Below are 72089 nucleotides of genomic sequence, written 5' to 3'. Positions count from 1 at the left end.
GGTAGGATATACAGTAAATCCTAAAGGGTGTAGTCTTGATTAGGCTTAGGAATCCTCGACCATTGTATGGCGGGATTTACAGTAAAGCCTAGAGTCTAGGAGGCAGGTAAATTCCTAACGGTGTAGGTGGAGGCATCCAGAGGAATCTATGCTTGTTTAAGGCCTATGGTAAGGTGGGATTGCAGTAAATCCTAGTTCTATTGATGAGGGTCATTGTGTTTTATCCATAGAAATCCTTGGTTGATTTTTGTTATCAGGCCCACATTCATGCTTGGAATATGGCATGGGGGTGATTGGTTGAAAGACATATTTGGTCCATCCAATCTATGGTTGGGTGGTTTGTAAAAGTCCCAAACCTAGTTTGCTTATCCATTCATTAATAAGAGTTTCTTCTCATTGGTATGTCATGTGTAAATGTACTAGTGCATATGTGATATTTATAGTTATAGTATCCTTGATATTTATGTTGGTTATATGTTAGTTATGAATATTTTTTATGGCAATTATGATGTATGGATCTCATCATGTTTTTATTAGTAAATGAATGAACAATGAATATATGGCCTAATATATGATAATGTAGATATTGTAATGAGACATCAATGCTTCTTTACGAATCTCAGATAACTATGAGACAACTATGCTAAGATCTGTTGTTATGACCTATAGAATTCATATTTGTGACATGTTTGATGAAATGCATGTCATGGCTAGTAGAGGCAAATTAAAGTCATTGTTCAAATGTTTGATTTATTAACCTTGTCTTGGTGTGTTTTATCATTCTTCAAGGTTTCATGGAGTTCTAGCCAGTGGCTTGAGATGTAGCCATAAAAAAGTGGCTCAGAATCCGGGTCATTGTCTCATAACTAGTTGAAAAATTCCATAGTTGTTGGGTTTCCTTGATGTGGGCACGAATGGAAGGCTTTAGTCACATGCATTGCTTGTCAAGGGAGTGGCTAAGGTCCCATATCAGTAAAATTTAAAGTTGCCTCAGGGGTTGGCCACCTCAAAGGGTTAGTTGGTTCCTGAAGGTTCTGTAGCATGTGTGGAATATTAGTTTGGTTTAGTTTTGTCAATTCTACTTCCTTAAATTTACATGGGGAGATCAATCACATCATAGTAGCCTCTCGTCCCATGTTTACCCTAGTGGGTAAGGTATCTTAGATAAATTTGGGAGTAGGGTGTTACATAAGTGCACTACAAACAAAGATAAACGAAGGTGTTGGGACCTCTAAATCAATCTTATAGAGTATGTTATCACCCAAAAATTTTCAAAAGAATCATTGTGTCAACTCTGCTTTTGGTCATGATTTCAAGGAGGTCTAAAGGTCATTTTAGTCTTGATAATGGGTAGGTGATAGGTTAAGAGTCTCATTTTCATATCCAGATAAAGTTAAATCAGCCTTGTTCCATGTCCTAGAAGTCTCACATGTTATTTAGAACCCACATCTTTAACCATTTTAGAGATATGTTGAAAAAAGAGATACATGGGAATCCGCAGTTTTGTAGCGTGCTACGAAAACAAGCTAATTTTGTAGCGCACTATGAGGCAAAAACCTTGTTTTTCTGTTTTTAGTAGTCAACTTCCAAGGGAGTTCCTGAGTAATTGTAAACTCATATTTGAAAACTGAAAGAGGTTTTTCTTATAAACATTACTATCTACAAAACCTCCTCCATTTTTGTAACATCTATCAAGGATCAAGAGATAAGAGCTCAGGTGTGCACACTTCTTTTTAAGGAAAAACAAAGTTATTTTTATTCGCTGATGAAGTGGTTGTTGCTTTCCACTTCCTCGTTTTGTTACCTTTCTCTCCAAATTCGAATATAATTCATTAAAAAATTTACCCAATCACCTCTCTATCATTTAATTTTCCACCTTTGCATGTATCAGTCAGTTGTCACCTTTGAAAAGTTAACTTTTTGACAAACAGCTTGCTGTCCGAAAAGTTCTTTACAATTATCATATTTTTAAGAGGGTAGTTTGAGTTATAAAGGGAAATTGCCATGAAGATGAAAGAATAAAAATAAGTTTATAATGGATGACCTCAGCTTCACACAAGCTTTCATCCAGACACGTTACATGTACTCCTACATGAAGCTGCAAGGGGATTTGTGTGTTCCCTGGACTGTTTTGAGCCGTTGGTTTAAAAAGGAATTTTTAGGCAAATGAAGATGAGTTTCAAAAATATGAAGAAGGTTTTTTCTAAGAGCATAACAAGGAAAAAAACCCTCTTTCAAATTTCTGCCAGATGCTACCAATTGGAGATTCGAAGTTTCCTTTGAGACCTATTTTCAGAATTCAGAATTTTCCTATTTTATACATGATTTTATAATGCAGATTCTGGACAACTGAAGCTGATTTTCAAAAACCTGAGAGATTTTTTTCTTATAAACTTTCTTATATAAAAAAACCTCCTCCATTCTTTTAACAGCTATCAGGGATCAAAAGATATAGGCTCTGTCTCAAAAGCTATTTTTCAGATAAAAACAGTGCAGAAAATGATAAATTGATAGGACAGTTTTGGCATAAAAGAGAAGAACATCTATGAAGAAGAACATCTATGAAGGGATGTGATTTTGATTTTTGTTTAATACATCGGTCTTCTCAAAATTTTGGAAAGAGCTCCCAAACCACTGATTTTTGAAGGCCGTGTTGAAAAAGAACACACACAACAATTTCGTAGCACACTATGAAATTGTTGAAGATGATCATTTGGCTCTTATAGATGCATTGTGGAGGGAATGCTAGATCAGTTCCAAATTTTGAAGTTTTTAATGGATATGGGCTCATGTGTGAACTCTCAGATGGCAGGGGTGCAAGTAGCAAAGCTTTAAGGAGTACTCCATAGGTAAAATGAAGGTTGTGCTATGAAAACATAGTATTTTCATAAGCACAGTCATGTTTTCATCCACATGCTCGAGTTCCCTTTTGAACAAGTGGAAAATGATGTTTCAACAAATTATTAATGCATGACACCTATACACTAGTAGAAAACTGTTTGAAGATAAACACAAATGGTTAAGGGCCTAAAAAAGAGGAACTTTGTCTCCTAATTTTTAGGGCAGCTAAGGCATAATATAATAGGTTTTGCAGCAGCATCATGGTCATCATCAAACTCAAGGACAGGGTTGGAAGCTAAATAAAGAATGTATTAAAGACTCAGATAAGGGTGTTGAAGGCTTTTTTTAGGAGTTTTACTCCTATTTTTATTAGGACTCTTAAAAGACAGCTAGCTGTCAAGTTGTAATTAAATAGTTTGTTTTTTAATAGATAGGTGTCTAAGTTAGGAATTCGAATTCCTCCAAAGGTGGATGATAGTATCCAATGATGTAAAGTTCTATATTAAGCTTGAAAATCGAATTCCTCAAGGTTGGAAATTTCATTAGTAGAGGAAATATTGTGTTATTGTAAAAACTGTTGTTTCCATACTTAATACAGAGATCAGTTTGACTACTCAAGATTCACAAAGAGTTTATGTGTTTGATGTTATTATGGCTCTGTTCAATTACTTATTTGCAGTGGTGTAAGCTTGTGTTACTTAGAATTCATTGGAAAATGCTCTAACTTCCTTCACATGCTTGTAAACTGTGTTGATTCACTGTGTTACTGTTCTATTCATAAACCTAAACTCTAAGTGCCTTGACTTCCATGTTTTGTTGATCATGTTCTTTTGTTGAAGACCATTTTGACTCCATAGCGAAATAGTTATTTGCTAATCATAGTTTCAACCAGTCAACCAGTTATATTTCTGTTCATTTTGTTCATAGAGTTAGCCATCTAATCATTAATCAAAACCCCCAAACCTGGTGAGAGAGCCCTCTCAGGTTGAGGAGGCTAAGCCTCAAAAAAAATATTGGTTTCAAAGAGTTACTCAGAGTCTACTTGATCAGTAGCCTATCAAGGTCAGATTTTGTGATAACATTTTGGTGTGTCTGCCGGGAGCTTGAAGATAACTCATTCCTAAAATCAAGAAGTTGAACTTTTTAAGGTAGCAGGAGCTCAAGAAGCTATTTGAGGCTTCATCTACCTTAGTGACTTCACACATCAAATAACAAATTGGAAGGTGACTCCACTGCTAGGAGATCAGTAGCTTGATGAAGTTTCAAGATGAGTGCCATTGCAAGAATGAATGCTAGGTATGCCCCTATGAATCGGTCTCATATCCCTGTTTTTCCAAATCCTATGCCAAAGGCTGAATTATTAGATGATATTCTAATATTAAAAGATGAAAAGAAAGATAGTGTTGCTCTTCGTTTGGTTAGGTTCCATATGCATGTACGCAGTCTTAAGGTTCAGTTCCCTGAATATTGTCTCATGAAGATGTTTATGATTACTTTAGAAGTAAAAGCATGGTCTTGGTATAAAAGCTTGGAAAATGGTTCATTATATTCTCTTGTTGATTTCCATGATGTATTATATGAGATGTACAAAGAGTGTCATCCCTCCTTATTGTTGATCAAAGATTGATGTAAACATTATGTGAGTTTTATTCAGTATTTGAAGGGTTGTTATGATGATGATGAATTCATCGATGAAGAAATTTTAGAGGCTCTTCATAACAATACATTTCAACACCAAGAAGAAACGATAAAATCCCATGAAATGCAACATGAAAATCAGTAGCAGTTTACTTATGAAAACCATGTTACATCCTCTGAGATTAATGTAAAGGTGCAGTGGACTTGCTAGTATTTTGATCATAAAGAATATGAAAATCATTGCAAACACCAAAAAGAAATACTGGAAGATAGCTTTTATAACCCTCAGGCAGAGAAAAAGGTTGAGCTTTTATGTCATACTTTGCAACAACTTACATCAATGAATGATCATAATAATGAGGAAAATTACATTGTTTGTGGGAATCATTCAGAAAAGTAGTTGGATAGAATATCAGAGGAATCTTGTGTGGCTGAGAATCAGCTGTCTGAAGATATAGAATGTTATGATGATCATCAAACTAATCATGTCTTTTTTGACCCTATAGCTGATTACATGGAAAAGATTCATTGTTCAGATTTCCAATTATATTTTCATCTTCAAGATTAATTACATCTCATGTTGCCTCAATTATTTTAGTATCATGTTTATTTTTTCTTCAAGCACAGTAAAGAGATTCAAGTGTCAGATCAGATCAATGACTGGCTTCATTGGAAGTTTCATGTTCCTTGAGCTACAAATGGAAGTTGCAGATGATAGGGTAGGTAAGAATGTGCAAATAATCTCAGGGTAGGTTGACTGAGCATTTTTTAGGTGCATTTTGAGTTCCTCTTGCAGAAATCATTAAAGCTTAAGGAGCAGATTGGTTAGAATTTCAGAGCTTTATTCTAAAGGATGGATAACAATGCTGGAGCTACCAGTTCTTAGCGTACCACTAGGGCACACTATCCCTAGTGGAGCCACTGTTATGACCCAAAATGTTTCAAAAGAATCATTGTATAAACACTGCTTTTGGTCATGATTTAAGGAGGTCTAAAGGTCATTTTAGTCTTGATAATGGGTAGGTGATAGGTTAAGAGTCTCATTTTCATATCCAGATAAAGTTAAATCAGCCTTGATCCATGTCCTAGAAGTCTCACATGTTGTTTAGAACCCATATCTTTAACAATTTGAGAGCTATGTTGAATAAAGAGCATACACAGGAATTCGCAGTTTCGTAGCACACTATGAGGCAAAAAACTTGTTTTTCTGTTTTTAGTAGTCAACTTCCAAGGGGGTCCCTGAGCAATTGTAAACTCATTTTTGAAAACTGAAAGAGTTTTTTCTTATAAGCATTATTATCTACCAAAATATCCTCCATTTTTGTAACAGCTATCAAGGATCAAGAGATAAGAGCTCAGGAGTGAAGCCTTCTTTTTTATGAAAAATAGAGTTATTTTTATTGGTTGATGAAGAGGCTGTTGCTTTCCACTCCCTCATTTTGTCACCTTTCTCTCCACACTCGAATATAATTCCTTAAGCAAGCTACCCAAGCTCCTCTCTATCATTTACTTTTCCACCTTTGCATGTATTAGTGAGTTGTCACCTTTGAAAAGTTAACTTTTTGACAAACAACTTGCTATCCAAAAAGTTCTTTATAGTTGTCATATTTTTAAGAGGGCAGTTTGGGTTATAAAGGGAAATTGCCATGAAGATGAAAGGATAAAAAGAAGGCTGTCATGGATGACCTTAGCTTCACACAAGCTTTCATCCAGATAAGTTACATGTATTTCTACCAGAAGAAGCAAGGAAATTTGTGTGTTCCTTGCACTGTTTTGAGCCATTGGTTTCAAAAGGAATTTTCAGGAAAATGAAGATGACTTTCAAAAATATGAAGGAGGTTTTTTCTAAGAGCATAACAAGGAACAAAAATCTCTTTCAAATTTCGGCCAAGTGCTACCAATTTGGAGATTCGAGGTTTCCTTTGAGACCTATTTGCAGAATTCTGAATTTTCCTGTTTTATACATGATTTTATAATGTAGATTCCGGACAACTGAAGCTGGTTTTCAAAAAACTGAGTTTTTTCTTATAAACATTCTTATCTACAAAACCCTCCATTTTTGTAACAACTATCAGGGATCAAAAGATATAGGCTCTGTCTCAACAGTTATTTTTCAGATAAAAACATTGCAGAAAATGATAAATTGATAGGACATTTTTGGCATAAAAGAGAAGAACATCTGTCAAGAAGAACATCTATGAAGGGATGTGATTTTGATTTTTGTTTAATACATCGGTCTTCTCAAAATTTTGGAAAAAGCTCCCAAACCACTAATTTTTGAAGGCCGTGTTGAAAATGAACACACACAACAGTTTCGTAGCGCACTGTGAAACTGGTGAAGATGATCATCTGGCTCTTATAGATGCATTGTGGAGGGAATGCTGGATCAGTTCCAAATTTTGAAGTTTCTAATGGATATGGGCTCATGTGTGAACTCTCAGAGGGCAAGGGTGTAGGTAGAAAAGCCTAAAGGATTACTCCATCGGTAAAATGAAGGTTGCACTACAGAAATAGAGTATTTTCTTAAGCACAGTCATGTTTTCATCCACATGCTCAAGTTCCCTTTTGCACCTGTGGAAAATGATGTTTCAACAAATTATTAATGCATGACACCTATACACCAACAGAAAACTGTTTGAAGATAAATGCAAACAGTTAAGGGCCTAAAAAAGAGGAACTTTGTCACCTAATTTTTAGGGCAGTTAAGGCATAATATAACAGGTTTTGTAACAGCATCATGGTCATCGTCAAACTCAGGTACGGCATTGCAAGATGAATAATGAATGTATTAAAGACTCAATAAAGGGTGTTGAAGGGTTGGTTCAGAAGTTTTACTCCTATTTGTATTAGGACTCTTAAAACATAGCTACCTGTCAAGTTGTAATTAAATAGTTTGTTTTTGAATAGATAGGTGTCTAAGTTGGGAATTTGAATTCCTCAAAAGGTGGATGATAGTATCCAATGATGTAAAGTTCTATATTAAGCTTGAAAATCAAATTCCTCAAGGTTGGAAATTTCATTAGTAGAGGAAATATTGTGTTATTGTAAAAAATTGTTGTTTTCATACTTAATACAGAGATCAATTTGACTACTCAAGGTTCACGAAGAGTTTATGTGTTTGATGTTATTATGGCTCTTCTCAATTACTTATTGGCAGTGGTGTAAGATTATGTTACTTAGAATTCATTGGAAAATGCTCTAACTTCATTCACATGCTTGTAAAGTGTGTTGATTCACTCTATTACTGTTCTATTCATAAACCTAAACTCTAAGTGCCTTGACTTCCATGTTTTGTTGATCATGTTCTTTTGTTGAAGACCATTTTGATTCCATATCCCAATAGATATTTTCTAATCATAGTTTCAACCAATCAACCAGTTATATTTTTGTTCATTTTGTTCATAGAGTTAGTCCTCTAATCATTAATCAAAACCCCTAAACCTAGTGAGAGAGCCATGTCAGGTTGAGGAGGCTAAGTCTCAACCAAAAGATTGGTTTCAAAGAGTTACTCAGAGTCTACTTGATCAGTAGCCTATCAAGGTCATATTTTGTGATAACAGAGTACATGTGTCAGATCATTTGGGTTAGGTCTATTATATGAAGGGAAAGGGAATGTTCCTTAAACTAACATGAGGTATAGAGAATTTATATATGTGATGGAAATAGACTTGACAAAAAGATATAAGATATAAATGAGCAACAAACTAGAGATATACCTTGAATGAGAAACAAAATATGGCACACCTAAACAATCAAAATGAATTCAACATGAAAACTTTACTTGAGTCAAAGAAGGTGAATGATCAAGTGTAACACTTAAGGTGATTTTCAAGCCATGGAAATAAATGAATGATAATGACACAAGGAAACTTAGAAGTTGTAGTGATAAGAGCCAACTAATTGTAGGTGTAAATATTGCAAACCAATATAATGATCATGATCATATATTTTGAGTGGATGGACATAGTCGATTCAGTCAAAATCCCTGGAATAAACATGCAACTAAATGCTACCTAAATAGAATAAGAGATAATTTTTCAGTCAAAACATGGTTGTTAAATAAAAAAATTATACTTTCCTTCCCCCTTTACTAGTTTCTAGAAATTACTTGGTGTTCTATTTTTGCAAGTGAATGAAGCAAAATTCCATATGGATGGATCTTTGGGATATGAATGAGGCAACTTTATTTGTTTAGGCTCACAATGATAAGTAGAGAATCAACATAATGTTAACCATTAACAACTCCACAAGGAAGGTTAGGGAATTATGAGGGAGATGTATCAAGATAATACTATAAATATAGGCTTCAAATATCCCATGTCCTAATGAGAAATAGAATAATGGGTTCTAAAATGTGATAAGGGATAAATGAGGGTGACCCATTAAAGGTGTAATTTTACCATAAAACCTATAGAGCCTACGTAAGGAACTTAGAGCCTAAGTTTAAACCTTGAATAAGAGGCTAATATATGCATGGTTTCATATTAGAAAGTGTTTCATGTGATCAAATATGAGTTAAGTGGATACCAAAAGCCAAGTAATAACATTGTTGATGCAAAATAATGATGTTGTAAATAAGTGTTCTAAAAATGGGCACTATTTTTACACATTTAACAAGAAAATTACATTAATATATTTAGCTACACAGGAGTTATTTAAGATCAACTTGGTCAAATCCACCTTAAATAGGTAAATTCCTGGTTACTAGTGTGTTTATTTAGTACGCTTTGTAGTTATTAAATCTGATGGTCACAATATGTTTTACACATAGAGTAATCAAATGACATAATTTTTCCTCAAAACTAATAACTATTTTTTATGGATTAACATGCAATTTCTCCATTATCTTTAGTTAAAGAGCATGGGAGGCCATTTTCTTATAATCACCTATTAGAAACTCTTTTGCGTATTTTTTCTTTCGAATTAATAAGTTTCCTTATGTGGCCATGTTGGCTTGGGCTATCAACTAATTTACTATTGGAGGGTTTTAATCATGAAAAATAAATATCATTGTGATCCATGATATGGTTTTTTTGAGTGGTTACTTAAGGTGTTCATCCAGTTTGAAATACTCTATTTTTAGGAACATGCTATCAAAACCCATTTGAAGAGCTATCCCCATTGTTGATCTTTATCTTAAACTTCTACTACTACATTTCTATGTTCATTCATTAACATACATTTTGTTTAAATATACTCTTACATTGCATTTGATGCGATACTTCCAATTAGAAACACTTTTCATTGTACTTGAAAATGTTTCTTTTTGCCCAAGATACAACCCTGTTTGTTATATATAGAGTTATAAACTCTAAATGTGCTTATTAAAGTTTTTAGAGATTTAATATTCTAGTTTTCTATTCTCATTCTCATTTTCCTACTCTTTCTAGTCTACATGTGCTCTTTCTATCTCCTCAATGCAATATAAAAAAATAAAGAAAAAAACAAACAAAAAGTGTTATCTATTTTGGGTGTGATATTTATTGTGGACTCTATACAATCTCAACAACCTAGAAATAGTGGTAAATTTTTCATTTTCTAAGCAGCAAATATCTAAAACATTATTGTTGAGTTTTGAGAAATTTGGTTTTAAAATTTGATTTGTTTTTATATACAACTAGGTAACATCCTTTTCGCATGCAAGAACAAAGAATTTTTCTATAAGTACACACTTCAAGAAAAAGAAGAAAGAAAAACCCTCCAACTTTAGCAAATTTACAATCTACTAATTAGTAGCTAAATTAGTTGAAAGATATTTTTTTTTATCAAAGATTTCAAGTTCAAGTGCCCATTTTTTTAAGTTACGGTTTAGAAGACTTCATGCCATATAGAATTAATTAATAATTTTATTGTAAATTGTATTTGAATCAAGTTATAAAATTGAATCACTCTAAAATAACCTTAATGTTCCTTTATTAAGCTACTTTTTTTAATTTATAAAGTAACTTCATTGCAAAAGTGATTCTTACTCATTTTAAAATAGTAGGTCACTTTATACGTAACTTATTTGTAAAAGTGAGCATATAGCCAAATATAGAGAATGAATAGAACATCTTTTAATCAACAAGCTCATTGTACATCTATCACCCTATGCACTAGTTTCTACATACATCATAGCACTTTGATCACCCTTTTAACATTCTTTTAAATGGGCATAACTTTTGTAGCTAAATTATGTTTTTGGCGTCATTATTTTTAAATATTGGATTTTTTTAGAGCTTTCCATTCAAATGGTTTGTTTCATACATCATAGCACTTTGATCACCCTTTTAACATTCTTTTAAATGGGCATAACTTTTGTAGCTAAATTATGTTTTCGGCTTCATTATTTTTAAATATTGGATTTTTTTAGAGCTTTCCATTCAAATGGTTTGTTTCATATTTTGAATGCATATACTTACACAGTTTAATATGGACAATTAAAGTGATATTTTGTGTACTAGTTCTAATTACTTCTTATCGAGATCCCTTGTGGGTGATGTATTAAGACGTAAATGATTGTATCGTGTCACCTTTGGGAATGAATAATACCTCATTGATGATGAAAACATAGTCAAATGGGATTATTTTAAGGAAAAATATATGGCTTAATTGAAATATCCATTTCTCTTTCCTTATGGTTTCACCTTTAAGGAATTTATAAGCTTGATAAATCTTGTGGAATGCTAAATAAGTATTTAGCTAATAGAATCAGATTGTTCCTATTCCAAGATATAGATAATACCCTTAAGTCTTCATAATTTCCCCTATAATAAATATTACTTATATAAATTCAAAATTCTTAAATTTTTACTTAAATATTTTCAAATACTTATTTAGCTAATAGAATCAGATTGTTCCTATTCTAAGATATAGATAATATCTTTAAGTCTTCATAATTTCTTCTATAATAAATATTACTTATATAAATTTAAAATTCTTAAATTTTTACTTAAATATTTTCAAATCAAAATAAGGAATGATTGATATATACATATGTAAAATCAGTCTCTTTCTTATCAATAAATAAATTATATATTAGATGCCCAACACTTAACCTATTAATCCCTGTGTTAATTTCATTATTTTATCATGTAGATTAACTCAAATGACCATCTTTCTTAATTTATGGTTTGACCTTTAAAAATTAAATTAATGGCTTAGATGAAACTTGAACAATGTTAAATACAATATTCTAACCAGCCAAATATAATTGTCTGTATTTGAGAATTAAATAATATTTTTGAATATTAATGATTCCTTGCATTAAATATTGATTATTTAAATTCAAAACTCTTATCTTAAAATTCTAAAAACAATATAAAGAAATAATAATACATATATGTTACATCAAGCCCTTATTCAATTAAATAAATAACTTGTTTATTGGATGACACCACTTAATCCAATTATCATCATGCTAATTTTATTATTTAGTTTATATGTGTAATTTTGGATGAAATCAAAAGTAAGTTACCACATGACCTTTTCATTGAATTGATTAGTGGCAGGTAATCTATATGTGAGGGCTTGTTATATTTATGGACATAGCTGCATCATTTATACAAGGGTAAGGGTATATCATGTTCAGAATGTACGATGAAAGATGGAAAGAGAAAGATAATATGATAAAGAAAAATTGAAAAAATATTTAGGTAAACAAAACTGATTATTTTCTTTTATTAAAATATTATATAATAAAAAATAAAAAAAAATTAGGCAAACAAAAGTGATTATTCTTTCTTATTAAAATACTATTTATAAAAAAAATACAATTTGTAATTTCCATAAAAAATAATATTAAAAAACACTATAAAATTATCTCATTTAATTTTATTTTTTAAAATTAAACAACACAGAAATTAAAAACACAATGGTAACTTAAACCTGCTAATTAAATTTGTACAGACTACGTAACCCATACTCTTTATTTCGCAAACTGAATGGATGCCCATTAGGACTTGAACCAGTGAGAAAGCCATGGGAGACAACCTGCCCCTCTTATTTTATTCTTTGCTGTAGTTTTCCATTTAATTTGTTGCAGTGTCAAGGAAGGTGGAAGATGCATGCGTTATAAATTCCATCACAAGAATAAATAAAAGAGGAAAAGCCGAGTATCTTTATTTCTTTCTATTATTTTTATTATTGTACATATGCTTGATTTTAAATTTAAGTTTTACTACATTCTTGTTATTACGGTAGGTCACTCCATCTTGTTATTATTATGGATGTGATTTTGTGTTGGGTACTACATCAAAATCACATTATACAGGTTTATTTTTCCTTTTATAATTTTATTTATTTATTGTCTATTTAGTTTTCTAAATTTTTAATTATTTTTTTAAATAATATTTAATTTTATAATACTTCAATTTTTTTTTTTAAATTAATATTTAATTTTTCTAAAGGTTTAAGTTTTTTTTTTTTTATATTTTTAAATTATTTTAAATAAAATTAACATTTAAATTATTATGTTAAATATTTTATAAATTTATAAATTTTATTTTATTTTGATTATAACCAATGTTACTTAGTAGCTAGTACGTGTAGTTTAATTTAGATATAGGGGAATTGGAGTTTGGATTGTTAAAAGGTGAAACTCTAATGAAACTATATAACTTTAATTAGTGATAGGTTTTTTAGAAACTATTATTAAGAAAATAAATTACAGTTACAAATTACATTTATAGATGTGATATAAAAATATAAGACAATTTGAAAGTAATAATTCTTTATTGCTCATGTAAATTGTCATGAAAAATGATTGAAAATTTGATTTACCTAAATATCAAATGCATCATAGTTCATGGAAATTACAGATGTAGTAACAAAATAAAGTTAAGAGAACAACAGGTCACTTTAGTAACCTTGCCCACATTTGAGACTACCAAAGAAAAACTAAATTATATCAAAACAATGGTTGAAAATGAAGTGAAGGTGTGAATTAACTAAGTTAATCCAATAAACCAAGAAATGTTGAAAATGGTTTAGTGTATCAATTAAAACATACATACGAGGGACAAATATTGGCCTCCTAATTCCTTTGCCTAATTTATTTACAAGTACACATCGACTTTTGTAGATTTTGTAGAGATCCAAAAACAAGTTATAATTTTGTGTCATAAGTTTAAGTGTTATCTCATTAAGTTCATACAAAAGTCCAAATTATTATATTACAAATTATGAACATATTTAACTACAAAATTAGTGTAAAGTGATTACAAATTTGTAAATGTGGAACTTACAGAATCCTGAGAATTGTTACACTTATCAAATCCTAAGAAGAGGTATGTCACCAATTTAAACATAGTTATTCGAGCAAGAAATATGTCTAGGAATTAGAGAAAATATTCAAGTCTGTTTTAGTGGATGTAATAACTCAGATCAAAGAAGCCTTAAAAGAATATTACGAAAGCCTTTATACAGTAAACTTTAGCCATCATAAATAATTTTTAGAAACAATGAAAAACCATTTTTACTAAAAGTTAGACCAATCTATTTTTTTGCCAATAACTGAATTTTTACAATAGTAAAGCATGGTTGAGCTCTTAATAATTGCAGAAATTTTATTAAAAGTTTCAAAACATGCTAATAATTTCCAAAGTATTATTAAAATTAAAATTTCAAAAACATGCTACATAATTAATATCAAATTAGCAAATCACAAGCAAAGATGAGCACATTGTACATTGTCCAAGAAAAACTATGCGTGGGGTGAGTTATCACAAAATCAATGTAAAAAAACAGTTTCCACAAGGAAGCTATTTCTGTGCATTTATGTAAAACATTTAATCACTTTCTGTATTTCGATCGTCCTAACGTGGATTGGTTAGCGTGAATGTTAATGAATTGTTTGATTTTTCGGATTTTACACTAAATATTTTCGCCATTAGAACATCAAGTTCTACATCCGGTAATGTTATTGGCGGATTTGTTTGATTTTTGGGATTTTACACTAAATATTTTCACCATTAGAACATGAAATTCTAAATCTCCTAATGTCAACATTAGCGGATTCATGATCAGGGGGCATTCAACTTGGATTGGGTTCCAAAATAGGGTGGGATCGTCTTGCCTAAGAAACCATTTATATTATTCTCGAAGAAAATGTAACTCTACGTTAGCTAGCCATTCTAGGTAACTCTATCGTGATAACAATCGCAGTGAAGAGCTGTGTTGATACAATGAAATTAAACAAGCATTTAATTTGGCAAAAAATGAGATAAATGTGTCTACATCTTGAATTATTTTCTTGACTCAACATCCCTCTGCATTATATCCATATATACCTGCAAATCTCCCTCTGCATTATATCCAAATATACCTGCAAATTGTCAAAGCTGATCCTATAAAAAAAAAAAAAAAACCCTAAAAAATGTGTGTAAATCCAAAAACATAAAAATAAAAGTTAAAGATATTAAATCAAATCCACCATAATAACAACACTCACTTGATCTCAACAACTAGATGGATGCTCATCAAGGAACACTAATCTCCCTAGATTCTACTAAAAATACAACTCACCTTACAAAGACGTGAAGCAGAAGAAAAAAATCATGATGAAACCTTTTCTGGCTTGCTATGTTTTTATAGCCACTACATTTTAGTTTTTTTTTCTTTTTTACCACATCTTTTTAATTTTCTAATAAAATTTATTAGATAAGGAATTATTTATAAAATCACTATTAATATTGACATTTTTATAGGTTTTTTTCATAAAAATAAAATAAAAAATCATAAAAATCACAAGCTTTCTTGTTTCCCTTTTACTTCTAAAAAATCTAAATGTTAAATAAAAAAAAGTCAATCATAAACTTAAAAAAAAAAAAAAAATTATAAAATTAAATAAAAGGGAAATAAAATTAAAAAAAATAGTAACTAATAAATTAAAAAGTTACTAAAAAGCTCATAATAAAACCTCAACCAATCAATTTACAAATAAATAAATTTAAATAATAATAAAAAAGTAGAAATCCAATTGGTAAAGTTAAAATATTTTTGGTAAAAACAAACTAATAAGCATCTGAATAGTTATATATAATGTTAATATATTTAGTTATTATTATTAATAATATATTATTATAATAATATATATTATACCAAATAGTTAATTAATATATTATATTATATATTATTAATATAGAAGTTAATAATATATAGAAATATTATTATTATAGTATATAATAATATATTAACCTAATAATTATAAATATTATATTACTATAGCTATATTAGTATTAATAATTTATCAATACTATGTCTCATAGCAATTTTTAACGCTCGTTGTGCTACGCTGTAGCCTGTGACCTAGACAGCACTACCAGAGAGACCTCTTCACAGGTTTGCAGCTCCAATGAAGGCCAGCGGGGGTGTCGATCCCTCCCCTCCCCTACCCGAACTCCTCACATTCAAGAAGCTCATCGCCGAATCTCTCAAGAGACCACTGTTCGAGACTCAACATAAATTCGTCAAAAAGCTGGACTGCATCCCAATCGTGGAATTGCCAATCGCAGAAACATGCAAATCAGCAGTCAATGTTGCAGATAGAGGGCTCATAGGACAGTTTACCACACTTTGGTCTTCTCCCAAATTCATTGAAGCTTGGGTGCAGAGGAATTGGACATATCAAAAGGAATCAAGAGCCACTTTGTAAGAAAAGGATTCTATGTATTCATATTCAAAAGCTCTGACGATAAAAATCTCATCTTCAAAAACGGCCCATACTTCATGGGGCCTCAAGGTTTATACCAGAACAAATGGATCCATGATTTCGACCCAGCCCAGGATGTGTTGTATGCCGTTCTAATTTGGGTCTGCCTACCTCATCTTCCTTTACATTGCTGGAATCAAAAATCACTACAAGCTATCCGTAATTCACTTAGAAGGTATATTTATCAAGCAGTGCGGAAGGATCACTACTCATGCGCACGGATCTGTGTGGAGATTGATCTAGAAGTAGGGCTACCAAAGGCAATTAAACTTACTGCAGTACACTGGATGCACATCCCGGAGCTAGACTACAAGCAATTACCCTTCAAATGCCAGCACTGTCACGGCTACGGCCATTTCGCAAGACATTGCAAAAAAAGCAAAGCAGAAGAGAGCGAGAACGCGAAAGGAGAACAATGGACCACAGTGCAAAAAGCAGGGAAAACAAAACCTAGAAGCAAAAGAATAACAAAGGAAAACAACCCTGGGCCAATGGGGCAAGAACAAAAAGATGGAAACTCCAACCCCATGTCAAGACCAGGATCTCAAAATGCAGAGCCCAGTAAGGTTGCAGAAGAGTGGAAAGTAAATAAGGACTACGATGGACAACCCAAATCCCCTCGTAATGGGAAAAGAACAGAGGAGCAAGGGTAAAATATGGGAACCCCCAAAGTAGTCCCCTCCCCCTCTTATGCCGACATAGAAAGAAAGAAAGTACATGAATCACCAAGCTCATCAGAGGATGAGATCTTAGAAAATCCTGCCAAAAGTGCAGGAAGAAAGTCGCACAAAGAAGCAATGGAGGAAGAAGCTGAAAGGAAAAAGACTCAAGGAAGTCAACCCACTATAGAAATCTCAATCGGCAAAAGTACAAGGACAAGGCCGCCAAAAGGAGGAGGCCCAACCACCCCTAACAGTAAGTAATGAAAATCGTCTCTTGGAACTGCAGAGGCCTAGGGAACCGGATGAAAATTGAAGCGGTCAAATACCTACTGAAAGTGAAACCAGTAGACATCTTAATGCTCCAAGAGACAAAGATAGAAGGGGAGGTCCTTTTAGAGATTAGGAAAAAAAAATGGCAAAAGAATGTAGGAAAAGTAATAAGCGCAAGAGGCTCTTCCGGTGGAATAGCAACCCTATGGAAGGGAGACTAGTTCAGGCTCGTCAACTCCCACAACACACAACAATGGAGCTTCACAGAGCTAAAACACATAGCAAGTAAGTTAAACATTACATTATTCAATTTATATGTACCGGTATTGTACTCTGGAAAGAAATACTGTTGGAAAACATTAAATGAGTTTTTGGAACTGAATACCCCAAACAACATACTCATAGCTAGAGATCTAAATCTAGTGATGAATGAAAAAGAGAAGAGGGGGCAAGACCAGCAAGGATCAGATGATCTATGTAGTAGAAGACATGATACAACAATGGGACGTACTGAAATTTAAACCAAGAAAAGGTCTCTAAACCTAGACCAATAACAAGACAGGGGAAGACCACATATCCACCAAATTGGACAAGTTCTTGGTTCAAAGCACAATGTTGATGGAAAGGAGGCTAATCTCATTAACCATTCTTCCCAAGCTTACCTCGGATCACAAACCCATCCGGCTAATGTTAGAGGAGGAAGAAAATCTAGACCTAATCCCTTTTAGATTTAGCCGATTGTGGAATCGAAAGAGTGGCTCTGCAGAAATGGTTTGACTAGCATGGTCTACCTCAGTCAATGACTCCCCCAATTATGTATGGGAACAAAAATAAAAAATAACAAAAAAGGCCCTCAAGGAATGGAGTAAACTCCCATCAAATACTCCCAAAGATCAAATAATGGAGTCAGTGCAGCACCTAGAAAATCTGCAAAGTGAAATGGATACAATAGATATAACTAAAATAGAGCTAGAAAAGGAGCAAGAAGCCCAATGCAAACGTTCAGAAATGAAGAAGACTATTGGAGATTAAAGTCTCGAAGCCTTTTGCTGGAAGCCAGAGATTGAAACACAACATATTTCCATCAACAATGTAGAGCCTGTCTCTCCAGGAATCACATCACAGAGACCACCACCTCCGATCAGAGGCCATGCAAGGGAATAGATCAAATAAAATCTATTGCTACATTACATTTCTACCATCTTTACAGTAAAGAGAATGATGACAGTGAAGAAGACAACAAAGAATTCCTAAAGAACATTCCGGCACTGGTCACTAGAGAGGACAATGCATCATTGTTGAAGCAAACCAATGCAGAAGAAATCAACAAAATTATGTAGTCCATGAATCGTGATAAATCCGCTGGGCCAGATGGGTTCACCATCCACCTCTATAGGATATGTTGGGACATAACGAAAACATATCTTATTCGAATGATAGAAGGATTCATTCAGAAAGCAAAACTGGGTGGCAGCACCAACTCAACATTCCTTGTTTTAATACCGAAAGAGTCAAACCCTACTTCCTTTGACAGGTTTAGGCCAATCTCTTTATGCAATGCTTCATAAAAAATAATTGCAAAACTCCTCGCAAACAGAATAAAGCCACTACTAAACAAACTCATATCAGATTCACAAGGAGGCTTTGTCGATGGGAGGCACATTCTGGATAACGTAATTTAGGTTCAGGAAGCCATGCACTCCAACAACGTTAGAGATGAGAAACGCACGCTAATCAAGTTATACATGGCCAATGCATTCGATAGAGTAAAGATGTCCTTCCTCTATCCAGTTCTACTTTCCTTTGGATTCGACCAAGAATTTGTCAAACTGATCCAATCTTGTACCGTAAGTCCTTGGATTGCACCTTTGGTAAATGGGAGGCTAGCTGATTTCTTCCAAGCCATGAGGGGGCTGAGGCAAGGATGACCTCTTTCTCCATTTCTTTACATTTTAATGGTAGATACGTTGAGTAGAAAGTTGGAGCAGGACATGACAGTAGGAGCTGCCCCAGGTTTGAAAATAACTAAGGATCTCAAAGCAATAAATCATTCCCTATTCGCGGATGATTCCCTCATGCTAGGCGGAGCTTCAAACAGAATAGCATTTGCATTCAAAAATACTCTCCAAGCCTACTGCAAAGCAACTGGAGCACTAATCAGTGAAAGAAATAGCACAGTCTATAGTTGGAATGCAAAAGAGGAAGAAACTCAAAACATAGCTCACAATTTTGGGTTCAACAGATACTCAAAATGGGACAAAATCAATTATCTTGGACTGCCATTAACACTGGGCACAAACAGAGTCAATTTGTGGGAAGGAGTAATAACAAAATTAAAGGAAAAATCTTTGCATGGGGAGGTCAATGGATAACTCATGGTCGCAAATTAACTCTGATAAAATCTGTTCTTTCATCTCTGCCAATATATCAAGCATCCTACCTCATGGAACCAAACTCGACTTCAGGGAAAATTAATAAAATCATGAGATATTTTCTGTGGCATGGAGGCAAAGGAAATCATAACAAATTCCATTTGGTTAAATGGGAGACAACAAAGAGAACCATGAGAGAAGGTGGCCTTCAAATTCGCGATCCAAACCTCGCCAATACAGCTCTAGTATGCAAGATACTATGGAAGCTCTATAGCGACCCCAATCACCTTGTCACCAAAACATTGAGGCATAAGTATATACCAAATGCAAAACTCAGAAATCTGTAAAACATAAACAGCAAAAGGAACATGCTGCTATAGCAACTGTGTATCAAAGGATTGTGATTCTTCTCCCAAAATCTGTATCGTATCCCTGGGAATGGTAAGCGTGTCAAGTTGAGAACAAATCACATAATGGGGCAGTCGCCCTTAGCATCGAATGATAGCCTGTAAGAAATCTGCGAGCTTCTTGAAAGCAGAGGAGACAAGACAATATATGATATCTCAAAATGGGATGAATCTAGGTTCTGGATTGGTTGGAACTTTAGTAACATACCAGATCATTTATCACAACAAATAGAAATGCTAAAAGAAGAACTTCGTGAAGTAGCTCTAGTGCATAAGACAAAAAGGATAAATGGGGTTGGGATCTACAAGAGCCAAAAGTTACGAGTTGTTGCAATCACATAGAGATAGATCTCTCCCTACAAGGTTTTGGATGGAGGTATGGGATCCATTGGCACTGCCCAAGGTTAATTTCTTCTTCTGGATATTAATGCACAAAAAGATTTTGACTGGTGAAAACTTATTGAAAAGGAAAATAGCAGGTCCACATAGATGCTCACTATGCAAAGAGGCCATGGAAACCATGGATCATCTATTTGTAGACTCCTCATTTGCAAAGAAAATTTGGACACTCATACTCCAAGGAATCAAGGCGGCAATCCCCACTAAAATTTCAATAGTGGACTTATTTTTATCATGGAAAGATTGTTATCCTTTTTCCTCCCTCAACTCCTCATGGGCCAGAATCTGGATCACCATTCCCAAATTTGTGTGTTGGAAGCTATGGTTAGCTAGAAATGAGCAGATATTCAACAATGTAGCCTGGACACCCAACACGATAGCAGCAAAAGCAAAAGGCCTTCTCCTGGAAACTTTGAACTCCCAAAAACTCAAAGATGACTCTTCGGTGCGGTAGGAGGAAAAGAGTTGGCTTGGAACCCTTGCATTAACCCAACGAATACACAGTATTGGAAAACCCCAACTCAATCATCAGTGGAGGCTAAAAGATAAGGATGAAATATTTCAGAGTTGGTGGAGGCAGCAAGGAATAAGTATAGTCTTCTTTGATGGTGCCTCAAAAGGGAACCCTGGGATAGCGGGAGCTGGAGGACTCATATACTCTTCTGACGGAAGCACCAAAGAAACCTTTTGTTGGGGACTAGGACAACGATCCAACAATCAAGTAGAAATCCTGAGCTTAACAAAAGCATGTCAAATAGCTAAAGAAAGAGAACACCGAGAGCTGCAAGCATTCGGCGATTCAGAAATCCTGATCAAAATGAGACATTCAGAAGGTCAATTTAATGATGTCAGTTTAAATAAGAATCTGCAAAGGCTGAGATATATCCTGCAAGTCTTCACTTCCTTTAAATGCTACCATATTTTCAGAGAATCAAATAAAGAAGCGGACTATTATGCCAATAAAGGATGTCTTTTGAGCCAAGGAGAACTGAGCATAAACGAGGGAGAACTAGAAAAATTTGCATCCCATGAAAAAGACATTAGCTTGTAACAGGAAAATGTAAAAGTCCTACACTAAAGATTGTAAGGCTTCGGCCATTTGGAGCTCTTTATTAATAAAAATCCATACCCATTTCAGTTAAAAAAAAATAAAAAATTATCAATACTAATATAGAATATAACTATTATTATACGAATATACTTATATTAATATGGCTCCCTTTCTGAGAAATATATAGTTAACTTAATATAATTTACTATATATTAAGTTAATTTATTGGCTGATTCATGATCAAGGGCATTTAACTTGTGTTGGGTTCCAAAATCAGGGCGGTATCGTTTTGCCTAATAAACTATTTATATTATTTTCCAAAAAGGCTAGAATGTGAAAAGACTAGAATGTGAAATAAAAGACATAAAGGTAATGAAAAATAGTAATCAGCTAGCCATTCTACGTAACCCCATGTGATAACAATAGCAGTGAACAACTGTGTTGATACAATGAAATTAAACAAGCAATTAACTAGGCAAAAAATGAGATAAATGTGCTTACCTCTGGAATTTTTTTCTTGACTCAACATCCCTCTCATTATATCCATATATACCTGCAAATGTTAAAGCTAATCCTATTTAAAAAAACCCAAAAAAATTGTATATAAGTCCCCCAAAAAAATACAAATATTAAACCAAATCCTCCATAATAATAACACTCACTTGATCTCAACAACTAGATGGATGCTCATCGAGGAACAAGAATCTCCACAGATTCTACTATGCACACAACTGGCTTTAAAGAGATCTGAAGCAGAAGAAAAAAATCACTATGAAACTTTTTTTGGCTTGCTATGTTTTTATTGTCACTACATTTTACTTTTTTGTCTTTTTTACCACATCTTTTTAATTTTCTAAGAAAATTTATTAGATAAGGAATCATTTATAAAATCACAATTAATATTGTTTTTTTTATAGATTTTTTTTGTCATAAAATTCAAAAAAAATCATAGGCTTTTTTATTTCGCCTTTACCTCTAGAAAAATCTAAAAGGTAAATAAAAATATCAATCATAAACTTTGAAAAGAAATCATAAAAATAAATAAAAGGGAAATAAAACTAAAAAAAATTAGTAACTAATAAATTAAGAAATTACTAAAAAGTTCATAATACCTCAACCAATCAACTTACAAATAAATGAATTTAAATAATAATAAAAATTAATAAAAATTAATAAAAAATCAATTCCAAATGTTAAATCATAGATAAGTGACTATTGCTTTTTGTCAAATACAAATTAATAAGCCGTCAAGACAAAACCGAATGTATAATAATGTATATTTCTTAAATTTTAAATTTAAATTATTTAAATATTAAATTTATAAAAAATATATTAACTTAATTATTCATGTGAAGGTGGCTTTTATTATTTTACTTCAGAGTAATTATAAGGTAGAATGTCTTTTTTTTTTTTCCTTCAGTAATGAAAAAAATCAGCGGTAGGGAGTAGTATGTAAAAGTTTTTTTAAGGTATTGTCATGTCACTGGAACAGAGATAAAAAATTATCATTAACCTTCCCAACACCTAGGTCGTTTTTAAAACAGATTACAGTCGGACTAATTATAACATATATTCCAGAAATGAAAACCTGATATAATTACCTATTTTCTTCTCACTCTACGATGCAATGAGACGCAGAACGCTCTCAATTTATAGGGAGCAGAAGAGATGGAAACCTGTCTTCCTACCGTCTTCCTCCTTGTGGGCGGTTCAAAATATCAAGGTGGCTGTGAGTGTCATCCTGGTCATCAGTTGATCCCATTGTGTACTGCGTACTATTGCTTGGTTGACCATACTAAATCAATCCCCTAAAGTCCAGTAAGGCAAGATTAGGGAACAGTAAACTGGAACTCTATTATAATTTTAATACATTTTTAAATTCGCTAGTTTGGTTGTGTATACGAATCCCAACACGTTTGGGCCAACCTGAATACAACTTGCATCATTTCCATTCACCAATTTCGAGTTTGTTATCTGCTATGCATTGTAAGTTGCGCTCTGCACTGTCAGATGAATCTAGGCCATTGCCAACTGGGCCTATCTTATTCGCTGTAAGTTGGATTTAGACAATTGCCATCTGGGGTATCTACTGGACACTGGAACCTGGAGCCAGGCCATTGGCAACTTGCATATCATTTATTGAAAGGAACAGCATATTCTCTAAACGCACCAAAATATTAATGTAGTCTATGAAGTCTTCGAAGAAACTTCAGCCCGAAATATGCAGCTGTATAATGCTTTTTAATAACCGAATGGAGGCTTGGAATTTCAAATTTCTTATGCCCCTAAAATGAAAATTTGATGACCTTTTGGCATTTTTCACGCTCTTCTTTTGAGGTTCTATCTAAATTTGTGAGTGTCAACTTTCCCTTATCTAAAAATTCTTTTTAAACTACTCTTGTTTCTCAACTTTCTTTAATCTCCCTCTTAGAGTGCTTAGTTTCTTCCTAAGTTAACATTTGTGTTTCCCCCTAGTTCTATCTAAATTTGTGAGTGTCAACCTTCCCTTATCTAAAAACTCGTTTTAAACTACTCTTGTTTCTCAACTTTGTTTAATCTCCCTCTTAGAGTGCTTTGTTTCTTCGTAAGTTAACATTTGTGTTTCCCCCTAGCATACAAGCATAATTTTAAGATTTTATAAAGCTTTTTAGCCTTTATGAGTTAATAGTTTTGATTATATACATAAATTTTGACATGTGAAAAGAACTAAAGAAAGTCATATAGTTAAGATGATGAGGTTCGTCAACCACTAGTAGATGAGATAAAGTTTTTTTTTTTAAATATTAAAAATTCAACTATTATCCCTTTTATAATTTATTTAAATCTAATAATCTACCACATATGAATTTACTAAACATAGAATTACATGTTTAACTATTTCTTTATAGCTTATTTTCACCAAATATTTTATTTACAGATGAACACACACATTTTTATTTACTCACTGCATATTTTATGTACTGAATTCTTACCAAGATCTCTTTATTTATACCAAGATAACTTTAATCCCTATAATTTCACTTTCAACCATCTATGAACTATTGAATAATAAATCTAGTGATGATAGCTAAATAATTTTTAAAATATTTGTATATTCTTTCATCTAATTTGATATCCATTATACATATTTAGAATACATTATTCCTAAAACCATGAAGCTGCAAAATGTCTAAACTAAACAAACTCTGTGATCTATGAGGTAATCAACTTATCATCTACATCTGAACATTGTTAACTAATTATTTTAATATGCACCTATAGTGTTCTCAACATAAAAAAATGAATTCACATTACTTTCTACAACATAGACGAAATATACAGCCCAACCAATTACACAAAGTAATTCTTCCTATTGAGCATTACGCTAGACAATACCATTACTTATTCTATTCATGTACTTAGTACCTGTTGCATCCTCTAAATACAACTATATTAGAAGTGGTTCACAACCTAAATAGATACACTATATAAAAATGAGCTTGTAACATCTTCCATAATTATTTTTATAGTAAAAGAAATTTCATTGAATAACTATATAATTATTTTATTTTAAAGGAAAATTCACTGCTGTAAAAATAAGGTTGATTTCAAAGCCTTTAGTAAAAAATTCACAAAACAAAATTAGTGAAAATAAGGAAGGACACTCAAAAAAACAAAAATAGTCAAAATAAGGTTGATTTCAAAGCCTTTAGTGAAAAGCTCAAAAAACAAAATTAATCAAAATAAAAAATAGTCAAAATAAAGAAAGGCACTCAAAAAAACAAAAATAGTCAAAGTCAAGACTCTCAGTTTTCAAGATGGTAATTGTAAGCTTCACTATGGAATAAATCACAAGCTATTTTTCTAATATCAGATTTTGGAGAAATTTATTTTGACAAGGGCGTCCATAATTTCAGAGAAAACAAGTACAATAGGAAGAAAAAATGAAAAAAAAAGCAACTGAATGAGATTGAAACAGATTGAAGAAGGAAACTTACTTGGGACTTGCAAACTGTTAAATCTTGCAGATTTTGATGTAAATAATGACAGTAATTTCGGTAAAAACCTCCAACATTTTTTGAGTAACCTATCCTTGGGTTTCAAGAAAATAACATGGTAGTGAATACATGGTAGTGAATACATGGTAGTATTATACGCAGCAGAAAATGCAATTATAGTTTTAGTGTTTTGCAATCACCTACTACCATACACTTGGATAGCTAAATTCACATTCTTGACTTAGACTGGTTGGTCGGTTTAAGTGTAACACCTAACTTACAATCTAGGTGTTCTTAGTTTCCCACGGCGAGATCTAGTTTCATAAAGTTTGAGTGTAACACCTAACTTACAATCTAGTTGTTCTTAGTTTGCCACGGCCAGATCTAGTTTCATAAAGTTCAAATCTACAAAAAGACTATAGCCAAATAATCTTTTATAGACCTCAAATCTAGGAAAGCGTGCAGGTCATGTGAGCACTGTAAGCATTTTCCTTATGACGCGAGGCCTAGTCTTATTTTGTTGTTTTTAACTTAGGACTGGTACTATAAATTTTGGTGTTTTGTTGTTTTTAACTTAGGACTGGTACTATAAATTTTGGTGTTTTTAACTCTGACCTGTATTATAAATTTTGGTGTTTTTAACTCTGACGGGTATTATAAATTTTGACAGGAAATATTCCAAATTAAAAGTCAAAATGACCATTATTGATGGATGAGGCACGTCAAATTTGATGGGTAAAAATTTACAGCAACTGTCAAATATGTTTTAAAATAGGAAATACATCCGGTAAGACATCAAATTCCAAGCCTGACCGAATGTATAAGCGTGCTCCTACTGCAACAAAATATTAATTTAGTTTATGAATTCATCCAAGAAACTTCAGCCGGAAATATCCAGTAGCATAATGTTTTTAATTACCAGAATGTTTTAGCGTGCGCTTACTGCACCAAAAATATTAATGTAGTTTATGAAGAACTTTGAGCCGCAAATATGCAGTATTATAATGCTTTTATTGTAGTCGGATGTGTTAGTGTGAGAATGCACATGTTTAATTATGAAATTTAAATAGGTAAATGTGGTTTCGGAATAGCAGGTAAATGTGGTTGCTGGATGTTATTATATCTTATTTTTTTTTAAGAGATAAATCAATATATTTATATATAATTTGATTGGCTTTTAAGTTTAACATTTTAAATTTAATATGTTATTGTTCAATTATTGTTCCATGCTTTAAAATTTGTGTCATGTATTTATGTTAAGTTGTCAGGTTTCTCTGTTGTTTGGTACTGATACTGGAAAGACTCGGGACAGTTGATTCGATAATACAGCCTAGGAGGATATATCAATTGACCATCGAGATTATACAAACAAAGCAAGGTCAACCAATGAAGGCATGGGTTAATAATGAGATAAAAGATAATGAGATAAAAGAAGCCGTTTACCTAATTAAATAATATAGGAGTAGTCTACCTAGGCGGTAGAATGGCCCGTTTTCCGGCACCAGCCGGAAAATCGTCCAGCTCCGGCCACCGGGAATGTCTTCACCCTCCACCACCCTCCTTCTCCGCTTCTCGGCCGCCCTCCCCGGCCTGACAAGATATCGGATTTGGATTGCAGGGAATGGGGCCTGACATCCCCTGACAAACTAGCTATTGCAGCCGCGGTGTATTGTTCGGGAGCTCCTTATTCCGGTTCCATTCGAATTGTCACCCGCGCGCTGGTATTACCCTGTTGCATAATCGCCAAGATTGCAATGCATAATTCTTGACCCGGAGAATCACTCCATTTCTTTTTCTTTCTGGTGGACCAAATTTCTTCATCATCATCAGCCTCATCATTTCCTTAGTTTTTCCTGCATTTCATGGCCATGGAGTCTTACTCGCCCTCCGAGAACTCTCGCTCTCATCTCCATCTCTGTGCTTTGGCAGTGTTTCAGAATTTGCTGAACGAAGGTACCCAATGAATTCATTTGGTTATTTCTTACTTTAATTTTATTGAAAATTCAGTCACTTGATATTTGGGTCTTTTTAATTTCAATTCAGAGCTTATCAAGAGTATTCATCTGTATCAACTGGGAGATGGCACCGTTTCCGCTGTTCAACGAGAGTTTATGTTCTGCCCCAGCTCCTATAAGCAGATATGCCGTGACAATATTCCACTTGTTCATGCTTGTGGAAAGGAGAAGGCACAGGAGTTCATGGCGAATCTGAAGGAAGGAGAAGAGCGCGGACTTTGGATTTGTATTCTCCATTATAACTGCAATCTCAGCCCTGGCAACTTCATAATTCCCAATATTCTAAACCTAGCCAGGTGGGCATTGCACGGCTTTGTTAGAAAATTATAAATAGCCTAGACTTAATCAATTAATGATTAATATATGTCTGTATATATATCTAGGTTTTCGCTATAAATTTGAATGGAGCTGCATTCGTATCCATGCAGAAACCCTGCGCTGAATGCCATACCAGAACTAGCAATTGACCTCGATCACATTGCAAGATACGGACAAGCGGTAGATTGTTCTCACCAGGGGTTAAATTTGACGCCCGTCTGCCCGTTTTTAGCTATTTTACACGTAAAATACGTTCACATTTCAAATATCCACGTCAACCGTAACTTGCTATTAATTTTTAAAACCGTCAATTTGACGGGCAGGTTTGTAAATGAAAAGTTTTAAGTTTTTTTTTAATAATTTTTTGATATATATATATTATATATATATTTAACATACAAGTTCCAGCTTGCAAGTCGGGAATCGGGATTCGGGATCGGACCGTCGGTAATAGCCTATACGAATGAAGTGACTGTAGTCTGTAGTACTAGTCTGTGGCTGTATGTTGTAACTTGTAAGTTGGCAACTTGGCGTGACGCGTCCACGGTCCACCAACTTTCACGAATTGAAATAAATTCTGAGCCTGTTGCATTTACAATCCACTGAGAGCTGTTAATGTCATTATTAAATTTGGTTGATGGTGTCCACCGCGCTGCGCTCCGGCTCGAGTGAAATCACACAATCAGATATGGTCTATCTAACTTTCTAAGAAATGAGTCCATACATCTTCTAAAAGCCTTTCTGCTGATACCGCTACACCATGAGGATGTTGACGAGAGCCCTCTGCGACATGAGGAAAAGCTGTTTCCAACGCCATGAGTTGTAAATATTGCAGATTACATTATTCAGCTAAAGTTTGGACCAAGCCTTAGAAATCCAAAAAGACAGAGAAGATTTATAGACAACGTTTTTAATAGAAATTTGAGGCGATCAGGAACTAAACAGTGGAAATCTCACATGACATGATTCAGAAAACTAAGAGGCTTGAAAGTGGAGAGAGAGATTACCCATTTCTCCGCTTCTCCGCTTGAATCCGTTGGAGCTGCTGTTTGGCGTATTTGGCTGCTGTTTGAGCGAGAATCGTGGCTAGCGCGAGCGAGAATCTGCCCATTCATCGGCAATTTCTCCCATTGAACCACAGACTCTGCTTATGATCCGGCCGAGCTACAAGGTGAGGTTTTTCATTTCTTTTTAGAGGTTTCCTGATATTTTAGTACAATGGCAATATTGTCACTGAAACCTTAAATGTAACACTAAATGAACATGAAAAGTAGTCTATAAATTGCATCCTCTCTAGTTAATCTAGATTTAGATAAATCCATGTAACTCATATACACACATTACTAGAAATTGCATTCTCTCTGGGTCATCTAGTTTTAGATAAATCTATGCAACTAATATACACACTGGTTTAGATGAATCTATGCTACTAATATACACATTACTTACAAAAAGCTTTCCTGTATCTTGAAGTATTCCGCCACCTCCTGATGCATAGAGAACCCCTGCCTTCACTAAAATATCTCCTCTAGGCTCTAGTAGATGGTGCCAAGTACGGCGGTGGAAATGCTTCTGCTCCCAGCTCTTGACCCAAGATATCAGGGATGGTTCTGCCATTAGTATATCGGCCATTAGGCCTCCCACCAGAAGCGGCGAAATCTATTCCATTAGGGACATTATCAGCCTTCGATAGAGAGAATATATAGTTATTGTTTCCCGCATCCACCAGCGAGTCCCCAAAAATAAAAGAAGCTGCTGAACCAGTTTGTGAACGGCACATCTGAGATTTGTAAGCAATGCAGAACATAAAAATACAGTATGCCCATGCAAAGCATTTTCTTATTGCACCAGCCATTGAGAGAGAGAATCAGATCAGCAGGGCTTATTACTCAGAGTCAGAAAGGCCTGCAATTGATACATCCATAGTCCAACTATACATTATATAACAGGGAGAAATTCAATACAAAGGTATGAATATTAAAAATTCTAAGGCATTTAAGAGGATAACATGGGTTGGTTCTCGAAGGTGGTGCATGCCAGCTTACACTAGTATCTATTGTCAATGCTCTGGTTATGGCATAAATACTTGCAGAGCTGTGAGACATAAATACACGCTAGCTTCGGCTTGTTTTGTCTGGAATTGAAAATTTGCCCGTATTTTTTGGCAAAACTAGTGGATCGGCTCTCTGATGAAATTGATAAACAAAGCACATATTTATGACTACCCAATCATGTTCTTTGAAAGGCCTGACGGAGGGATACTAGAAGGGCAGTTTCCTATGCATGAGAAACATCTGTGTAACGCAAATGCATTGGGAGGAGTTTGATCACTTTTTGGAGTTTTTGGTGGCAATTGGTGAAATTGTTTTCAGTAAATTTTGATTTCTATGTTTTAAAATTTGTTAATGAGTGTATATATAGATTGTTATTGAGTGTATATATAAATTTCAGCATTGAAAAACTCTTATGTCATTTAGATGGTGGAAATTTCGCAACTTAAAATTATAATTTCAACGAATCTATATATAAAATTCTGAACAAATTACACCAAATCTACAAAACCTATAACATATAAACTACGGCCTTGCAAACGAGATATAATTATAGCATTAGGGCAGAAGTTGGTTTGACAATTGAAATTTCAATTGGGTTTGTTGAAGCCATTATTATCATCAGGCAGACGACGTGCATATCATTCCGTTGGGCATCTGTTGAGGTGGATGATCAACAGATTCATTTAATGCAACATTGTGCATCGTGGTGCATGATCCGGCAAGATCCACATGATATCAGAGACTCTGTGGAAATCGCAGGTACTCAATGATGACCATGGCTTAGGGCTAATATTCAAAACAATTTTAAACTTTTCCTTTCTGGCAGATTTTGCGGTATATATTTTATTAGAATGGAAATCCATACATGCAAACATAATAAAAATATATGAGAATGGAAATGCATATATGCAAACATAATAAAAATATGGAATGTTGTCGGTGATGATCTACTTTTATTCTGTCACTATACGTTGCTTTAATTTCTCCATTCCTTGCCGTATGTCCAAAGTGATGCCATACCGAGAACCAGTAACCCCACCAGAGCAACTGTGGATTAACACGTATTTTGGCTTTGAAGTTTTGTGATCAGAAGTTGTCATCCTCTGTGAAAAAGCCGCATACAGTTGGCAGGGATTCATGATCAGCAGGTCTCAAAACAAAGTGTAGCAATGAGACTTGAGCCCAATTGTAGAACAAAAAATTAAAAATTTAAACAATTATGAGTACAATTTGAAATTAGATAAAACTTGTACAAATAAATTTTAAAAGTCATATGATGGGCAGTTTAAAAATAAAAACGTCATAAAAAATTTCCTTGACGGGTAGGGTCACCCGTCAAATTTAACCCCTGCTTCTCACCCTCAGAAAAAAATGGGCGAGAAAATATTAAACTGTGCATTAGCTGATACGCAGTCCAGTTTCCTTAGCATTGAGAGTTTTTGGCCTGCTATTCCTGGCTTAACAACTGTGCAGGACTGTATTGATGATGCAGTCAGTAGGTCCCCCATTGTTGTTGAATGTACTCTGCGCATCGATCAGATCGATGAGTCTTATGGCATCAGAAACATCTGCAGTAGGTCCCCCATTGTTGTTGAATGTACTCTGCGCATCGATCAGATCGATGAGTCTTATGGCATCAGAAACATCTGCAAAGAAGATAACCCTAATTCTATCCCTAACCCCAGGCAACCAATCACCTCATACCTGAAAGGTATGCTGCTATTCTTTTCCTGTTGCTTACATTTTACTCTTTAATTTTATGAAGATACACCTAGCAGTCATCAAATTAAAGGATCCAAACCGTTGTAGTTTATGAAGGACAGGGACACTTGACATTAGTACTGCAAATGTCTGGTCATTGACTTAATGTCTGGTCATTGACTTATTTGTAGTGGCTCAGAATCACAGACAAGTATAATGCTTGCGTTTATCTTATTTGTGTGGCAGGGTGTTCATCTTGTCACCCAAATGAAGTAAGCTCAATCACTTGCAATAATTCAAGATACCTTGAAAAGGAAAACCACACTGCTGATCAGAAGTCAAGTCTAAGTATAGCAGACATGGCAGTCTTCCAGTCAATTGAATGCAGCCATGCACCACAGAGTTCAAAGAATGATGCTTCTGAGGATTCATCAATGTTATGCTGTAAGAAAACTAATGTGGACCTTCCCAGTAGTGCTGGTGTAAAAGGTAAGAAGAGAAGGGCATCAAGTGAGGAGAAAGATGAGAATAGGCAAATCCACCGAGCACCCACCCAGCGTGTTGCCAACATTGCACTGAAGGATCTTGCAAAATATTTTGATGTGCCAATCACTGAAGCTTCAAGGAGTTTGAAGGTAGGGCTTACAGTCTTGAAAAGGAAATGTAGAGAATTTGGCATCCCTCGCTGGCCACACAGGAAAATCAAGTCGCTTGATAGTCTCATACAGGATCTACAGGTAACTTCTACGGCTTTTATATTTGCTTTAGGAGCATCTCTGTATCCTTGCACTAACGTTATAATATCATGCACATTGAAATTGTGGTTCTTACTCAGTGAGGACACCATTCTATTATGTCATTTCATTTAACTACAAAATTATGAAAAATAGTAGAAAACTTGAAGCTAGTTCAATTCTATATTAATAAAGCGATGGTTTTATATAGATCGATGTCTTTGTTTCTATCCTCTTGATAATGGTAGCTTATGAAAGGACTAAAGATAAATTTCACTAATAAAATAAGAGAAGGCATTTGTTCAACTACATTATGTTTATAACAAGTGATTTGTACTGTATGTTTCAGTCGGAGATAATTTTCCCATTGATTCAAATTGAATGCTTGATTTGGGGCAGGAAGAAGCCAAGAGACAGGAGAGAGAAGATAAGGCTGCAACTATGGTAGCCATGAAAAGAACAAGAATATTAAAAACTGAGAGACAAAAGATTGAGAAGAAACCTGGAATAGACATCCAAAAAGACACCAAGAGATTTCGACAGGACATATTTAAGAGAAAGCACAAGGCAAGAGCTCTTAAAAAGAAGTATGATTAAACAAAGTCTTCCGGTAGAAATCACATGAGAGAAGATGGAGATCCATCAGAAGAAGTTCCATCAGTTTCCACCATCCTAACATTGATGATAGATAAAGCCAGAACTTCCCCATCTACCAATTAATTATTTGTGTCTATCTTTTGTTTTTTGTGACAGAATTTTCAGCAAATAAATTCTGACAACTTCCACAGTTTATTGCCAACAAATTTGATGCAGAACGACATGAACTCTTTTTGTGGCTTGGTGCAGAAATCTTACTTCGTCAATTTTTTGTCAAAAAGACTGTGCCTATGAATGTATGAGGTGTTAAATTTCAAATGTTTGGAGATAAGTCAGTTTGGTTATTGACGATACAGATGTTTGTAACGCTATAAATTTTCAAAGTCATCAAAGCAAGGCAAGAAGTCTATTCATTGTTGCCCAAATGCTCTCAGAACATGTATATGGACAAAATATCCATCCATTAAGTGATTAATCGATATAACAGTAACATTGAAGTACCCACAAATTGCAAATTCAATTTTGAATTCTTTTATATTTAGAGGCTCTGTGGTTTGTATATCAATTACTATTTGCATGTGTTTAAGAACCAAACCCTGCTTATGTACAGATAAGCTCCTTTGTCATAGTTCTTTGGCAGCTATCATCCATCAATGTGAATCATAATTCCTTTTAACTTATGTAACTAAATCAGCCAAGCTGGTATCCAACTCATCCTGTCTCTGGTTTGTCCATATCACGATCATCCAGTTCTCGGGATATTGATCCAACTGCATTGTTGAATTGTTCTGTCAGCAAGTTCAGATACTCTGACCCCAAATTTCTTGCCAGCAGATCATTTATGACTAGTACTACATTTATCTGTTTACTCTTAAATTTTCCTGCCACAGGCTCACACTACTACATTCAAATTTTCTGTTTGTCTTTAGAGATTGATTTGAATTTTGCACCTAATATGTTAATTTGTGCAATACATATCTTTTGTAAGGTGCATGTACACTGAAAAATGTAGCGACTGTGGAGCATTTGCCAATTTGTCATTTACCATTGTTTTATGCTTTTCATTCCTTGAAAGAGGATAAACTCCATAGGTTTGAGCTTTTGCAGTTTGTAACACGTCATTTATGGATATTCGTGAAGTTTATAACATGCCATTTTTTGGGAGGATGTAAACTCCATGCCTTCGAGTTCTGGCTCCGGCCACCGGAATGTCTCCACCCTCCGCCACCCTCTCGGAGCTCCGCCACCCTCCTTCTCCGCTTCTCCGCCACCCTCCCTGGCAATCCTGACATTCCCTGCCCCCGGCCTGACAAAAAATCGGATTCGGATCGCAGGGAATGGGGCCTGACATCCCCTGACAGACTACTCCGATCGGGGACGAGCTATTGCAGCCGCGGTGTATCCGGAGAATCAGCGATATACCTTAACTGAATTGAACAACCAGACCTTAGCCGGTCAATTCTTCTGGTCATAAATTCTACAACAGCTAAAGTCTAGTTTCTGCATTTGCTGCACTATTTTGGCTTTGTTTCGACTGAGTTCAGACAGTCTCAGAATCCTCTGGTTCTTTGTGTTGAAATGGAAGGAAAAGAAGAAGACGTTAAGCTCGGGGCGAACAAGTATTCCGAGAGGCAGCCGCTGGGGACTGCGGCACAGATGAGGGAAAAGGATTACAAGGAGCCGGATCCCGCGCCACTGTTCGAACCCGGGGAGTTGGCGTCATGGTCCTTCTGGAGGGCGGGTATTGCAGAGTTCATGGCGACTTTCTTGTTTCTTTACGTCACGATCCTCACGGTCATGGGTGTCAAGAGGGCCGACAATGTTTGCACTGGATCTGTTGGAATTCAGGGGATTGCATGGGCCTTTGGGGGAATGATCTTCTGTCTCGTCTATTGCACAGCCGGTATTTCAGGTGGTCACATTAACCCAGCAGTGACCTTTGGGCTGTTCTTGGCCAGAAAGCTGTCTCTGCCCCGGGCTGTGTTCTACATGATATGTCAGTGCTTGGGAGCCATCTGTGGCGCTGGTGTTGTGAAGGGCTTCATGGAAGGCGAGTACCAAGCGGACGGTGGAGGTGCTAACTCTGTGGCTCATGGCTACACCAAGGGAGATGGCTTGGGTGCTGAGATTGTGGGAACCTTCGTTCTGGTCTACACCGTTTTCTCTGCTACCGATGCCAAACGAAGCGCCCGGGATTCTCACGTTCCTCTGCTAGCACCACTTCCAATAGGGTTTGCAGTTTTTCTGGTTCACCTTGCCACAATTCCCATCACTGGAACTGGCATCAACCCTGCCCGAAGCTTGGGAGCTGCCATCATCTACAACAAGTCTCATGTTTGGGATGACCATTGGATTTTCTGGGTCGGTCCATTCTTGGGCACTGGCTTGGCAGCTATTTACCACCAGATGATCATTCGTGCCATTCCCTTCAAAACTCGCTCCTAGAAACAGCCCAGCCTAGCCCAGCATATTGGAGAGGGGGCTTAAACTTTAAGGCTGAGAGGTCTGTTAACGCATGTGTATTGTCGTCTGATAAATGGTTTTACAGGATGGATGATATCCATATATTATGTTTTAAGTGTGATTTAGGCCAGCGGAAGCCACTGGCAGATTCTGCTCTCGTGGGCTTCAGTGGAGTGTATTATTCCTCTCACTGTAAAATAATGGACACTTTGGTTGTTGCACTCAGTGGGTCTGTCTGTAAATTTCGTCTTTATCTTCTTTTTTAATGGAAGTTATAGCCAGTGTGGTTGAAAAAAAAGTCTAGTTTCTGGAACAGCTAATTCTGGTTTCTGAAACGAGTTTAACGAACAACAGGCGTGACTTCAGTTAGGAATACCATCTTCTCTGGTTTCTTTTCATTTATATAACATACATTGTTATTGTTATTATCATGCCTGAATGATATAGTGTGTTCATTCCTTACCATCTGTGAGTGATTTAATAGTTTTCATCGTTATCATCATCTTTGAATTTTATAAAATCTTCTGTTTCTGTCTTCATTGCATTCTTTCCTGATATCTGCAATGCAAAAGAAAAGTAAGGGAGCCATCAACAGCAGGGGCTGTCATAAAATGTCATGCGCAGAAGAGGATTCAGGGTACTCCCCACTTGAGAGAATATTTACAGGATGTACCCACTTTTGGAAATCCTCTTATGCATAACCAGTATTTTCGCCCCATTGAAGGGTTTTTTGTGACTGAGAACGATATGGTAATGGAGGACATTGTTGTGGATATCCAGACAATGTCAAGGGAAACACAAGTACTATATCACAGAGCAGGGCCTCGGTCTGAGATACGTTTTAGCCCTGATGAAGTCCATGCTGCCATTGTTACATGTGGGAGGTTATCACCTGGCGTTAACGCAGTCATCAGAGAGCTTGTAATTGGTCTCTGGTTTCGGTATGGAGTAAGGGATATAAGAGGGATCAGGTCAGGCTATCGTGGGTTTTATTCATCACTACTCCTTTTCATTATGAATCAACATGTCTCTAGTGGAATCATATCCACCAATAATGTTTCCTATTATGGTCTTTGCCAAGTCAATTGATTTAGAGAATGACCCCAGGTCATTTAGGACTACTATGAGCAAAAGCTTGAGCGAGTGAACTGCGATGACAAATTCATAAATGGCTAGTACTGACCTCCAAAGCCAAGGTGAGAATGTCGGTGCTTGATAAGAATGGAGCTACATTTGAGCCCTTGGCTTATGAGCTCAAAATTGAACTCAAATCATAAAGAGATTCTATTTAATGTCAATAGCATTCTTACAGATCCCCCCACACCTTGATGGCTATTAGTACTCTGCTTCTAGCAGCTAATGAGGCTAAGGCAACCAATGTTGTCGATAACTGGCATTCTGCTTTCTGGCTACTAGAAGGTCGTGGATGAACACTACTATGGCATTGCTGCTAGCAAATAGCCCTCATCTAGTCAATTATGTACTTACCTCTAGTGATTCTAAAAAATGAGATGCAACCAATGCCCTTATTTGCCATTAACTCGTCATTTACTCCTATTTTAGTTGATCCACATGGTACTTAATGGCTTTGCGCAAGAATAACAATTAGTTCTTGACTCAATAGTTCTTGAATCTTCAAAGTATCAAGATTCACGTTAGCACATCCAAAAAGTCATTGTGACATGTCGTTGTCTTTGCCGTTGAACCTTGGTGTGTGGTCTAGCATGCCACATTCTTCACCGCTGAACCACAACCCCATTAGCCTTTTCATAGATAATGGCTAAATGCTTTAATGTAATTACAATCTGATGGACTTAGAACCTTTAGACCTTCACGGATTATCAAGGGATTACTGGCCAGCCTGTTTTTATGTGGTTGACATGATTTATTAACTTGACTAGAGATGCTAAGTTAAATTTTCAGGATGCAATTTTTAATATGAACCCCATGAAGGGTATCCTATTTATTGTTGTGAGTGTTTTATAGAAATCACATTTTCTGATATCTCCAAACTTCAAAGTGATTAACTGATTGTCTTGTCTTAACTTAAACAGGGTGCACAATTTGATTGATAACAGCTATAATATATGTGTGAAAGTAGCTCATCTGCAGAATAGGTACTATTGAAGGATGAGCATAAAGTAACAGGAATTGCCACAAAATCTGAGTCAGGCAGTGAACCTCTCCACTCATGTTTAGATTCCAACTCGGATGACAGTTAAAATGAATGATTTCATAACTTAAGCCTTCAGACCTGGCAATAATAATCATAAAGCATACATGTATCAAACCCAATTGGGCTATCAAGTATTATTGATTGATAAAGACACCAAATCTCTGTAAACTTTAAAGAGCTATTGAAATAGTTCCCTATTAAGCAGATGTGAAATCACTACACATCAGAACTTGAAGTCCCTAGATTTATTAATGAAGTCTTCTTATACGACTAATAAATTTATCTGAGCTCAGATATAGCTAGATTCCATGACGTCAAAATTAAGAGGGCATAGATATGCTTCATCTAGGTCATTAAGGGAATTGCTTCATCTAGGTCATTATCCATATCTAACACAAACAAAGATTGATTTCAAAGTGGTGTTTTCCAAGAATGTATATGAATAATGAAAAATGCACCTGTTTAAAGCTACTATGGCTTTGTTTAATTTAACATTCCATGTAAACTGATAAAATAAACTAACAGTTGTTTATTCAAAGAAACTCAGTTAACGAGATTAATATGTTTCCAGAGGCACAAATATGACAATTATCGATAGTACATAACACAAACTTAACCTGAAAATGTGTACTGAAGTTTCAATGGATGTTTCCAATTCAACTATAACTGGGCTTCAATTATTGACTTCGAAAAACCACAAATCTACATCTGGTCATCTTATACCCATGATTTGAGAGATTCAATCAATATTTAACAAAATATATTTTCTATATTTCCCAATCATTTGTGTCATGAGATGATATAAAACTATGATGATGTCAACATTGTAGTATGTTACTATGCCAAGAAATTTGAGGCTGGAGGCCTATAACCCTCCTCAATGTCTCCCACAAGGTTATTACAAACATTTTAAGAAAAATGTCATAGTGACCAAATCACTCTCTTTGTTTAATGCTTTAGAAAAGCAAATAACCGTATTCTATTACCGTGCCACAACTAAATGATATACAGACAGAATCAATAAGAGCCATGCTAAATATGAGCTATAACTCATTCATATAGTTGAATTACCAATGTCAAGCCATTCATAGGCAAATATAAAAGAGATCTGTTCACTTCCATTCCAACACTGTTTGTTCACTTTATCAAATCCTTTGACAGTCTATTACCCACTACAACACTGTTTGTTCCTCTGAAGATTCATTTGCAGATTTCAAGAATCTGTTCACTTCCATTCCTGCCCTTCCAGAGATGTAGTGTATAGATACAAAAGGAAGTTACAAATTTACAACATACACTTTTTAAGCTTGAAATGAAGCCATAGAAAATGGATGCACCATTAGAATTATTATTCAAAATTTCTCATTTTGTGACTAAATCACACTCTTTGTTTAATGCTTTAGAAAAGAAAATAACCATATTCTATTACCGTGCCACAACTAAATGATATACAGAAAGAATCAATAAGAGCCATCCTAAATATGAGCTATAACTCATTCATATAGTTGAATTACCAATGTCAAGCCATTCATAGGCAAATATAAAAGAGATCAATGCTGGTCCATAAGGCAGAGTAGAAAAGAAAAAAAAAGGTACCTTAGATCACTAATTCACTCACTGAATGCTAAAAGGGACTAAAACAAGTATATAAGCAATGGGTGAAACTGTACACAGAATTGAACATCTTCATTTAATCTCAATCTAGTTCTCACATTTAGGTTTCTAAAATATGTGAACATGTCTTTGATCAACCAGAGTTTGTTGATGGAGAGGCAATTCACTTCAACAATTTCATAAAGGTGACTTAGAAACTATAACCTTGATATGAGATTCAATCAATATTTAACAAAATATATTTTCTATATTTCCCAATCATTTGTGTCATGAGATGATATAAAACTATGATGATGTCAACATTGTAGTATGTTACTATGCCAAGAAATTTGAGGCTGGAGGCCTATAACCCTCCTCAATGTCTCCCACAAGGTTATTACAAACATTTTAAGAAAATGATTCAAGTCGCAAGCTTCCAAAATCATAAGAAAGAATATTATCACCTTGCAGAGCATCAAATTGGCCAGGGAGATGAGTAAGAAGGCTCACTTCCTTGAATTTGATCTTGACAAGTCATATAATATAATTAAGTGAGGATTTATTGTAAGCATGCTACATGGGTTAGATTTTGTTTAGCAAAGCAATCAACACCCTTTTCTTTGATTTTTGGTAGACTACTCCCTTTGGCCCGAAAGCCAACCCCTATTACATTGAAAATGATCAACTTTACAGAGAAATAAAGCTACCAGCTTTAAGGAATGAAATCCTAACAATAAACTAAAATAAAACAATCTGTACTATAAGAGTTATGTATCAAGACTGATTATGCCTTTGATAAGCTCCAAGTCGGATTATTAGCCTCTGTCAAGGCATGCTACAAACCGGATAAACTCGAAGAAATTGAGTTTACCATCTATCAAAAAATGGCATGTTCCAAACTTGACAGAACTCGAAGGCATGGAGTTTACATCCTCCCAAAAAATGGCATGTTATAAACTTCACGAATATCCATAAATGACGTGTTACAAACTGCAAAAGCTCAAACCTATGGAGTTTATCCTCTTTCAAGGAATGAAAAGCATAAAACAATGGTAAATGACAAATTGGCAAATGCTCCACAGTCGCTACATTTTTCAGTGTACATGCACCTTACAAAAGATATGTATTGCACAAATTAACATATTAGGTGCAAAATTCAAATCAATCTCTAAAGACAAACAGAAAATTTGAATGTAGTAGTGTGAGCCTGTGGCAGGAAAATTTAAGAGTAAACAGATAAATGTAGTACTAGTCATAAATGATTTGCTGGCAAGAAATTTGGGGTCAGATTATCTGAACTTGCTGACAGAAAAATTCAACAATGCAGTTGGATCAATATCCCGAGAACTGGATGATCGTGATATGGACAAACTAGAGACAGGATGAGTTGGGTACCAGCTTGGCTGATTTAGTTACATAAGTTAAAAGGAATTATGATTCACATTGATGGATGATAGCTGCCAAAGAACTATGACAAAGGAGATTATCTATACATAAGCAGGGTTTGGTTCTTAAACACATGCAAATAGTAATTGATATACAAACCACAGAGCCTCTAAATATAAAAGAATTCAAAATTGAATTTGCAATTTGTGGGTACTTCAATGTTACTGTTATATCGATTAATCACTTAATGGATGGATATTTTGTCCATATACATGTTCTGAGATCATTTGCGCAACAATGAATAGACTTCTTTCCTTGCTTTGATGACTTTGAAAATTTATAGTGTTACAAACATCTGTATCATCAATAACCAAACTAACTTATCTCCAAACATTTGAAATTTAACACCTCATACATTCATGGGCACAGTCTTTTTGACAAAAAATTGTCGAAGTAAGATTTCTGCACCAAGCCACAAAAAGAGTTCATGTCGTTCTGCATCAAATTTGTTGGCAATAAACTGTGGAAGTTGTCAGAATTTATTTGCTGAAAATTCTGTCACAAAAAACAAAAGATAGACACAAATAATTAATTGGTAGATGGGGAAGTTCTGGCTTTATCTATCATCAATGTTAGGATGGTGGAAACTGATGGAACTTCTTCTGATGGATCTCCATCTTCTCTCATGTGATTTCTACCGGAAGACTTTGTTTAATCATACTTCTTTTTAAGAGCTCTTGCCTTGTGCTTTCTCTTAAATATGTCCTGTCGAAATCTCTTGGTGTCTTTTTGGATGTCTATTCCAGGTTTCTTCTCAATCTTTTGTCTCTCAGTTTCCAATATTCTTGTTCTTTTCATGGCTGCCATAGCTGCAGCCTTATCTTCTCTCTCCTGTCTCTTGGCTTCTTCCTGCCCCAAATCAAGCATTCAATTTGAATCAATAGGAAAATTATCTCCGACTGAAACATACAGTACAAATCACTTGTTATAAACATAATGTAGCTGAACAAATGCCTTCTCTTATTTTATTAGTGAAATTTATCTTTAGTCCTTTCATAAGCTACCATTATCAAGAGGATAGAAACAAAGACATCGATCTATATAAAACCATCGCTTTATTAATATAGAATTGAACTAGCTTCAAGTTTTCTACTATTTTTCATAATTTTGTAGTTAAATGAAATGACATAATAGAATGGTGTCCTCACTGAGTAAGAACCACAATTTCAATGTGCATGATATTATAACGTTAGTGCAAGGATACAGAGATGCTCCTAAAGCAAATATAAAAGCCGTAGAAGTTACCTGTAGATCCTGTATGAGACTATCAAGCGACTTGATTTTCCTGTGTGGCCAGCGAGGGATGCCAAATTCTCTACATTTCCTTTTCAAGACTGTAAGCCCTACCTTCAAACTCCTTGAAGCTTCAGTGATTGGCACATCAAAATATTTTGCAAGATCCTTCAGTGCAATGTTGGCAACACGCTGGGTGGGTGCTCGGTGGATTTGCCTATTCTCATCTTTCTCCTCACTTGATGCCCTGCTCTTCTTACCTTTTACACCAACACTACTGGGAAGGTCCACATTAGTTTTCTTACAGAATAACATTAATGAATCCTCAGAAGCATCATTCTTTGAACTCTGTGGTGCATGGCTGCATTCAATTGACTGGAAGACTACCATGTTTGCTATACTTAGACTTGACTTCTAATCAGCAGTGTGGTTTTCCTTTTCAAGGTATCTTGAATTATTGCAAGTGATTGAGCTTACTTCATTTGGGTGACAAGATGAACACCCTGCCACACAAATAAGATAAACGCAAGCATTATACTTGTCTGTGATTCTGAGCCACTACAAATAAGTCAATGACCAGACATTTGCAGTACTAATGTCAAGTGTCCCTGTCCTTCATAAACTACAACGGTTTGGATCCTTTAATTTGATGACTGCTAGGTGTATCTTCATAAAATTAAAGAGTAAAATGTAAGCAACAGGAAAAGAATAGCAGCATACCTTTCAGGTATGAGGTGATTGGTTGCCTGGGGTTAGGGATAGAATTAGGGTTATCTTCTTTGCAGATGTTTCTGATGCCATAAGACTCATCGATCTGATCGATGCGCAGAGTACATTCAACAACAATGGGGGACCTACTGCAGATGTTTCTGATGCCATAAGACTCATCGATCTGATCGATGCGCAGAGTACATTCAACAACAATGGGGGACCTACTGACTGCATCATCAATACAGTCCTGCACAGTTGTTAAGCCAGGAATAGCAGGCCAAAAACTCTCAATGCTAAGGAAACTGGACTGCGTGTCAGCTAATGCACAGTTTAATATTTTCTCGCCCATTTTTTTCTGAGGGTGAGAAGAATCTACCGCTTGTCCGTATCTTGCAACGCGATCGAGGTCAATTGCTAGTTCTGGTATGGCATTCAGCGCAGGGTTTCTGCATGGATACGAATGCAGCTCCATTCAAATTTATAGCGAAAACCTAGATATATATACAGACATATATTAATCATTAATTGATTAAGTCTAGGCTATTTATAATTTTCTAACAAAGCCGTGCAATGCCCACCTGGCTAGGTTTAGAATATTGGGAATTATGAAGTTGCCAGGGCTGAGATTGCAGTTATAATGGAGAATACAAATCCAAAGTCCGCGCTCTTCTCCTTCCTTCAGATTCGCCATGAACTCCTGTGCCTTCTCCTTTCCACAAGCATGAACAAGTGGAATATTGTCACGGCATATCTGCTTATAGGAGCTGGGGCAGAACATAAACTCTCGTTGAACAGCGGAAACGGTGCCATCTCCCAGTTGATACAGATGAATACTCTTGATAAGCTCTGAATTGAAATTAAAAAGACCCAAATATCAAGTGACTGAATTTTCAATAAAATTAAAGTAAGAAATAACCAAATGAATTCATTGGGTACCTTCGTTCAGCAAATTCTGAAACACTGCCAAAGCACAGAGATGGAGATGAGAGCGAGAGTTCTCGGAGGGCGAGTAAGACTCCATGGCCATTAAATGCAGGAAAAACTAAGGAAATGATGAGGTTGATGATGAAGAAGAAATTTGGTCCACCAGAAAGAAAAAGAAATGGAGTGATTCTCCGGGTAAAGAATTATGCATTAGAATCTTGGTGATTATGCAACAGGGTAATACCAGTGCGTGGGTGACAATTCGAATGGAACCGGAATAAGGAGCTCCCGAACAATACACCGCGGCTGCAATAGCTAGTCTGTCAGGGGATGTCAGGCCCCATTCCCTGCGATCCGAATCCGATATCTTGTCAGGCCCTGGCAGGGAATGTCAGGATTGCCAGGGAGGGTGGCGGAGCTCCAAGAGGGTGGTGGAGGGTGAAGACATTCCCGGTGGCCGGAGCCGGACGATTTTTCTGCCTGTACCGGAAAACGGGCCATTCTACGGCCTAGGTAGACTAGACTATATATATATATTACATTTTTTTATTATTTCAATAACAAATTATTATTATTATTATAATATTACAAATAATTTAAAATATGAATGCAATTTTAATTATATTATATTTAATTTGTTTAATTAAGAAAATTAAAATATTTAGGAGGTCAAAATTATATCATCTAATTACAACATACTATTTATATAATTAAAACTATTTCTTTTTAATGTATTTTTTTATAAAAATGTAAAAATTCTAATTAACAATACTCTATAATAAAAACCTCACAATAATTATACTCCAAGAGAAAAGAAAATAAAATTATAAATTTTTTTGAAGTGATGTAATATTATGATAATTTTCTAATTTTTTTGATAAGTCAATGTGACAATATTATAATAATTATTTTTTTATATCATAAATTTATTTATTATCTTGAATTAACTATAAAAATTACAGATTTTCATAAATCTTAAATTTTAATCAAATTTTAAAAATCAAATTAATAAATTTTGTTGGCAGTATTTCAATCATATTATTAATAACTTTGATTTAATTATATGCTTCTTCATTTATTTCAATACTTATTTGATTATTCATTTATTCATTTATTTTTAAATAAAAATAAATTTATAATATTAAATGTTATTCATCTATCTTCTCTTAATGTCTAAAATATCTTGTTGGTAGTTTTTAAGGTGGTGAACTTTGACTCATGTCAAATGCTACGAATTCATATTTCAACAAATGAAAGTAGTAACGTACTTGTTAATATATGCAAAGAATGCATAGTTACAATTACCAAATACCTCAATTTACCAATTAGTAAAACATAAATTAAACTAAGTTGTAGGACTAGCTACTATGTAGCACTTGTTTGATACAACTAGCAATTGCACTAGATGTCACAAAGGAAACACCCTAAGGCGATAGCATATAAAACTAATTAATGTTTCTTTGACAACTGTTGAAAGACATGAAAATATCAACAAAAGGAAAGAACCATGCTACAATGATATCTCACAGTTGCTTCCATGAGCCTTACAAATCATGAGGCCTATGTTCAAGTTAAACACGTTGTCTAATTATGCCAACATGAATGCCTCATGATAAAGAAATAGATCACGATTTTCTATCTTCGAAATGAGAGTTTGTTTTGGTACAATTCCTCCATATTTCTTCTTGAAGTGGTGATTGTGCTCTAGATTTGCTTGTTGTGAGTTGGCTAGGATAAAAGATAAAACAAATAATTTTATCAATTACTTAATTTATAACAAATTTTAACATATTTCATAATAAAAATTTCTATGGAAACATGATTTTTATGGAATATGATTATATCACCTTTTTACATTTAAAATATGCATGTTGTGAGGACTTCTTTAAATCTTCAATACAAGAAAATTTCTAAGTGTTTTAACCATCACTTCAATTTTGCTCATTTCTTATCTATCCATGAGTATCTAAATGCATGATTCACAATCATAAGAGTTGTTGCAGTGCTTGTGTGATCTTTAAATATAACTAATGCATTATTATCATTCAACCACACTAGCTCACACTCACCTCTAAACCTCAATATCAATGAATTCACATTTTCATCGCATGGTAAATCAAATAGGAAAATGACAAGCATCAGATCCATATCTACAGATGATTTAAAAGGTAGAGGTCACACCTGCCTTGTTGTAGGAATTAGACTCTTCGAAATTATGCTACGATGCAGAGGGGCTTTTGAGTTCATGTGTAGCTTGTACAATCAAAACACATCTTGGATCCCTTCCTGCGAAATATATAGAGAGGTTACATGTTTCTGTAAAAAACGTGTCTACCCCAACAAAATTTCCTATAAAATAATTAGGCAAGTACAATGCTCATACACGAAAATAAAATTCCATGAGATATATATTAAATTTTAAGAGAAATCTTTTATCAAAAGAAGCCTAGTCAAAAACAAAACTCTACATGTGCATTTTTGTACCTTCTCTACTTCAACCAAATAATTTTCAATTTTCTACTTCACATTATTCAATCCACATTCTTTGGAAAATTCATGAGCTTGTACCATTCTACATGGGGGCAACAAATTAATAACAAAGAAAAAAAGTGAATATACACGGAAATTTTGTTTTGCAACACTATAAAAGTTAGAAATTCGAACCCTGAACACTTTTAGGACCACAGTTGGTCATCCAAAACCAATAAGGTAGCCTCTCTTTCAAATCCCTTTAGTGTTAATCGAAATATTCATAATCTAATAGGAAATGGAGATACTAGAACTCTCGGCTCCTTCAAGAGCAATGCTTTTCTAAATCAGCTATCAACCTTCGACACCACTTCCAATCTCCAGGAAAATGATATATACATAAGTTGCTAGCTAGCCCAACAAGATTACATTGAAATTACCCAATTATCCTTTCCTACTTAATAACCTTTGTAAAATACAAGAATTCAGACATTTAAAAGAAAATATAAATGAAGCACCTAAAGTCATAATTAGGATATGTAGTTCATAGTAAGGATGAGATTTATCAATGTCCTTAGACTGAGGCAAAAACTTTGGTTATGTCAATCATTATAAATTTGACCTTGTAAACCAAGTTTTGTAACCAAAAGGAAATTTAACTTGGAAGAATTATCATAAAATTCCTTGTTGTACTGCATAAAGGCCTGATTGAAGAGGATGAATGATGATGATGAGATTTTGCAAGGTACTCTAGCACCTAGCTGACCAAAATTTACATTTCTTAGTAAAACACTGTGGCCAAAGACATTTTTCAGAGTGTTATAAAAGTCAAATTAATCCAAAAGATAACTATAACATCTCTAATATTAATAAGATCTTTGTCTATAACCTATCATATTGCTTGTTAAAGTTACCCTTGCTTTGATAAGTCTATAAGCTAGGATAATGGATAACACTCGATATCATAATGAATGCAAATAGGTTCATGATAACATGAACTTATAAAATTTGGTAAAACTATAGTGCACAATAATGAATTGATACAAAATCACAACAAGAATAATGAACTAATTACTTGTCACTCCAAGCTACGAGAGAGCTTCCTGTCTACCCCAGCAAGTTTTCTTATAAAAAAGTAGGCAAGTACAATGATCATACACCAAAACACAAAGATGGAAAATAAAATTCCATGATATATATATATATATATATATATATATATATATATATATATATATATATATATATATATATATAGATAGATAAATTTAATAGAATATTCACTGCAAACCCTATTGGATAAGGAAACAAAGAAAAACAGAAAAAGAAGTTATGTGTTGGTGTTTTTCTCAATCAAAAGTAGTTTGGAGAATTAATAAAAGAGGCATACAAAGTCTTGATGGGGTGTTTTTAGAGAACTTTGTTAATTTTCCCAAATGGAAGACCACTCACTTCATTAGAAAAAAACCCTTTATCAAATGCCCAAATCGTAATTAGGAGATCAAATCCTAGTCAAATTTCAAAAGAAAATTTCATGCCTTTGTTATAAAAGGTCATTCAAACAAAGCAAATGCAAGGGCGTCAGACCATTAATTAGAATGTAAGTAAAACATTGACAACTAACAATAGTAGCATTTTTCTTCTTTCCCTTAAACTAATGGATTCACAAAAAAATCTAAAGCTACTAGCCCCGTAATGACTACACCCTATACAACCTTCATATGTAGGATTGAGTTGCTTCTAGTGTTGTGCATGGGTGGAGTGGGTTCAGACTTGAATAAAAAGTGGGCATGGCAAAGCAAGGGTGAAATGTTTTTAATAGGTCAAATGTAGATCAATTTTCCTTTGTACAACAAGTCCTTAGGTACATGTGTACCTCATTTACAACATTCTAGATGTTATGTCAAAAGTTATTTCCCTTATTTTCCACAAACCACACCTATAATTGATGTAATTAAAATAAATAACATTAAGTTACTCAATGTCTGATACATGAAAAAAAAAGAACTCTAGATGTGCATTTTTGTACCTTCCCTTCTTCAAGCAAATAATTTTCAATTTCCTCCTTCACATTTTTCAATCCACATTTTTTTGAAAAGTTATGAGCTCTTACCATGCTGCACGAGGGAAACAAATTAAAAGGAATAAAGAAAAAAAGTGTATATACATGGAACCTCTATTTTGCAACACTAAGTTAGAAATTTGAACCCTGAACACTTTCACGACCACAATTAGTCATCCAAGAGCGATCGAGTGGTCTATCTTTCGAATCCCAATAGTTTTAATAAAAAGAGTCTTAATCTAATAAGAAATGGGGAGACACAAAATCTTGGCTCCTTAAAGAGAAACGATTTTCTAAATCATGTGACAACCTTTTACACCACTTCCAATCTCTAAGGAAAGGATATAGACACATGTTGCGACCTAGTCCAACATGCTTACATTGACATTACCCAATTATCATTTCCAGAATAAAATTTAACTTAGAAACATTATCATAAAATACCTTGTTGTATTATATTTGAAGCGGAAGGAGCTCTGAAGAATGACGAGGGTTTATGCAAGGGGATTTGCGGCCGAGATCAGTGATCGTGCTGGCTCGTGCAAAAATGGAGGATGCGGAAGGGAAAATCGCAGTCCCTGCCAAAGGTATGGAGAAGCTATTAAATTTTTTGCAAGCCAGAATTCAGATCTGCATTTCTGTGACGCAGATCATGAAAACCAGTGGTCCAAGCAACCGCCATCGAGACCTGATCAGGCACCATTTCCCTTGATCCGAGGCGTGGTGCATAGATCCAGCCTAAGGCACATCACTACAGCCATCCGGTTGACAGATCGACCTCTATTCTGGTCAGATCTGGAAACCTTTTTTCGGGGAGATCGAGATCTTGGAGCAGCAGTCAGTGCAGTATATGGGATCGATGCCGCTGGCCTGAAAATTGAATTCCGATTCCAAAAACGTGCCATCAACCTGATGGATTTTCAGATGAGAGATAGACTTAACAGGAGGCCCGATCTGGGAAACGGATCATCAGATAGGGCCAAACATTGTAGACTCGGGGTGGATCTACCAGATCTGGCCAGATCTAGGCAGAAGCAAAATGAAAGTTCGCCAGATCCAGAATACAAATCCGAAAAACGAGATTTGATCAAGGCAGACACAGCATATCTGAAGCAAATATTCATCAGATCAATAGAAGGCAGACACGTTTGTGTGCAGATCTGGGAACGGATGAGTGTTTTGGAGCTAAAAAAAGAGATCCAGGACAAACTGGGAATCCCAGTTGCATTTCAAATCCTAATATTTTCTGGGATATGCTTGCAGGATCAACACACACTCCAGCATTACAGGGTTGCAAAGGACTCAACTATTATCCTAAATCACCGATTGCGAGGTGGATCTAAGGGATCTACCTCAAAATCTACAGGTACCTATCGCGATGCAGCCAAAGGGAAAGAACCTCCAAAGGGGAAAGAATCCACAACTGTTAATATACCTCCAGGGCAGTATATCGTGGATCAAGTGCCAGAGAGTCCCTCCATCTCGCTGGATACACCAGAGGTAAAGTGCATATTCTCAGATCTACAAAAAAATGTTGTTATTTGTAGATTTAACGGTTTCTGGCCTAGAACGGATGCTTTGTACCAATGGATTCACACGGTCTGGACAAAAAACTGCCAGATCCACCTATGCTCGAAGGGTTTCTTCATAGTAATCTTCCTCGTAGAAGGAGAAAGGGAAAAAATCCTCAATGAAGGACCATGGTTCTGGGGCAGTGCGGGATTGTTTGTTACCCCATGGTTCCCGGAGTTTGATGCCAATACTATGGTGGTATCAAGGATGCCAGTATGGGTAAGGTTGCATAATCTTCCGATACATTTTTGGCACTACAAGACCTTATCAGTTATAGGGAATACCCTTGGAAGAATGTTAAAGATTGATTCAGAGAGACACATAAAAGGAATCTTTACTTTTGCTAGGATATGTGTCGAGGTAGATCTTAGCCAAGGATTACCTGAAAGCATCATACTGAACTTCAACAATTCTCAGTGGAAACAACCTTTGGACTATGAGAATACAACATTCAGATGCAGGGGATGTCAACAAACAGGTCATCTATTCAATGCATGCAAAAGTATCAACAAAAGCAAGCCACAACAAAGGAAGCCCAAAGGATGGCAGAACATAGATGATGTCGTAAAGAAGAGAGCTGCGGAAAAGAAAGCCTCTTCGGTAACAGAAGACGAAGAAACAGAAGCAGAAGAGGATGATACCACCATAGAGGAAGTTGAAATAGAGAACCAGAAGGAAAATATAGCAGACAACAAGGCTTCACAGTTCCACTCAAATCAGGCAGAGACCCAGCAAAATCAGGCAGAGATGACAAGCGTGGATCAAAGCATGGGAGGCATCAAACGGCATCATCACTCAGATACTTCAGACTCAGACAAAGAAACAGGGCCTCCGAATGCAAAAACACAGTTAGTCATTGCTTCGATCGAGCCCACTCAAGGAGAGTGGCGCAAGGTCGAAAAGAAAAAGGGGAGAAAAACTTGAAGCGTGAGTTTTACTCACAGCCGGAATTCAGGTTTTTACCCTTTTTCTTTCTCTTTTCTCTTCTCTTTTCTTATTCTTTGTGCACGTTAGTCTTCTAACGTTGCGTGGGGTGCGAAAGCACTCGAGCCCATGTGGCAACTTACGGAATGCTTCATTGCATCTGCTAGTGTAACTTTTCATTAATTCTTTAATAAAAGGTTACCGTTTTTTTCCTTGGAAAAAAAAATAAAATACCTTGTTGTACTACATAAAGGCCCCATTGGAGATGATGAATGATTGTGCAAGCAGACAAACATTTACATTTCTTGGTAAAACACAATGGCCAAGACTTTTTCAGAGTGTTATAAAAGTCAAATTACTCAAAAAAAGTAGTCTAACATCCCTAATATTAATAAGATATTTTTCTGTGACCTATCATATTTCTTGCTAAAGCTACCCTGACCTATCATATTTCTTGTTAAAGCTACCCTACTTTGATAAGTCAGTAACCTACGATAATAGATAACACTGGATATCATAATGGAAAAAAATTAGTTCATGATAACATGAACTTATAAAATTCAGTCAAACTAGTGCATAATAATGAATTGATACCAAATCACAATAAGATTAACAAACAACTTGTTTCACTACTACACCAAGGGCACTTTTAAGACATTTTTTTAAGACAAAAGAAATCTTTTGTCTTAAAAAGTCACTTTTTATTTTAATTATTTTACATTAGAATTTAATATCAATTGAATTGTCTTAAATATAAAATTTAAGAGAAAAACAATTTGAGACAAAAATATTTTAAGACAACTTTATATTTAAGACAAAAAAAAATTAAGACAAATATATTTTAAGACAAAATTTTAAATTCAAAACAGAAACAATGTAAGACAAAAAGTATTTTAAGACAAAACTTTATATTTAAGACATAAACAGTTTAAGACAAAAATATTTTAAGACAAAAACAGTTTGAGACAAAAATATTTTAAGACAAAACTTTATTCTAAGAGAAAAATAGTTTAAGACAAAACATTATATTTAAGAAAAAAAACAGATTAAGACAAAATTATTTTAAGACAACTTTATATTTAAGACAATGACCACTTAAGACGAAACCCATTTAAGACAGTTAACAATTAATACAAAAACATATCAACTTAAGAAAATATTATCTAACAACTACAAAATTGACTGTCACAGTGCAACCTAAGTCTGCCACATTGTGGGCAACTACTGTATCATGCATGTACCATTGTTGCTATTTCACTTTTCATTCATGTTATCTTTTATAAATACAATGACTTGTTGGGCTCTTTGTTTTGTGGGGGTAGCTGACTCTGAAGAACATAAAAACTTTCCCTGGCAAGATTTCCCAAACATTAATTACTCTTTTGTCCCTTCGATCTCTATTGATATGATTAGAGACAACTTGTATGTTGTTGCATTCTAGACTACTACATGGAGGGGAATTTTAAGACAATTTTTTGAGGAAAAATAAATCTTTTGTCTTAAAATTTTCAATATGATGCGCTAGTAAAAAAGGTAAAGGATTAGGGGTTTGTCTTTACGCTATTGATGGTTTCTTCGGGAAGTAGAGTGATGGAGGTTGACAACAACTAATGGGATTTAGGGTGATGGAGGCTGAAAATAGAGGTGTGTGTCGTGAGAGGACCAATGGAGGCACTTTTGAAGAATGTTAATAGGTGGTAACATAGTTGGAGTACTTTTCGGGGTCTCCATCGATTGTGTTCTAATATGTGTTTTTTTACTGTTTCATTTATTTTGAACGCTACTTATATCTATTGGTTATTGTTATTAGAAAATTGTTGTGCTATATTGGCAACATGGATTAGATTCACTTGAAGGATTGTTGAAAAATGTGGCAAGAAATTCTCAATTTGGTTTTTCCTTGATTAAATTGAGAAAATTTGAATTTCCACATCAGCAGACAACTTGGATGCAATTAGCTTGTATGAAATCATTTGTGTCACCCATTTTACTCAATAAATTCAAGTTGGCGGAGCTAGAGTTCAGTTAAGCATGTGTGATTTCTAATTTGTAGCGGTCAAAGTCAATTATCTCAACTTGTTTTCAGTTAAACTAGGTCTAACTGTTGGAGGAACTAGTGGAACGCTAGTTTTGCAATGAGACTTTAGTCAAATGCAGTGATCATCTAGTTAAGTGATCAATCATCCCAAAATTTCTAGTGCATGCAAAAAATTCAAATTGCCCAGCTACGGTAGAGATTCCAAGGCAGTGTAATATTAGTTGTAGACTAGTCTTGAGCGTACAAGTGTTGCATGCAGTCACATGTTCAGCATTAGGAATTGTGCAATCCATTTTGGAAAAAACCTAAATAATAGGGGCCTAATTTCTCAAGGAATTGCAAAAGGAAATAGGGGCTCAAGCAGAGGCAGAAATTGAGAAAGTTTGGGTTTGAGCTTCTCAATGAGCAGAGAGATAGGTTATTCACTTATGGGTTGTGCACAATTGAGTAAATCAATTATAATACATCTATATTCATAAGATTAATCCAAGAAGGAATTGGAGTTATTAAAATATTTCTTTCCCCACGAAAAATATTTTGTGCATGTATTTTATTTCTTACTGCATGTCTGAATTTTTTGTTCTAAATTGTGAATTAACTTTCATAGAGTAGTAGAGTAGGTCCGTGTCTTATGATTTTGAAAAAACTTGATGATGAGTTGCAAATCTACACCATAATTTCTACATTGTATCATAGCAGGATTCACATTAGAGCATGAATTTCGAATCTATTTTTCAGGAGGTGTTGTAGCATTTTTTGGTTTTGATTAGATAGAATGATTCAAAAAATGTTAAGTTAGGATATGGACATAACAATAGTGAATAAAATGCTAGCTTAAAAAAAAATCTTTATGATGATGTCCATATCAAAGAAAATGTTAGGTTAGCTGCTCTAAAAAAATCAAGGCAAAATGAAAATGTTAGGTAGAAAGAAAACAAATAAACTCTGAAAGTGAGCAAGTCTAAATGCCACTACTCTATTTCTGCAAATAATGGTTGTGTGCAACTTGTTTTAAATGCCACAAGTCATGACAGTCAAACTGTTTAATCTTGACTGCTTCATGCTTTAAATTTGATGTTATAGTTAAAGAATAAATATCTGTCCAAACTATTTAATCTTGGCGGATCAGTAGTTAGGTAGAGAATAATAAGGTGCTCATTAGTTTAATCTGAGCCCTTGGAGGTTATAAGGGTAGATTTAGATAGTTTGTTTTTGTTAAATAAGAAGAAAGGATAAGGGTTTGCTAGCTTAAATGCACCCGTTAAGTGAAGAAAAAATGATAGGATAGGCAAAGGGTAAGTAGAGAAAAGTTGCAGAAGTTTAATGGTTGATTGGATAGAATGCACATTTATCATGTTTCTACACTCATGAGGCAATTATACAAGGAAAATGAAGGTCTACTTGATCAATTAATTAACTTCCCATTCATCCCCATTCATCCCTATATTCACTAATTTCCCCTTCCTACCTTCATATATCCATATTCATTCATTTTCCATTAAAAATCCCTTTTCCTAAGGTAAAAATCCTTTCTACCTAAGAAAAGTAAAGATCCCATACAAAATCCCTTTTTTACCATCAAAATCCCTTTTTACTATGTAAAAACCCTTTTTACCATTTAAATCCCCTTTTACCCTAAAAACCCATAAAGAGATGCTTTCCCTAAGTATTAATGCATATATTAAAGGCAAATAAACCAAAAAGGCATTTTACTTAGTGTTATTCCTCTTTTCCACTATATCTCATATTAACACTAACATATAGTATTAAATCCTTAATATTTTCCCTTTCCCATATAATATAGCTCCTTTATTTAAAATATCTGAAACCCTTAGTTTTGTTATAAAACTAAGTATTTCACAAATATCGCATCGGCAGGATCCGCAACCCTTTAAACATCCATATACTATAGTTTTATTAAAAAACTATGTATTTTATATAAATATCACATCGCAATATCGGTGGGTTGAAAGTCCTTTATATAAATTAACCTCCTCACATTGTGAACCCTGATTGTGATATACGAAGGGAAGTCCAGACCTGACCAGTTATATGTCATATTTCATAACATATCACATCCGCCTCATCGCAGCCTCCCGCTATACAATAAAACTTTGCCCATTGTGATCTCTGATTGCGATGGGATACGGACCTGACGCTAATATATATCATAATATAATGCCACATCGCATCCATCCCTCTATCATAGTCCCATTTATCGCATATACCTCCCACCACTACGATTTCTGACATCCGATAGGAGCCCGAATCTGCCCATATATATATATATATATATATATATATATATATATATATATATATATATATATATATATATATATATATATATATATATATATATATATATATATATATATATATATTGCAGTTCACCGCCATATCGCATCCGGCCTTATCGCATGCCTTTGCGATAGGCCTGCTCCCTGCCTAACTCCAATTGCGATGTGCGATATAAGACCCAGACCCGATGCCATTATCCACCAGCATTAATAAAATTTCAAGTCCACATATTATGTTTTGCGATGATTTTCTGTGTTAAATCGTTTTTCGATTTAAACGTGGAAATGACCCAAAGCCTTCATTTAAGCCGCTAATCACATTTTGACCATGATTAAACCATTCCCACCATATTTAATCCCTCTGTACTCCCTCTCTCGCACTGTTCACCTTTGCCCGATAATGTAAAATAAGACTGTTTTTTCCATTAAATGCATTTTAATGCCATTTTGCTCTGTTTGCCTGTTTTATACAGCGCAGCCCCAAAAATGCCTCTGCAGCCATTAAATCATGTTTTCACCTCCGATATGCCTTGGACTCCTTCCGATATCCTTTGAAAGCTCAAAAATCCATTGAAGACCTCCTTTGTCACCTCTGTTTTTCTTAATAAGTTCTATGTTTTGCAGGGAAGACTGTTGTTTTAGGCTTATAAACAAATAGCTTGCTAAATAGTTGGAAGACAAATGTGAGTGGTTTACTATTGAAAAACACAGTAAAAACCTGAATGCATAGTAAGTGTTAAAAGGAGAGCAGTAAAGGTCACTCAGCCAGGTCAAAAGAGAGTTACAGAGTTTAAAGAAGTCAGATGAAAGATTAAAATGAAGAAATCTGCCAACGTAGAGGATACAAACAACAAAGCAGCCAAAAGGGAAAAATATCAGACAAACAAAGCCAGCACAACCTGAATAAAGGGGACAGCAAGAAGCAGTTCAAACAGCTGCCCCTATCTTCTTGCATGAAGATCTTTTCCTTTCCTAGAATAAATCTTAATCAATTTTAGGATATTTCTTAAGTTTATTATTGTATAAATAACTCTTTTCTAGAGTTGAAAAGGGTTCAGAGTTCAAGATTCATAGCTCACTGCTTGTAAAAGTCTTTGACTGTTTATACTACTTTGAACCTAGAAGCCACCTTTGAAGGAAGCTTTTGTTGTACATTTGATGTAATCAGTCTTTCTGGAACCTTAATACAAAGCAAAGGATTCTGAATATGGTCTTGCATAGTTTGTGTTATCCTGTAAGTTTTTCCAGTTTTCAATCATTGTGTTATTTCTTCATATGATTATGACTTACAGAGATATCTAGGTAGGAACAATTAGAGTTTCAATTGATTCCTATAAGCTCCTAAAGTGATCATTTATTAAGAGAATGGATTAATGCAACTGTTTGTGTAGCTAATCCCCTCTAATTAATAAATCATCAACATCTTGTGTAAGCTTAAGTATACTACCTTGAATCTTTTGAACGTAGTTCAGAAGGTTTTCCAACTTATGATTGTTCTGTTTTACAGTTTGGAAACTGTGATAATCATAATTTTTACTGTCCTCTACTCACCACTATTTTTATCTATATCACTGTCTAATGCTTTATAGCAGCCCTTTGCTGAAGTATTAATATACCCCAAAGGATTAATTTCATTAATTCTACATCTGTCTTCTTTCATTGGTCTTCCAAAACTAAAACCAAAAACCCCCAAAACAATTATTTTAGATGCTCTGGCATTGGTAGCTTGACCTACTACTATCTCATAGGTACAATAGGAGGTTCGAATTTGTAGTTCAGTGTGGCAAGATCTCTTAAGAACTGAAAATATGACCTTCAACAGGATGAGGCTAGAGTATTCCTTGGAAGGAAACTCTAATTTCATTAACTGGAAGGATCGCATGGAGGAGGTATTCAATGACAATGGATTGCTAGAATGCATCAACAGAGCTGTTACAAAACTAGCAGAGTCTAATGCCCCAAGCCTTGCTCAATGGAAGAAAGTTGTAGCCAAGGTGTGGATAATAATATTGGAGGGAGTACAAGACCCCATTGTCAGCAATCTCCATGGGAAAGAAAATCATTATGGAATGTGGTAGGCACTCACAAATCTGTTCTAGAATAGTAGTTACCACAAAATGTTGGTGCTCAAGGATAAACTTTGGAATATCAAGATGTAGAAGAATGACTTTACCCTGCAATATCTGAGGAGGTTCAAACAAGTTCATGATGAGCTTGCAGGAGTTGGTGTTACTCTTTCAAAGGATGACTTGGTAAGAATATCCCTTCTGGGCCTTCCCAAGGGTTGGCATACCTATCAAGATTAAGTGAACGGGAGGGAGAAACTACCAAATTGGGAACACTTATGGTACGATTTGGTACAAGAGGAAATTAGACAAAATACTAGAGATGGGACCTCATCCAAGGGAAAGGATAAAGAAAAATTTGCATTGGTTGGAAAGGGAAAGAAGGCAAAAGGGGAAGAAATCTCAAACCAAACCAGAATCCAACCAAGGGAGAAAGAAGAAAGATTTGTCAAAAATTAAATGCTTAGATTGTCACGAATATGAGCACTATGCCACAAAGTGCCCATAGAAAGAGGCAAGTGAGAAGACCTTAGGAGGAGCAGCGGATGAAGCCTTGGATTCATAGTTCGACCTTGAATTTACCCTTATTGCGACATGTCCAACATAGTGGGTTTGAGCTGGATCTTCAAGGTGAAGCAAGCAACAAACGAAAGAATAGGGAAGGATAAGGCCAGATTTGTGGCCAAGGGGTACTCTAAAGTTGAGGGAGTTGACTATGAGGAGACATTTTCTCTTGTAGTAAGGTACTCATCCATTAAATCAATTCTTGGTCTCGCTACAGAGATGGGGTGGAATATCCACCAAATGGGTGTAAAAACAACATTTCTGAATGGGGTTATTAAGGAGGAGGTGTACACAGAGTAACAAAACGGTTTTGAGACATTTGATCAAGAGTCTCACGTGTGCATACTCAAGTGAGCACTGTATGATCTCAAGCAAGCACCTCATGCTTGGTACACCAAGATCAGTAGTTATCTCACCGGTTTGGGCTTCACCATAAGTGAACGAGATGTAAACCTCATCACGTATGGATGGAAGGTAAATTTCTTAGTATTGTCTTATATGTTGATAATTTTGTTTTAACTAGTGATGAGACATTGATCATATCTTGCAAGGAGGACCTTGCAAGGGAATTTTAAATGAAGGACATGGGTCTCATTCACTACATTCTTGGGTTGGAAGTATGACAAGGTGATGGGTAATTATTTGTCTCTCAAGGCAAGTATGAAAATGAGATACCGCAGAGATTCTGCATGGAGAGTTGTAAACCCATGGAAACACCTCTAACAAACAACTAGAGGAAGGAGGATGCCACTTCAGGTGAAGTGGATGCTACCATTTATCGACAGCTAGTGGGTCCACTCATGTATCTTGTGAACACATGACCAGATATGTGATGTGCAGTCAACGAGCTAAGACATGCTATGGCTAGGCCAACCAAACTATTTTGGAAGGCAACTAAGTATGTTTTATGGTACCTCATAGGCGCTACCCAGTTTGGACTATGGTATAGATGAGCAGAGGGAGAGAATTTGTGCAACTTCATAGATGTAGGTTGGAAATGAACTCCATTAGAATGAATGAGTACATCAAGTGTAATTTTTAATGTTGGGTTTGTAGTTGTTTCTTGGTACGACAGGAAGCAAAGATCTGTGGTGCTCAGCTAGATAGAAGCATAATACATGGCTGCAAGTCAAGAAACATGTGAGGCGATATGGATTAGAAAGATACTTGTTGGACTATTTGGTCAGATGATGGATCCAATTGTGATAATCAGAGTTGCATCAATATCTTTAAGAATCCTATATTTCATGATTAATCCAAGCATATAGATATCCAATATCACCATTTATGACAATGTGTTTAGAGGCAGATGATGTTGCTACACTCCATTCTAATAGAAGAGTAAGATGTTGAAATTTTGACAAAAGCTTTATCAAGAGGGAAGTTTGAAGTCCTTAGGTGCCGAATAGGGGTGGTTGATAATCCCTTTCTTGTAGAGACGGAGTCTTAAAAAATGTAGCAAGAAATTCTTAATTTGATTTTTCCTTGATTAAATTGAGAAAAATTGAATTTCCACATCAACAGATAGCTTGGATGTAGTTAACTTGTGTGACATGGCTTGTGTCACCTGGTTTACAAAGTAAATTCGAGTTGGAGGAGTTAGAGGTGAGTTAAGCATGTATGATTGTTAATTCGTGGCAATCAAAATCAGTTATCTCAAGTTATTTTTAGTTAAACTAGTTCCAACTGCTTGAGGAACTAGTGGAAGGCTAATTGTGCAATGGGACTTTAGTCAAACTCAGTGATCATCCAATTAACTAATCAATCAACCCAAAATAGCTAATTCATAGATAATTTGAGTTCCCCAGCTATGGTGGATATTCCAAGGCAGTATAATGTCAATTGTAGACTAGCCTTGAGTGTACAGGTGTTGCATATAGTCAGATGATCAACCTTGGGAATTTTGCAATCCATTTTGTAAAAATTCCTAAATAAGAAGGGCCTGATTTCTCAAGGAATTGGACAAGGAAATATGGGCTCGAGCAGAAGTAGAAATTTACTAAGTCTATCTTAGAGCTTCTCAATGAGCAGAGAGACAGGTTATTCACTTGTACATTGTGCTCAGTTGAGAAAATAAATTGCAATACATTTCTATTGATCATATTAACGCAAACAGACATTGGGGTTTGTAGCATATTGTTTTCCTTAGGAAAAATTTTGTGTGCATGTGTGTTATTTCTTATTGCATGTATGAAATTTTGGTTCTAAATTTTGAATTAACTTCTGTAGAGTAGTAGAGTAGGCTTGTGTCTTATGATTTTGATTAAAACTTCATGAGTAGTTGCAACTGTACACCATAATTTCTACAAGGATGGTGGAGGAAAATTATAGAATATTCCTTAGTAGACAATATGCCTACTTCAAAATATCTATGACAACTTTTGCGAGAAGAAGATGTTGAGGGTAAAAGATTGGATTTTGGCAGAATTAGTCACAAAATTCACAAGGGTGGTAATTTTGGTTGCAGGTGTGGAGGTAGATGGATTAAATGTAATTTTGGCTCCATGTGTGTAGGTAGACAAGTCATAGTTACTCCTTTGATTTTTGTCGATGATGTGTTACTATTTGGTAGATTGACCTCTTTTGATCGATCTTTGGACTCCTTATGAATAATATTAAATCTCATATGATTTATTCTTACCCAAATGATGCATTGGTACTAGAGATTTATCATATTTTTGGTGTTATCTCGATTGCATTGGATGCAGATTTTAAATATCTTAGATTTATGCTTGAAACTAATTGTTATGGAATTAAGGATTGGAGCTTAATTATAGAGAAAATCCATTGTATACTTTTATCATGGGCACACAGGAGGCTCTCCCTAGGAGGAAAGTTAACTCTAGTTTGACCAGTCCCTCAAAGCATCTCTGTATATTGGCTTCATATTTTTGCTCTGCCTAAGAATATCAATAAATGTATCTTTTCGGCTTCATCTTGGCATGGGACAATTTGTGTCGTAAAGGATAGAGTGGGCCTAGTTGATTTTTACTCTGTATGGAGGTGATGGATGACCAAAATCATCTATTTCTTTGATTCTCCTTAGTAAAATCAATTTAGAAAGGTGTATTTAATATGTTACATTTACAACAAGATTAGAACTACTCTTTTGTGGTTTATTGTATTTTGCACTCGATTATTGAATATAAAACATTTGGACCACTTCCAATATACATTGGGGGTTTGACCCAAAGAATGCATTAATATCCCAAGCTCCTTTGTTGTGATACATCCACCTCCATCCTTGTCAAAAAATCTAAAATCCTCCGTGAACTTAAACATAATCTCCATCCCATATTCCTTTAGCATATAAAACCCTTCTCTCATTTTCTGACTATGCCAATCTAACCTCCATCCCATATTCTCTCATGAGCCTTGTGTAAACCACCACTTCATTCGAGGATGGGGATTTTTATGCCTACTCTAACCATATTTGTTAGATACTTTCCCCCTTTTCTTGCTTATGGTTTCTTGAGCTGGTCTCCTCTAAATATTCCCTACTCTCCTTAAATTATTTCAAAGGTATCCTTTGGCTACTAACCCCATTTTACTAGAGATGCTTGACATGTCCTTTGAAATTTTGATTCAACCCCATGAACTATTTTATGCCAGTGAGTTGAAAGCTTTAGATTTCTTTTCCACATATTCATTCATGACCAAACACTATACAACTAGTTCTAAGAACCTTGTGGTTACTATCACCACAATAAATGTATATTGTATTTTAGAGGAGATAAGAATTGTATATTGCCCTTTGGGACACTCCAAAAATATTTTGATGCACCCTATTTCTCTAACACTCTAGACTACTTTATGACCTTAATTCCCATTCCATGTTCATCCATGTGGATGCACTTTATGATGTTCTAGGACAACCTAATATCCTTGTCAACTCCCTGTCATCTTCCTTGTCATGTTTTCTAGGACTTGTGTAGCCAACAAGAAATTTGGTAGATGAATGACATCAAGGTAGAAAATCAAGGGGTTTTCAAGTCCTTTATTTAGGGTTCCCACTAGCATAGTCCCACCATATGATTCACCCAATCCCTAAATTTGGGTTTAGTGTTATTTCAATTAATGATTAGATGATCATGGTGGGCCATAATTCCAGGTTAAATGTTATGACTATTCATAGGATATTATTGGAGATACTTTAGGAGACACCTCTTTAGCTAAAGGATCAAGGAAGGACTTTGACTTCAATATCAAACCATCAACCATATCCTCAACATTTTTCCCATCAACCATATCCTCAACATATCGAACCAACAATCAAGAAGAGAACTGAGGTGAAGCATGGGAATCCTCTCTCGCCCAGTTTGTTCAGGATATATATCAATCTATGAATTTCTCTACACTCCACCAGCTGTGCATCAATAAAAATTTTGTTTTCCCCATTGTCCACCAAGATGGATACACATTGTCCAAACATTGTGCCTCTGATTTCCAAAATTGTAAAATTGGGATTTTCCATGTCAAAATTTTAATTCAAGACTGACCATGCATTGGAAGGCCATTAACACAATATTAGGACATAAAAATTGAATAATTGACACAATACCAAATACAATACATACATTGAGTTTTGTCTCACAAGGTATCTAGATGCTAATTGCGCAAGTTCACACAAAGAGAGAAAGGCAATGTCATGATACATTGTTCAATTTGTAATCAAGAGCACCATCTTGGATAATGGAGAAGTAACATTTAGTTTCTTTCTCATATACAAAGGAAAAATTATGAATCAATGTCAAATGCCTTTTGTGAAGTAATTTTGTTGTAAAGGGTGTTAGAAAGCTTGCATTGTAGGCAAGACTCTCACACCATACCAAATTGTGTTAACAATAGCATGTTAACGATGTCTAGTGATCTCAAATTTCATGAGCATGTTCAATGAGTGACCATAAATGAGGGGTGTTAGAGTGGTTAATAATCATAGCTTATAGTGGATGATTGTCATCATACGTAACATCTGTGGTCCAAGTCATTTGTTTGGTGCCCAATGTTGGTGAATCATTGTATTACATCATGGTAGCATATCTTGCCTTTTTTAAAGGAAAATTATATTCAAAATAAATTAAGTTATGTCTCATACAAATGTTCGATATTGTTGTTTTGTGAGTGGTTTGCATATTATATGTATCATATATCTATAATCACTTATTTCAAGCCTACCTTAAGAAATAAAGGAAGAGGTGCAGGGCCTTTTCATAAGAAGGACTCCCACCAACTCCTCTCCTCAAAGAAATCTTTGAAACGTTAGCCCATAAATCAACCACATGCCCTTTTTTCTCTAGTTTGGAAACCCTTGGATGGATATGACAGTGAACTCCTCCCAACCACTTCTTTAACCATCTATTGAATGCCTTTGATTGGTACGTGTAAATGATTTTGATTGATTCCCAGAGAGGTGTGAAATCTAATTTTGCATTGACATAATACAAACACCAAACTTAACCCGTGGTAGCCAAAATTTCAGCCTTACAACTCTTTTAGCCAATATTAAACACTTCACTAATTAGTCAAGGGGTAATCTCCTTAACAATATATTAAATATTAGAAGCATTCATATTAATTGAAAAAATAAGAATATTATTTAATATTAAGTTATAATGCAAGTAGCTGCCAAGTTGACATATGAGACCCCCTTGTTTGTGAGACAAGGGATGCCCTCCATTCAATGCTTTAACTATTTAATCTATCGACGTGTACATACCTTTCCATTAGATCGAATCATGTGACCTTTAAAGAGGAAACACTTTAACACAAATCGAACATGTAAATACAAACTCAATTTGTATATGTATCAAAGTTACTTTGAGAGTTGCATGGAATGCTTAATTTTGTATAGAAGCAAGGGAGGACTTGAAGGGTTGATCACAACAAACATGTATGGTCAATTATGATTATCGTAGGTATATTAGTTTGGTTTTCCCAATCCAAAACTTGCACACTTTGTTACTACTGTTAAAGGCATGTCATGATGGTTTTTTGGTGTAACATCATGTACATTTAGTTGTGTCTATTAAAGGCATGTCAATTCAATGACAAAACCAATGGTTTGTCAACTTGGTCAGCTTACTGAGATATGTGTTAATCATCTCAATGAACAACATATAAGGTCAATTAGCTTAGCCATTGACATGAACATTCCATTGTCACTATTAGTGACATGTTAGGTTGGATATTAACATGTATTTTTTTATTAACATTATCTAGGAGATTAACCGAATCAACATGCATGTTTGAATACAATTGTGGGAGATATGTTAGATAGGTCAACCCCATCAACAAAATTTATGTTAGTAACATGTACATTTTGTTTATCACTATTAAAGTTGTGTTAGGTTGGTTAACTTGTTAAATGACTTGTATGTTTGGTTATAATTATTAAAGCCTCACTTGATTGTTTAATGTAGTAAATGGAGTGTAAGCCTAGTTACCATTGTCAAAGGCATGTTTGGTTGGTTAACATCATATACATTCAACTATGATTGTTAGAGCCATCCAAGGCTATTAAACCCATTCAAAGTAGTGCATAACATCGATGGGGGCTTGCTTATTGCATTGTGTGTGAGTATAGTATGTTATTTTTTTTTGTAAGTTGAAGATTTTTCATTAATCAAAAAGAATGTACAAGGGCATCAAAATGCATGGCTTATAATTATTTATATATTTAATGTAATATTCCTTTCATTAAGAAAAGGAAACAAACTTTGGGGGATAGGGGAAATGGTGTTGTCTAGGGGAAACATCGATCTCATCTATCTCATCTTCACTCTCCCTTCCCTATCATTAGCATAGCTCTCCCTTTTTTTCTTTATCCACCAACACCAATAATAGACTTTTTGTTAAGAAGTAGCATTGGATGACTCAGGACAAGAGTTAGAGCCCATATGTTTATCTTGGGTTTCCCCATGGGATTTATAAGCTTACATATCTTGCTTTAAATTCTTCTTAAAAGTGCCAACAATATCCTTTACCATCTCTTGTTCATGAATCTTCAGCTTGCAAGAACAATATTCATCCTAAATTTCCTTTGAAGATTCATGTAGCCATTTTGCACTGAGGCCTATTCCTGGGGGGAGATTAGGAGGATCTACATTTGTCAACAGACCTTTTTATTGTTATCCCATGCGGCCCCAACCTTTATAGCCAATGTTTGTAGCCAAGATATACCCTCTTCCATATGTAAAATATTTATCTGATTGATAAAAAGAGAAGACTGAGCTCTCCCATGAGATTTTATTTCAAGATGAGAATGATAATGAAATGTTCATCTTTAACTTTACACCTAAACAAGCTTAGAGACCCTTCCACTTCACTGGCTTAAAATTTGGACTCAAACCATGGCAGAATGTGACATTTTGAAGCGTGTCACTCTACTCCCTTTGACATGGAGTGACATGACAACTTTTTTGAAAGAGCAACAAAAGACTGTCGCCTCTTCCCCCTTTGAAAATGGTGAAACTTTTTAGAAAAAGGGTAAATGTATAAAAGCATCATGGAGAAAGGTTTCCAAAAATTTAAGAATGATTCCATTTTTTTGAATCACTACTACAGGAGACTATTGCCTCTTCCCACTTTGAAATAGATGAAACTGTCTAGAAAAAAATATATATCTGAAAACATTGTGAAAAAAAGTTTCCAAAGCATTTAAAAATGATTCCATTCCATTGAATCACTACTGCATGAATAAATTTTTAGGACATTTATTTAATTTCATCTTAAAATTTCATTTTATTTATTAAATTTATCATAATCAAATTCTCCATGGAAGACATTGAGAGGCATTAGAAGATATATATTTTTTTTCATAAGAGCTTGTTAAAACATACCGTGGCAATTTAATAACCTTTTTTAAGACATTTTGTCTCCTGCGTACCAGTCACCAAATAAAATTTCGAGGTGGGCGATGCCATTTTTGTTCAAACCCTCAAGTAGCACCCTCGAGGAGCTTTCAAGAATAGAAGAAGAACAATGGGTGACGCAATTTTGTTTATACCTTGGATTTTTGAATTCTAGAGAAGGTTTCAGCAATTTTGTTCAAACCATGAATTTTTGAATTCTAGAGGAAGTTTCAGCAATGGAGACCAACGTTTTGCTATGAGTATCCTATTTTTCCCTTCCAGTTTGATAGAGGCAAGGTATTGTTAGGGTTTTTTGCAGGGAATGGGACACTTAAGGTTCAAACAGGGCTTTTCCTTTCCACCGTCACCCAAAAAGTGCCCCTCTCTCTCTAGGTTGTCGCCTTCTCCTCCAAGGTAGTAAAAGAGGTTAATAGACCTATTCCAGATATTCTGGACTCGAGTAACTGATGAGAAAGCTTTGGTTGTTGGACATCCCCTTCGGAATCATTCATTTTCCCTAGAACATGCAGCAAAAACCCCTCTGAGGCTACTGCAACAAAGGCCGTTGATAAATCTGAGGAAGAGGGAAAAAAATTCCTAGAGCCCGTCAACTCGCCAAACGTTGGGAAAGAACTTTTGACTATATCCATTTCTCGCAGTGGTAAGTCTCTATCTGACTCTAGTTCTATTATTGAATTTCTGTCTTTGGAAGATTTGATGGTTATCGAAACCAACGTAAGTTAAAGGAAAGGAAAAACAATAGTAAATTAAATACAGTTTGAATCCATGAAATAAAATAGACTTCTTTGACTAAGACTAATTCTATCCTAGCTTTAACTGATGGAATGCAAATTTGGCAGCCATGAAAAACAATGTGCAGCATGCACCGAGCATGGGTACTAGAAATTACTATTTAGAGTATATAAAAGTTTTTTAAACCGAAGATGTAAAAATCATATAAAAACTAACGGCTCTAGGCTAAACCCACGTGTGTGTCCTGATTGCCTGGATGAGTTGATATGAGAAGAAATGTTGAGATGCATTGGGTTTAGACACCAATAACAGCCATACCTATTTAAATGAGATTTTAGAACATTGTGTTTCAGATTTGAAGATCCTTGAAATGATCTTTATTTGTCATGAACCCCCTTTCCTTTGATACCAAAATCTCAGAGATTCACAAAGGTTGATCCTTTACCTTTAATAAGCATCTGCCCAATGGAAAACCAAAAACACTATTTTTCAAAGCCTTTTGATTGATGTCTAAGGGCTGAGGATACTTCACCTTTTGTAGCCTTTTATACTTCTCTATGAGACAGACAAAGCCCTAATACAAGGCCAAAGGCATGTTAATGAGCTCAAGAATAATATTCTATATGTCATCTTAGATGCTAGGAACTTTATAGCTTCAGATATGATTTTATATAAACCTACAACAGAGAAGGAATTCCGAGTGAGACACTATCTCCAAACCAAATTCAATTCAACGGTGATTTCATAATAGAAGATTTGACCCTAAAGTAACCAAAGCTTCCTGGATGTAGTGATGACAAAAGGCCTTAAATATAGATCATTTGACCAACAATTTGACAGAGAGCTCTATCCTAGAGATGCTTGATTGACGAGGCCTTGATCTCATTTCCTTTCTGGGATCTGCAACCTAGAAGTTTGCAGTAGGAGTTTCAACGCTTCACGATGACTGATCTTTGAAGAGGAAGGAGGTCAATATTGTCAGAAAACTTCTTGTGATTTCTTTCTTCCTTGCTTGGACTTGCCCTCACCTTAGCTCTAATACCTTGCCCTCACCTTAGCTTTGATACCATTCTGGTGGGGCAAGCTAAACATGACAACAGTATAGGTAAGAAGTTGTATATTCATGTGTTGTCTACCTTTTAGATTCTAGAACATCATATGTTTTATTTCCAATTTCTACTAAATTTCAAATTGACATACTAATTTGAGAAGAGGGTTTACAATGCTAATAACCTCTTCTTCAGTCCATGTTGGCACACTCAAGTCATGTTAAAGGACCAACTATTTCTTGTGCAAAATTTGAAGCAGACAACAACATACAACATGTGTTCTGAGAATCAAAACAACTTCTAGAAGTGTTACGACATTAATCCAACACTATGTTTATAAACCAGTTCGTACTAATGGACATGGGATGTGTAAAATGTATTCTGTAACAAAAATTTTCTCTATCAGCTGGTTTAAATCTTACAACCTTACTCCTATCTTGAAGAAAGGGTACTTGCTTCCCTTTCACTTCATAGGTATATGAAAACCCAGTTTTGTAAGCACCCATAACCATGAATATTATAGCAACTCCCTATGGTTAGTGCATCAATAATGTAAGTGTAACACTCATCCATGTGCCAGTCATAAGGCATTTAGGTAAGGTTTTACTAACAGTGGCATCCCAAACCATTAAGATCTATCCATGGCCTCAAAATGATGTATTTCCTTTACTCAATAGAACACTCATCATTTCTCTCCCCCAATCATCATTTTTTTTTCTCTTCATTCTGAATGAGAAATAAATGAACAAGTCACCATTTTAAATGTTAGATCATAATATGTTTAGCTTCTCTCTTGTGATTACACTCTAGTTTTCTCACAGCTTTAGAATCATGAATCTTAAACACAGTCTCATGATGTGCATTCAGGGAGGCACAATTCATCCTTTCTTTGCATCAAATTACCCCCCTAGCATTCCCTTTACCTTTACATGCCTCAATGCAAGACATGTCAAGTCGGTACCTGCTCAGTTGAATTAGTAAGTTGAGGAGCGTCATATATACCCAACGTCGTCTACTTGTTCTTCCTCTGCCTATGTCGTATTGTGTGAATAGTCAGCCAAACAGGTGAGGATTCCCATTAATAATAACATCTATGTTGGCATCTGAATCAGAATGACGTGTTTCCCTTAATTATATGTTTTGGTTTTTTAACAAAAAAGGCTAACAGAGATAGAGACGCTCAGATTTGTCTACTTTGAGTCCCTATGCCCATTTTCATCTAGGTTTTTACCATGTCAATGTCCCTTTCTTTCTCAAAACTACATGAAATCAGTTGATCTATCCATTTCGTAATGCCTTTGGTGGATTTTTATATCAAATGCTCTGAAGTATACATGAGATCTAAGGGGTTTTTTGGTTGTTTTTGACTTCATGTATTTATGCTAACCATGATATGGGTTTGATGTAGAGGATTATGATTAAGGGTTGCATTGGTTGATATCTGTTTAGGAGGAGAAGGAGAGAAGTGGTGTTAGGGTTGAGATCTAAAGATGTTCGTTAAAAGAGGAGGTATGTGGAATGGAGGGTGGCAGGGCTACCAACGTGGTAGAAATGGAGGATGGGGAGGTTGGGGTTTTCATCATCGAATAGTTGTGGTTGGCTTCCTTGTTATCTTTGTGGTCAAGCCATTGGTTTTTCTGGCAACTAGGTTTCATCACTCCACATCTACATTTGCAACTGGTAAGCTTATTCCTTCCCTCCTCCCTTGCTGGTAAGCTTCTTCATGCCCTCCTCCCTCATTGATAAGCTTCTTCCTGCCCTCCTCCCTCATCAGGTTACTTCTGTCTCTTTTTTTGGGGTGGGTCAGAGTTTAATTTATCTTTATTGGCAAGCATGCCTTTTCTTAATCTGGAAGTATTACAATGAAGTGTAGACTTCCTACAACATTCAAGTAAGATCTCCATTACAACGAAGTGTAGTCATCTTATACCATTTCAGAAAGATCCCTTTCCTTGAGAACCCACTCAATAATGTATTTATTTGATTTGAGCCTTCACGGGGAATTATCACCTCCCCCGGTTAACCATTGAGCGAAGACCCCATGGACCTACTTCAAAATTTGATTTGCCTTCACCACCCCCGGTTAACCATTGAACCAAAACCCCATGGACCTGCTTTGGAATTTGATTTTCCTTTTAGCTTTTTCATAGGATCTAAAGGCGTAGATGTTATCAAACTTACTTTCCTCGCTTATTGTCAAAATTTTAGCACCTCTAGCATTTTTCCAGACATTTTGTGAGTTTTCTTTATAGGTTTCATTTCATTTGATCTGTGTGAAGCTATGAACTCCATCTTTGCATTAACATGGTACAATACCTACCAAGAGAAAGATTCAAAGTTTGTACCTCTCTCATGCAAGAGCAAAGGTTTTACAACCTGCCCCTAGGGTAATTTTCCTCGCCAAAGATAATGAAACCATTCATCCCGATAGCAAGAAATAAAAATGCTCTTTCCCTTTTTTAACAAAGGGAAATGCATATGACTGGTAAATTCGCTGGGCAACTGCTCGGTGAATTTGTTGGGCACTCCTCGTTCCGAGGAGGATGGTACTAACAGTGCACTAGACTCTGCATAAGCTAGATGGGTATTATAAAAGTATATTTGTTAAAAATTAAGTTCATCATCTTACTCATGGGAATTGAATCTTGTGGGAATTGAATCTGGGTGGGAAGGGTAACAATCATTCTTCCCGTCCACTCTTTATCCAAGCTAGACCCACCTTCCATCCATAGAGCTAAATCCACTTCTCATCAGTCAAGCTAAAACCAATTTTGATCCACCCAACCTAGAACCAATTCAAAACAACAATCTTCTTCACTAGCTACTTTCTACTATACATATCATTTTCACATTGTTCCCATAGTGTTCAGAGCACATTGGCCAAAACAAACAATAGATATTATACATGCCATTTTATTATTGACGTGTAATGAAATATCAATCTTAGCATATGCATGATAGCAAAGCAACCCCCTTTTTAGTGTTTCAGTATTTTTATAGATATTCTTCTCCATCAAGTCTTTCTACCTAATCTTTTATGTCTTTTTTGTCATTTAAAATAGCAGGGCACAACTTCTCAGGAGATGGATCTATTAGAATGATATTTTCTTTCCTCATCTTGAAAACCAATTCTATTTTTTTATGGCCATTTTGTTCTTTTTCAGGATTTGGGCAATGCACTTGCACTTACATTAGTCTAATCCCAGAAACTAAAGAGCGTCTCTAAACTAAAATTTAATCGACTTGAGTGGATTGAAATAGAGAGGAATTATTGAGGATACTGGAACTCTGTCATATGTTTAAAATCACTCTTATTATTTATGTGTTGAGTTCATAGGAACAGGTAGATGACTGGAGAAAGCAGAGTTTAACAGGGAGCATTGACTCTCTCTTCCCAAAGGAGACAAGTACAAGAAACTCGCTGCATTTGGACATCTTAAGTTTGTTTTCTCCCCTATTGAGCAAAGAATTGAAAATAAATTTTATTTACTGGGCAGGTGATTGATGTCATAACAGCTAGCACATAGGACTCGGGAACTCTAAACTTAAATATTGTTGGACAGAATGATTTATCTTCCTCATGGGTATTAGAAAAGCCCTCTAAAGTAAACCAAAGGGATATTACTAACTCTGAGGTACGATTGGTGAAGATTTTGGTTACTTTCTTTATTGAACATGTAAGGAAACATGTGTGATGATGATCTATGTAGTTGAGTAGGGTTGTATTAAGCAGGAAGTGAAAACTAACATTGGCAGGGGTGCTTCTCTGTTTCTAATAGTGTACATCAAGCAAAGGCAAACGATTTCTAGAGATAGCTTAGAAAAGTTACATTTGCAACAATATGGTGTGATCTTTAATGAAGAAGGCGAGGAAAATCCTGAGGGGGATAAAATGAATGACGAGGTGTAGAAAAAAACTTCCAATGACGAAGAACTTCTTAGGAGGTTTCAAGAGGATCATAGAGGAAGTGAACATCGAGAGGTCAAAGAGAATGCTCTTGATGGTAAGTTTTGATTTTCCCTGGTTAACTGATTTTTGTTGTTGATAGCCTACTGTTCGGTAATGTCTGGTCAAACTCTCAGGATAATGGTTGTTGCAATGCAGACCATTTGCAGCTTGAAGAAAGTCCAACAAAAGTTTTGCAGAGGCTAAAATTCTTTGCTGCACTAGATCGCTACTTTTTGTCCTCATGGAAAAGAGAATTGTTATATTATTTTCCAAAATCCTTTTTGAATGTTACTTCTCCAATAGAAAAATTTTATATTTCTTAGATTCTAGCATAGTATGCTTTAATTTATAGTAGTTTAATGCTTACAACAATTGAGACAAAAGAGGAGGGAATGAAGCTATTTCTTTCGTACTAGGATATTGTCGATGAAGCTATGTTGGGAATGATGGAATATATTTTTTGGCTAACCCCCCATTAAAAACACATTATGAGAAATATAACTACTACGCTTCTATGTATTCATGTTAGCCATTTATTTGGTATATGCATATTTGGATCTATATGCATATTTGGATCTATATAGCCATTTATGGAAGTAGTGTTCATTGACTATTTCATTTAAAAGGAATAAATTGCAATGGACCTTAACCCCATTGTTGAATGGTGATAATTTTGTCAGAATATTAGAAAAACCATGAAGAAAGTCTACTTGGCTTATACGGATCCACTAACATGCAAATATTGCATGATTGAATCTTGTAATATCCCAACATCAAAATTTTAATGAGATATGGTACACTCTAGGTGTTCTAATGAAATTCTTGCACTAAAAACACCTAGCACAATAAAGATCTAAGAATGCAGCCTCTTCGTTATGTAAATAAATAGAAACAAAATTACATGCCCACACAAGACCTACTAAAGTTCGTGCCTTGGCACATATGGCTGCCCATCAACAAAGAAATTAAATATATTGAAGCACAATCATAGATCCTAAATGGATCCACTACACAAATTACTCCCATGGGTTTTCATACCTAGGATCAACTAGAACTAGCCTTGCCAAGTTCACGACAAAATCCAAATAGATAAATAACTATCCTATTCCCTTTTATAGGATTGATTGACTCTTTAGAGACTTTATTTTATTGTTTTCCCCTAAAAAATAAAAGCAAATACCATGGGCCAATGCCATGGGCAACTACCACATTAAATACCATG

At 35.0% G+C, this 72089-nt stretch overlaps 4 protein-coding genes and 2 pseudogenes across 4 annotated transcripts; 3 read left to right on the top strand and 3 right to left on the bottom strand.

The window, feature by feature from the left end:
• Positions 1-26949: 26949 nt before the first annotated feature.
• Positions 26950-27777, top strand: LOC149213237 (protein RKD5-like). Its single transcript, XM_089391968.1, has 3 exons — positions 26950-27259; positions 27350-27617; positions 27705-27777. The coding sequence occupies exons 1-3, from the start codon at positions 27169-27171 to the stop codon at positions 27715-27717; spliced, it is 372 nt and encodes a 123-aa protein (XP_089248094.1). The 5' UTR covers positions 26950-27168; the 3' UTR covers positions 27718-27777.
• Positions 27778-29167: 1390 nt separating this feature from the next.
• Positions 29168-29494, bottom strand: LOC149213236 (GDSL esterase/lipase At5g41890 pseudogene; annotated as a pseudogene).
• Positions 29495-31050: 1556 nt separating this feature from the next.
• On the top strand, positions 31051-34355 carry LOC149213235 (uncharacterized). Its single transcript, XM_089391967.1, has 4 exons — positions 31051-31192; positions 31271-31404; positions 31641-32131; positions 32528-34355. Exons 1-4 carry the CDS (start codon positions 31065-31067, stop codon positions 32723-32725), a joined length of 951 nt encoding a protein of 316 aa, XP_089248093.1. The 5' UTR covers positions 31051-31064; the 3' UTR covers positions 32726-34355.
• On the top strand, positions 34290-35409 carry LOC149213234 (putative aquaporin PIP1-4 pseudogene; annotated as a pseudogene).
• Positions 35410-40981: 5572 nt separating this feature from the next.
• Positions 40982-42041, bottom strand: LOC149213233 (protein RKD5-like). The gene is made up of 2 exons (XM_089391966.1): positions 41649-42041; positions 40982-41252 (listed from the first exon to the last, which is right to left on the bottom strand). The coding sequence occupies exons 1-2, from the start codon at positions 42024-42026 to the stop codon at positions 41055-41057; spliced, it is 576 nt and encodes a 191-aa protein (XP_089248092.1). The 5' UTR covers positions 42027-42041; the 3' UTR covers positions 40982-41054.
• Positions 42028-43434, bottom strand: LOC149213232 (uncharacterized). The gene is made up of 5 exons (XM_089391965.1): positions 43284-43434; positions 42926-43193; positions 42569-42793; positions 42357-42490; positions 42028-42139 (listed from the first exon to the last, which is right to left on the bottom strand). Exons 1-5 carry the CDS (start codon positions 43372-43374, stop codon positions 42051-42053), a joined length of 807 nt encoding a protein of 268 aa, XP_089248091.1. The 5' UTR covers positions 43375-43434; the 3' UTR covers positions 42028-42050.
• Positions 43435-72089: the final 28655 nt, after the last annotated feature.

The sequence above is a fragment of the Pinus tabuliformis genome, chromosome 1_1 (genome assembly GCF_031772625.1).
Source record: "Pinus tabuliformis cultivar Carrire ecotype Pingquan chromosome 1_1, CPIR1, whole genome shotgun sequence".
NCBI classification, from domain to species: Eukaryota; Viridiplantae; Streptophyta; class Pinopsida; order Pinales; family Pinaceae; genus Pinus; species Pinus tabuliformis.
The sequence above is the reverse complement of the archived record's forward strand: the minus strand, read 5'-3'. Positions and strand labels throughout refer to the sequence as shown.

Coding starts and splice junctions, on each gene's coding strand:
- LOC149213232 (XM_089391965.1), bottom strand. CDS start 43,374: ATGGCCATGGAGTCTTACTCGCCCTCCGAGAACTCTCGCTCTCATCTC. Junction 42,491..42,568: donor ATTGATGATGCAGTCAGTAG/GTCCCCCATTGT, acceptor CATCTGCAGTAG/GTCCCCCATTGTTGTTGAAT. Junction 42,140..42,356: donor AATCACCTCATACCTGAAAG/GTATGCTGCTAT, acceptor TTTGTGTGGCAG/GGTGTTCATCTTGTCACCCA.
- LOC149213233 (XM_089391966.1), bottom strand. CDS start 42,026: ATGGTAGTCTTCCAGTCAATTGAATGCAGCCATGCACCACAGAGTTCA. Junction 41,253..41,648: donor GTCTCATACAGGATCTACAG/GTAACTTCTACG, acceptor GATTTGGGGCAG/GAAGAAGCCAAGAGACAGGA.
- LOC149213237 (XM_089391968.1), top strand. CDS start 27,169: ATGGCCATGGAGTCTTACTCGCCCTCCGAGAACTCTCGCTCTCATCTC. Junction 27,260..27,349: donor TCAGAATTTGCTGAACGAAG/GTACCCAATGAA, acceptor ATTTCAATTCAG/AGCTTATCAAGAGTATTCAT.
- LOC149213235 (XM_089391967.1), top strand. CDS start 31,065: ATGGGCGAGAAAATATTAAACTGTGCATTAGCTGATACGCAGTCCAGT. Junction 31,193..31,270: donor ATTGATGATGCAGTCAGTAG/GTCCCCCATTGT, acceptor CATCTGCAGTAG/GTCCCCCATTGTTGTTGAAT. Junction 31,405..31,640: donor AATCACCTCATACCTGAAAG/GTATGCTGCTAT, acceptor TTTGTGTGGCAG/GGTGTTCATCTTGTCACCCA.